Here is a 72,089-nt window from a genome sequence, read left to right as displayed (position 1 = left end):
ACTTACCAAACGAATAGCTTCATCAGTGACATTTCTGTAGCCTTTTTTGAACAATGGTGCTTTTCCCCTAAAAGAGATTGTAGATTATAAACACATTCAATTACAAAGAACAAAGAATGTGGCAGTTCTGTTTTCACGTACCAAGTTTCTTTTCAATGAATGTAGTCAGGCCATCTGAGGTCACACTGTCTGTAACAATAGTTGTTCCTGGATGCTAAAGGGAGGAAAACGGCAAAGCAAATTGAGAAAAAAAAAAGTCAAGGGAAAAAGACCCACAACAATACAAAAGAAACAGTTCTTTTTTCTTTCTTTTTTTTTTTTTTTTGAAATATCAAAAGAAGCAGCTCTTAAGACAGCTAAAATACGGAATTCATACTTCGTCCAGAACTACTGCAGACATCAAAGCAATAAGACGATTCCGGTTGAATTCTCGACCAGTAGAGTCCACAGCAGCAGATCCAAAACAAATAATTACATATTTAAAATAAAAAAATAAATATCCAAATGTGATAAACAACTGCATAGATTGTGATGATGACTACCTGCCAACATCAGTATCAAATATGATCCCCAGATCAGCCTTGTTTTGAAGGACTGCTTGGGTGAAAGCTTTCATTGCTGCCTTGTCCTCCGGGTTGGGAATATGATTAGGAAACAATCCTATTTTCAAATATGCTTTTAATACAAAGTTCATATATCAACACGATAAAACAATTTTTGAGATTTCAAATTACCATCTGGTTCCAAGAACTGACTGCCAGAAGTGATAGCCCCTAAGGCTCAAGAACTTTTGCCTAATGAACAATTGAAATAAAATACCAATAATCAAATGGCAGAGTTCAAAAAAGCAATCGTAACAATTTTGTTAATGACTCTTCATGATATCCTAATATAACTGGCTTTTCTTTGTGCATGACTGAGAGATAAATAATGGTCCAACACAGAAATCATGGAAACACATCTATAAATAGAGTACCTTTAACCCAAGAGCATTGTTGTTTTTTTTTTTTTTTTTTTTTTTCCTAACACACGAGGCAGAGTTTTGCTCTTTACCAATTTTATTAGGAGAATGTAGGAGAAGAAATCGAAAATACCAATGAGATGGGAGATTAGTTCATGCAAGTGATAATACACATCCTTGTGTTAATGGAAGATTAAAACTTCATGCACATGAAGGCAGTTTACAATTTACAATGCTTCATATAACAAAGCGTTGGGCCAATCTTCTCTTCTCAAAAGATATTGGATGGAACCTGGAATAATCAGCATGTGTGTAAAATGCATACCACATTTTTCTTAATAGCTTGAATAACTAGGACTAGTAAGGGTTTAAGATTAAGGAGCCATTAGATGTGCATTTAAGTATCATAAATAAGTAAAAAACGTCCATCGAAAAAAAAAAAAAAGTAAAAAACAATTCAATATACTGATAAAAGAGGGCCAAATCAATCTCAATACAAGAATGTGAATTAAACTTACAGCAAAAAATCCTCCTGCTCCATTCCTGCATCAACAATCATATGGAACCCCTCCAATGGCTTCTCTAAGAAATTAACAATGCCAATCAACAATTAGAAAATGGGATCTCACTACCTTAAAAGAAAAATAAAAAAATAAAGAAAATAAAATGACATGCTAGTAATGACATTATAACAAATTTTTATAATGAAAACAAAAAATTAGAACTACATAACACATATAATAATTGTCACAGAGGACATCCATATTGCGCATCATACCATGGGTAACAGAGATGTTAATCTGTGAGTACACTTTTTTTTTTGATAACCTGTTTCAAAGAGTTATTACCTATACTTCCTGCAGCTTTACAGACTACTGTAACAAGATCAGATGTGTACACTTTCATGTAATCAACTTTCTTTGCTGATTCAGAAGCCTGTCTTTTTGACTTCGTTAAACTTTCATCTGTAAAGTTATTATATTTATATCCACAGCACGCTCTAAAATCTCTTTAATGTCAGCCTTCCCAAGCCCTCCAGCATTGGCGAAGAATTTGAAACCATTCCGATTATAAGGAAGATGACTAGCTATTTGCACAAAAAAAAAAAAAAAAAAATCATTAGCTATATAAGTTGAAAACAATTCTAAATCAAGAAACTCTACTAACGTATGAAAAGGAAACAAGAGTTTAATCAAAAGCTCATGCAAGGAAAAAGTGGTAACCATTAGAATCATCATTCCAAAGACCACTGGTAACTACGAGAAGAATGATTTCAACAAATTACCTGTTGTCATTATAGCCCCATCAACTGGACACAAAAAAGCTTAATCTTCAGTGAGTGTGCTATTAAACATCGCTGGGGTGGATGCCAATGTACAAGTTGCAGGTTAGTTACAAAGCTAAGAAAAGAAAATTGGAAAGAAAACATCAACGAATCACAGCTACCATGTGACTGAAACACCAATCCATTTGCAGGATAAGCTCAGCATTTCAGAGCTTAGAAAGCCAAATGTAGACATTATAAAAAGTGAAAGCCAACACTTAACACAGAATAAAGTTCCATGATCTATGCAAAAGGTCAACCAAGTACAATTCCCACCATCATATAACATTCTGTTTTGAATGGATCATCATAACTCAAGTGTTTGCAATCCAATGACTCAATTCTTCTCTACCATAGCAAACAGGCACTGAGTAAAGTCATTTGGGTTGAAACTACAGAACTCTTAAGACCTCATTAGACAAAATGTTTCACCAAGATAAGATCAGAAGAAAAGGAAAAATCATCCAACCACCCATACTGAACAACATCCAGGTCTGCACCAGCAATACCTCGAGAAACAGCATCCTGCAAGTTAAAACATCAAGTTCTGAGTGAATTAAGATGTTAATTTATGATGGAATTCTAGAACAGAATAGCTCTAACAGTGTCAGTATCTATGCATGTAAGTACCAGGACAGTGAGAGTGAAAGCAAGAGAGATTTGTCGAAATAACATTTTCCTAGGGGTCGAATTATTTGATTACAGAAAAATTTTTGAAATGATACAGTTAAAGTTAGTGTGTTTTCCACACAGAAGGAAGAAGGGTTAGTAGCAAAAAACTTTAAGCATAAAATTCCAAGACAACATCAAGAAAATAAGCTCATGTGGAAGAATTAGTATGCTTATAAGAACCTGTATTGCATTAGCAATAGGCATGCATCTATATAAAGGGATGGCAACGGGTTAGGTAATTTTAAGCATCCAATTGAACTCTATTTTGACGGATTTAAATAGTATACAATCGGATTTGGAATAGGTTCGGATTTATGAAATAATATCTACGCCGGATTCAGATTTTATGTGTTGGGCGGCACTTGTTGCCTGAATCTATTTATATAAATAATTAATTAAATGTAAAATATATTTTTTATAATAGTATTTATAAATTATATATATATATATTGAAAAATAGAATTTAAATATTTTATAGAATTAAAAATTTTTTAAAATACAAATTATTAATAAAAAATATATTTTTATATAAATTATTTATTAAAATATATAAATCTAAACAGGTTCAGGGTATTATTCAAGTAATAATAATTGAGTTTGGGACAGGTGATTTAGGACAAAATTTAATTGGATTTGGGATGAGTTTGAGGAGGGTGATTTTCGTGGCACCTTGCCATTCCTATTGATGATTAGGGCTCAAAACTATCAAAGTATATCATGATGCCAACATAACAAGCAACATGTGTACTCAAGAAGGATCAATGAGACACATGCCAATTCAGAAAAGACAGGGAAAAAAAATCATATTATCAGTTAATTGGGACAACGAATATGCACCTTTAGCATTTGTGCAGATATTCGTGAATCATGACCAATAGAAACTCTCAAAGGCCTAGATGCATCAGCCTTTTTCTTTTCCAATAACCATTCTGCAAAGCCAGCAGCGATTGCCTCTGTAACTGGTTCGGTAAGGGTAACAGGTTCGCCCTCAACACCAGCAACAGCCACACCTTGAATATCACTGTGCGTTCATTAGAAAAATAAAAAAGGTAAAAAAAAAAAATTACAATTCAGAAAGTTTACCTGAAATGTCAAAGTCTGCTCAATTATGCTTTTGACTTCTGTTATTAAAGATCAACCTTGGACATCCCGAAAAATAAAAGAAGAAATTACTCTTTGTGGTACTTGGTGAGAATAAATAAAGCACCTCTTTTCAGTATGTGTTAGTTTAGTACCTAGGCTATATATCTAATAAATTAGCCCTCACCGAAGGTTCATTCACAGTAAGGTAGCATAGATAAACAATAAAAATGATCTGTTGATATTTCATATGAATAAGAGAAAAGAACTAAAAGCTTAACACTACAAACATAGGTTGTCCAACACATGAATTACATATCTAACCTTCTTCATACCTTATCAGAATAAACCCATGCAGATAATATAGACAACTTGTAGAAACTCTAACAAGTTATATATCAGCAACTACCTGCAGAAAATTTCCGCATTCCTAACCATTCCCCTCATATAGGAAACTTCAGAGGATTGTCATGTGGACAATGTGAGAACCACATGGAAAACATTTATGGATTACCCACATATTAATCTTAGGATGAAAATGGGACAAGGAAAAAAATATATAAAACAAAAACATAAGCATAGAATGATGAGCAAAGAGCAAATTATAATATTTCTAAGTTTATGTACATGCTATGGGCACAGAGTTTCCTCACCTGCCATTCTGAAGCTTCAGGAAATCAACTTTGTCAAGATATGGCACTGCAGTTGTGGATGAAGCAGCTGCAAGAAGAGTCCCAAAAGAGGGGTATTAAAGGCCAAAAATATAGAAAATGTAAAAACCTTTTTCGGACTTCAAAATTTAAAACTAGAGCGAGTGCCACTCCACAACTAGGTCTATCATGACAACTAGAAAAATATACGCATAAGGATAGACTGAATATATAAGTTGATGCATCATGATAATAGAAGAAAATAGAATGTACTGTTAGGGGTTTAAAAATGCAATTCTTGTTCTTGATATCAACCTGGATAATAAGATTCTAGAACAGACCATTGCAGTAAACAGTTCCTCGGTTAACAAAACCCCTCTGGTATTTTGGTAAGGTGCTCATTTGCATGGAAGATATGCTAGTCCATGCCAACTTCCCTCCACAGAAGGGAAGCCAGTTGCAGGTATAAGCGGCTTAACAGTCCGTTCGGCATTGGGTCCCGAACTGCCTATTCTGTGCTACAAAAATATTTTGGACAATCTTCCCTGATATTGCTACACAAAGATTTGAAATTTTATTAGATCCCGTATCTGTAAATTCCTTATTCAATACATTGGAACTATTATATACGTTGTTAATGTTGGATATTTTCCTACTAATGCTTACTTTTCCATTCTTCATCATGTTACACATTATTCAAAAGGTAATATTACACATTATTCAAAAGGTTAATTATTCTTCCTTTAAATTGAATATTTATTCCAAATCATGCAATCCTTATTCCTTGCGCCCATTAATTGAAAAAGAAAGAATTAGACAGGAAGAAGCTAAAAAGAAAATCACTTCAAGAAAGCTTATATTCACATAATAAATCCCTGTTAGAACCTAATTCAAACAGGATTGATTTAGTCTTTGTAATATCCTTCAAGATTTTAGGGATAATAGCTTTTAAAATTGTTGCATTTCAATTTTTTAAAATAATGATCTAATCTTGACTGAATGTTGAGATTTACATGGGATTTTATTTTATTTAGTTAGATTTTTGCTATATAAATAGCATAATTAATAGTCTTTAGATCAATGGAGTTGTACTGATTGTTTCTTCCTATTTAATAAAAATGTTCTTTATTTTTATCAGAGCCTCAATGATCTTATGGGTAAGAGAAATCTTTAAACACAAATTTATCATGGGTTATTGGAGATAAGTGCTCCAAGAAAATTTGAAGTGCATCAATAATGAAGAGATTTGAGAGAAGTGCTTCAAGAAGATCAAAAACAAAGGTCGATGAGAAGTGCATCAACAAATGGTGAGAAGTGCACCAAAATTGTCAGCCGGAGAGAAGTGCTCCAACACTCAAAATTGTCGGCTGGAGAGAAATGCTCCAATCACAATAAAAAAAAAAAAAATTTGTTTTGAGTCCATGTTTGAATTAAGGGAGAGAATGTTAGAACCTAATTCAAACAGGATTGATTTTATCTTCATAATATCGTTCAAGATTTTAGGGATAATAGCTTTTAAGATCGTTGTATTTCAATTTTTAAAATAATGATTTAATATTGACTAAGTGTTAAGATTTAAATGAGATTTTATTTTATTTAGTTAGACTTTTACTATATAAATAGCACAATTAATAGTATTTGGATCAATGGAGTTGTACCGATTGTTTCTTCCTATTTAATAAAAATATTCTTTATTTTTCTGTATTTATTTTTGTTCTAACAATCCCAACAAGCAGTTCAAATCAAAACTATAATCTAGTTGTCTGTCATGTGCTGATTTATAGCAAAGAGAAGCTAAACCTTTCAACTAAGTAGCATATAAGGCATATAGTGAAGCCAATGAAAAGGATAATTTGAAATCAGCTAAAGAATCATAGTTGGGAATTGAATTAGAAACAGTGAGTGGAAATAGAAAAGAAAAACCAAAATAATGAAAAGAAAATGTAGAGTAATAAAGATTACAAGCAACTGCCATTTGTTGACTGCAAATTTATTACGCCAAAAGCGTCGATGAGAGTTAGTTGACAGACCTCTCTGTGGGTTCTTATAAAATGAGGATGCTCATAATCTTGTTCTTCCACGTGTTGCTAGTTAGTTGCATTGGTTGTATGTATATTATACCAATTTATTAATTTTTGCTCTGAATTTTTAATCGCTTTAAGTAAGCTAATTCTTAATTTTTTGTTATTAATTAAACATTCTTCTTATTAGATTTTATTTTTAACGAAAGGCATAACCAGAAAAAAAAAATCTTGAATTTAGGCCAATTTCTATTTATCACTGATTCCTAATTTTAATGATTTGATTTTTCATTTTCACTATAAATTGTTTTTTTTTTTTAAAAAAAAAAATTACAGAGTGACTCGTGAAGTTTGCCAAATATCATAAATGAAAAAGGTAAAGATTTGATTCCTTTAATTTAATTCTGATAATATCTTAATCCTTCAAAACTTTCTTTTCTCTCTTTTAGGTTCTCTCTACGCCTTCCTTTTAGGGTTCCAACCCTTCTTCTTTCCGCATTTTCTGGCAGCTTCCCTCTACCCCTCTGGGCAGGGGGAGGCTGTTTGCTGTTTGCTGTTTGCTTTTTCCTACCCAATGTGTGGTTTCCCTCCTCCCCTGGGTGGGTTGTAGATAATTTTGCTTTTGGTTGTGGCAGCCGTGTGTCAATGTAGGGGGAATTTTGAGTGGCTGCCTTGTTTAAGCCCTTGATAGGCTCAGTGTTTTCTTTGTGGTTTGTGTTTAAGTTGTGTTTTATGTAGATTCACTATCATGACTGAGGTTTCCTCTGCTCCTCCCTGTTCTTGCTTTAGTAGTGTGTTGTAGGATACTTGTTGATGAGGCATCGGCATTATTTTTGGGTTTGATGGCAAGAAGTTGTGCTACTAGGAGAGGAAGGTATCTCATTTGGTTTAGAGTTAGCCCGTAAGGCGTGAGTGGGTCGCTGAAAGCTCGGCCTCCTTCATCCTTTGTTGTTTTCGTGATGTTCTATTTGTTCCTACTTTTCCTTGGCCTGAGGTTTGAATTCGACCTTCTTAAAGATCTAGAAGATGAAGGTGACTAGAGAGTTTGTTCTTCGGTTTGAGAGCAAGCCTTCTATGGCAACAAAAGTAGGAATTCTCTGTTTTCTTTTCCTTGTTAGTGGCTCTGGTTGTCATCTTTGAGATTGATGATAGGCTAGCTGGGGCGACATTCTGTGCTACTGTTTTCCTTTTCAGGTCTTGCATGGATCAGATCCCTATAGTAGTTTTAGGGTTTTTGTATCTTGAGCATGTCTTTGGATGGGCTAGAAAGTTGAAGTTAACGTAACCCTTATCCTGTAATTAGGCTCAACTTTTTTAAGCAATGAAATATTCATTTATCTATTGACAAAAAAAAAATCTTAATCCTTCTATTCAAATTAAATACAAATTACCATTAGTGATAGGAAAAATATCTTATTGCTACTTAATTAATATATTCTCTCTCTCATAAAATTGTAGTAAATAGTAGAATCCCAAAAATATTTGAAAAAAGCCTCTCAACTGTCTATAAACACTATAACTGTGCCGTGGCTTTGCACCCTTACATTGCAGGTGAGCTTAGCTCGCCTCTTCTTCATAGTATCCTTGAATTTTAGGGTTTTGAGTTGTCGTGGGAATAACTAAACTCTTTAGTACTGCTCATTGAGCTTATATAGGCAAACGAGGTCTATGTTGACTTGTCACGATCATTGTAAGGCCATGCAGGTTTTTTTAGGCTAATGAAAACCTTTATATATGGTCGCTTATAGCCTGTATCCCCTATGACCCTACCAGCTAATTTTAATTGGTCAATATGAGATTGAACAAATGTCATGATCTTAAGAGGTCTGTATTCTTTCCTGATATCACATGATGGCATACAGAGGCATAATGGACAACATAAACTTGGCAAAAGTAATCTGCCTAGCTAAAGACAAATGATATGCAGACCTTCCCAATAATCATTTCTAAGCTTTACCCAAGATATAATTATAAGTGTTATGTCCCACACGAAAGTGAACTAACGACACCTTAGATACTTCTCAAGTTCCATGGTAACTGTAAACCCCTATGTCCACTCAACACTCGATAAGATTGCAAGATAATATTCTTAAAGAAAAACACCCCAATTTTAGCCTGACTAACACATTGACCTGAGCAAGCATAGAAATCATTTAGTACCCCTTAATTACAGCCAACCAAGAAGATGGAGCTTTTGCAAAGTGCACCTTATCATTTGCAAAAAAAAAAAGAAAGTGTGTCAAAAGTGGACCACCATGACTCAATTAACAGTCTTTCACAAAGCCTTAAATCACAGCGGTACAAATATCATGAGACAACCTTTCCATACCAAAAACAAATAAATATAGAGAAAGAGGATACCCTGATATATGCCTAGAGACACATAAAACAATCTGTTAACTTCCCATTCCACAAAATTTGCATCAAATAAGTAGAGACAGTCCATATAAATCACCCTAACCAAATGAAGGGGTAACCCAATCTCCAAAATGGTATCTTATATCATCATAGTCTTTTTCTAGATTCACCTTAATAGACATGTAGCTCACCTTGCCGATTTTATGCGATGTAGTTTGAATTACCTTCTAAGCAATAACAATATTATTTGTAATTGTTCTATCGAGTACAAATTAGTCTTAAGTCAAACAAATGATAGAAGGAAGTACCTTCTTCAATCAATCGACTATGTCTTCCGTTATAATCTTGTAAATCACAATGCATAGATTGATGGATCTAAATTGCCAAATAGACTCAAGGAATTATTAACTTTAGGAATAAGCATTAACAATGTCTTATTCGTCTCCAAATCCATACTACCTCCAAAACTTATCTACAGGAATAGACAAAGAATTTCATAGAAAACACACCACGTAGAGGGTAAGGAATAGCATGACATGCAAGTAGGAGTATACATGGGTCTGTTTGATTGGGTTCAACATATTTACCCATCCAACAAGACAAATTAAAAAAAATCAATATCTTCAGTTTTACAATAAAATGAGTTGGGTTCAGGTTGGATTCGATTTGATAATTTGAGTTGTGCCTTTTTTTTTTTTTAATTTTTTGGATTCATACAACACTCTCGAAGGTTTTTTAACTCAACTCTTACTCATGCGTACATTAAATTGAATAATTAAAATTATTGCCATTTATTAATTAAAAAAGTATAAACTTCTTGATAGTAAATTTTTACAAATTCATTCATACACTATATAAAATATTTGCTTACGATAGGGATGTTCATGGTCCCCTTTCTTCACTGTCTTTAAATAAGAATCAATTCGAATTACATTGGTTTAATAATTTTTAAAACCAAAATCAAATTGAAATATATCTGTATATATAATTTTTAATCTATAATCAATATAACTCAAATAAAAACCATAAAAATTGAATCGGATTAATTCAAGTTTCATGTACACCCCTGTTTGCAAGGTAAGACATTAAATTTTTTTTTGAGTAATTTTTTTAAGACATTAAAAAAAACCGAGGATAGGTCTACTTTGCTAGAAATTTCCTTCAATATTGTTATTTAAACAATATTATCAATTTATAGTTAGCTCAAAAGTCGTGTGCGTGCGCTTTTTTTTTTTATTATACTTGCTCATTATAATAATTTTTTATTTTTAAAATATATATATACTTTAATTTTTCTATTAAATTTGAGTAATCTCTTGAGCATTATTTAATTTATTTTCTGTAAGCTCAAAATATTAACATAAATTTTGTAATTTTTTTAAATTACCCATAATAAAAATTAAAATCTCAATGAACAAGCCCTTAGTGATTGGCTGTCCTAATTATACAGAACTAGCCTTATTGTAAATTTATAATAACTGGGCCCATTGGTGAAAGGATTCTTTACTCTTTGTAAGAGCCCATGTTATAGATGTTGCCTATGAACTTTTGCTGGAAGTTGGATATGAATAATGGGCTAATCTAACACACCAAAAAACCAAATTTACAAAACACAATTTTTAGTCTAAAACTCATTTTTATTTTAATTAATTTATAATTTATTGTTTAAGTTTAAGTCGGTTTAATTTTTTGAAAAAAAAAATTAAAATAATAATTTTTAGTTTTTCAATAATAAAATATTAATATATTTTATTAATATAAAGATATAAAATTAATAAGAAAGATTATTATTTTATTAAAATTAAACATATTTGAACTTAAATAAAAAGTAATGAATTAATTTAAAAATAAATTTATTTGAACATAAATAAGAAATTTAAAGACAAAATTGAGCTTGACAAGTATCTTTGTGGTTTGAACCTCACCTCCTATATTATGAGATAATTAATCACTAAATTATTAATTAAATGGAATAAATATCTTTATTGATTAAAAAAATTCCATTTTAATATTATATAGAGTAGTGCTATAGGGATAACTTATTCCCTATCCAAGGAGTTATAAGTATTTTTTCACTTATAAAATAACTAATATTATTTTTTATTATCAAATTTGTCATTTTAATACATTTTTTTCATTTACTATCTATTAATTTATCTCTTCATTCACATACATTGACTTCTAAGTTACCTTTTTTTTCATTTAATATTCACTTATTAATTTTTAAAAATACAACTTGCATGAAAGTTTAACCCTTAACTAAGAATAAAATACCCATTAAACTAAATATTCAATTTTGATTATTTTTAAAAAAATTTGATATTTTACTTATAGAATATTATTCTATTAATAATCATTACAACAAATATAGGTTTTAACAGCATATAAGCTATGCTGTTAAAATTTTAAAATATATTATTAATAAAAACTATACCAATTGAAGTGTGGAAGTGTTTGAGAGATATGAGAGTGGCATGGTTAACTAAATTATTTAATAAGATTCTAAACTCAAAGAAAATGCCTGATGAATGGAGGAGTATTTTAGTACCTATTTTTAAAAATAAGAGAGACATACAGAGTTGCTCAAACTACAGGAGAATTAAACTCATGAGCCATACTATGAAGTTGTGAGAGAGAGTTGTGGAGTATTGACTACGTCATGATACTTCTATCTCTCTCAATCAATTTGGCTTCATCCCCTGTCGTTCAACTATGGAAGCGATATTTCTCATTAGAAGCTTGATGGAGAAATATAGAGATGTGAAGAAAGATCTACACATGGTTTTTATTAATTTAGAGAAGGCTTATGATAATGTTTCAAGAAATGTCTTATGGAGTGTGTTATAATAAAAGAGGGTATCTATTAGGTATATACAAGTGTTGAAAGATATGTATGAAGGAGCAACTACTATTGTGCGCACAGTGGGAGGGGACACAAGAGATTTTCCTATCTCAATTGGATTACACTAAGGATCAGCTATAAGCCCTTACCTTTTTACATTAGTTTTAGATGAATTGACGAAACATATACAAGAGAGTATTCTTTGGTTCATGATGTTTGCGGATGATACTGTTCTGATAGATGAGACACGAGAAGGAGTCAATAGAAAGCTAGAGCTTTGGAGAAGTATTCCAAAGTCAAAGGGCTTTAAGTTAAGTAGAACGAAGACATAATACATGCATTGCAAGTTCAGTGAAGGCTAAATTGATAATAGGGAAGGAGTTAGTTTGGATGGAGTGGTATTGTCCCAAAGTAATCACTTTAAATATCTCGGCTCAGTCCTTCAAGTAAATGGGGGATGTGAGGAGGATGTTAGTCATAGGATTAAAGCCGGATGGTTGAAGTGGAGACGTGCCACTGGAGTTTTATGTGATTGCAAGATTCCCAATAAGTTGAAAGGAAAATTTTACTGTACAGCTATACGACCAGTTATGTTATATGGTAGTGAGTGTTGAGCACTGAAGGAGTTGTATGCGTCTAAGATAAGAGTTGCAGAAATGAGAATGTTAAGGTGGATGAGTGGCCATACTAGACTAGATAAAGTCCGTAATGAGAGTATTAGAGAAAAGATAGGAGTGGTGCCAATTGAGGATAAGTTGAGAGAAGGGAGATTGAGGTGGTTTGGTCATGTGAAGCGTAGACATACGGAGGCTCCAGTTAGACAAGTAGAGCACATTAGGTTAGAGGATAGAAAGAAAAAAAGGGGTAAACCTAAATTGACTTGGAGGAGAGTAGTATAACATGACCTAGAAGCATTACACATTTCTGAGGATTTAACCCAAAATCGTTTGGAGTGGAGTAAGCGAATCCATATAACTGACCCCAAATTTTTGGGATAAAGACTTAATTGAGTTGAGTTGAGTTGAGTATTATTAATAAAAACTATCAGTAAGTATTTAGTGATGTGTATAAATTATGTAATTTAAAATTTTTAATATCACTTTTATACTAATTTACAGTAATATTATGCATAATATTATATATATTATTTATTATTTTATATATTATCTTGATATTTAAATATTTTTTTAATATTATTTATTATTTAAACATTATATATAAATGATTTAGGAAAAAGTATTGTTAAAGTCTAGATTTATTGGAGTGAATTAAAATAATTTTGATTATTCTAATTACATTTTATATAAGAAAAAGTATAAAAATGATCAAATTAGCTTAATTTTCATTGACTCGAATAATTTTATTATGATAAAAATTTTAATGAAACTTTCTTTTTTTTATCAAATTAACTTTTAAGTTGAAATTATTGAATTTATTTTAATAATTTACTTAAAATTTAATGAAAATCACTCATTTCATTTCCTTTTTTTATAATTGTTAATAAAAAAAATTAATCTATATACCTTTGTCTCTCTCTAATTTTATGTATCTTTGTATCTTTTTCTAGAAAATATTTTTTATATTGTTAGTATTTAGAGCACTCAAGAAAATAAGGCAACGGAAAATATTTTCCTCATTAAAGTAAAAATTAAGTTATTTTTAAAGAAAATGATTTCCTCTTTTTAAAAAAAGAAATCATTTTTCATTTTCCAGACTTTATGATCTTATTGAAATATGAAAACACTTATACATACATAATATAAGTACATAATATTAATTTAATATTACAACTAAATAATAAAAAATATATTCAATTTTTAAAAAATATTTTATATGAAGAATATTTTTTATATATAAATTATTTTTTACAAAATAAACGAAGCTAAATCTCTTCTTTTTCAATTTTATATATATATATATATATATATATATATATATAGGTAAAACAATTTATTTTATTCATTTTCTTTAAGAATGCTTGGTCTCTTTTACAAATACCTTTATTTTTATTAATTTTTTTATTCATTATTTTTCTTTGCATCTTTTATATTTTATTTTTATTATTGCAATATTTATTTTTATTTTATATTTATTGATTAATTAATACCAGAAATTAAATATATAATGGATTAAAATTAAAGTTCTTTAAGAATATTTTTCTTAAAAAATTACATAGCTTTGATTTAATAAAATATTTAAACTACATTCTTATTTTTTAATCTCTAAACATATTACAAGAACACCATAAATTAGTAAGGCAGACCATCTAAAAAATTTTCATTTTTAAAACTTGAAAAAACAAGAACATAGTAATCTAGAGTCTAAAACAATTTAGAATAATATCAAAATTTCAGATGACTAAGAACAAATAAAAAAATCCATAACATCAACACAATTAAAAACACTGAAAAATCAAAACTTAGAACACCAAGAAAACATCAAATCTCATAACCCACCATAAAATCCTTAATTTCCTAAAACAAAACACTCAACAAATCAGTAATTGTACAATAAAACCCATATAATCAACAAATCCCAAAAATGAATGAAAAAAAAATGTTGTAAAAGAAGCTGCTGATATGGCATGGTTCTTTGAAGGAAGATTTGGAGAAGGCACAGAGAGATAGGAAATGGAGAGGGAGAGGGAGAGGGAGAGGGAGAGGGAGAGGTTGGTCCATAGTGGGTCACAATTGAAGGAGAGAGAAAGGGAGAGACAAGTGAGGGGCAATCCAGTCTATTCAATTTTTCAAAAAGAAAAGTGGCATTGTATTAATATCATAATTGAAAAGGTTTTTTTTTTTTAAATATAATTAAAGTTGAATGTTTTTATTATAATAAATTTAAATAGAGATAGAAATGAAATAATCATAAATATTGAGAGATTCTAAATATAAAAATATTTGTCTTAATTTATAAATTAGTCAAACTAATTTATAAATTCTAAATATAAATTTAACTATTTGTTTATAATATTTTTGAGCTTATAAAGTCAGCTTATAAGCTAGAAAAAAAAATGGACTATTTTTTATTTTGGTACCTACAAATTAATTTAATTAAATATTTTACCACATTAACTTCATTTAATTTTTAAAATTTCACTATAAATCTTATTTAATATCCTTTTAATCATTTTGCACACGCATTGCATGAACTATTTATTATTTTATTTTAATAATACAATTTAATATATTTTTTTTATTATATTTTCTATTTTTATAATTATATTATAAAATTTTAATAATAAAATTTTAATTATTATAATTTTATTTAAATTTAATAAATAAATAATATGATTAATAGATTATTTTTTTATTTTTTTTTAAATTATTTGACATATATCAATAAAAATATAAATAAAATAGAAGAAATATATATATTACTTGGCGATTTTTAAAAGACCATTGTCAAAATTCTTATATTTTAAAATATAAAAAAAAATTAAAATATATATTTAAATTTTCTAAATAATTTTTGAGTTTATATATATATATATATATATATATATATATATATATATATATATATATATATATATATATATATTATGAAAAGTAATTGATTTTTATGGATATATAATGTTAAATTTGTAAACTTAAGAAAATTTTAAAATTCTTCAAAAATCTAAAATAATTTTGATTTTAATATTTGAGATAAGATTTTAATAATTAAAATTTAAAAATATTTAGATATTATAAATTAATTTATATACATAATTAAATTTAAAAATAATGATACAAAGAAGTGTCACACAATTTCTGTTGCGCGACACTTCTTTGTATCATTATTTTCAAATATTCTTATTAATCTATGTGGCACACTCTTAGGAAGCCTTTTTTAGGTATCTAAGGCTTAGCTTATTAGTTATTTTTTATCAAACATATTAATTATTTATCAGTTATTTATAAGTATTTTAATTTAATATGTAACTGTATTAAATACATATAAGCTCAAATTAGGTTATAAACACTAATTAAGTGCTTATAAACTAATTTTTATAAGCAAAGTTAAATGCCTTTAAAAACCTGTAAGTCTCTATTAAGGATGGCAATTGGTAGGATATCTGCAAAAATCACCCTATCCGAATCCGAATCCGAACCAAAATAATATTATCAAAACCCGAATCTATCCTAAATCCGAATAAAATTTATTCTCAACTATCCAAACTCATCCCAAACTCAATTATTATTACTCAAAAAAATCCGAACCCATTTAATTTTATATATTTTAATTAATATTTTGCATAAAAAGTTATTTTGATTAATAATTTATATTTTAAAAATTTAATAATTTTATAAAATATTTAAATTCCATTTTATATAAAATAAAATACATAAAAATTTATAAATATTATTATAAAAAATATATATTTTATATTTAATTAAGTATTTATATAAACGGATTCGAGTAACGGATACCCAACATATAAAACTCGAATCTAATTTAAACCTGTCATGGGTATTATTTTTCAAACCCAAATCCAATTACATAATACTTAAACCCGTCTTATTAGGATTCGGTCGAATCGGATATTTATAAAAATCTGACCAATTGTCATCCCTAGTCTATATTGTAATTAAGGGGGGAGATAAAGGAGAAAAAGAGATGTGAGGAGAGAGAGAATTTTAACATTTATTTTATATTATTTAACTTTTTATTTTATATAAAATAATTAATTAGTATAAATTATATATTTTTTAATATTCCATTTGATCCGATCAATTGCTACCCAAAGCATATTCCTATTGTGTAAAAGAAAACTTCCATTAATTGTTGTAGTAAGTTAGTGTTCCATGAAAGAGATAAGTTGAAAGTGTTTCAAATCCCATGAAGAAACTTTGATTTCTGATATGTAGGAGTTGACTCATGAGCACATTAACGCAATTCTTGGATCTCGTTCACTAAAATAACAAACAAATACTTGTTAAATTTAATGCTTTATCTTCTGTAACACGTTTCCTTGCATACATTTTCACTAAATTAAAGGGGGAAAAAGTTCTTCACTATATTAATTGCATTTGGTTGAACTATGCACAAGTAAGGAATCAAAGGCACCATTTCATAAGTCCAATGGTTGGATAAATTAGGAGAGGAAAAAAAAATAATGGATGGATTTGGGTTGATTACTTGATTTAATTTGAACCTTAATTTTATCCCTATAAAAGAATAAATTATATAGTTAATTTCTATGAAGCTTTGAAACTAATATTGAGCAATGTATAAAAAAAAATTATATGTGATGCTCTAGTCACCAAAACAATACAATACTCAAAGGTGAGTAATGAATAATTGAATAATGGGTTGTAAAACTCAAATCAGGTCCTAATAACTACTAAGTATTTGAACATAATGTTCAAACACTAGGACAAGCGTTGCTCGCCCAAGTATATGATACTCGAATTACATTAAAAGATAAGGATATCTATAGTCAAAGTCCTGACATTCTAAGGAATCTCAAATAAAGTGGACTCCCAACCCCACTTAATAATAAACTTCTAATCATAACAAGAATCTACATCAAAGTCTATTTATCCACAAGTCCAGTCCTCATTACTTATTAAAGCTAGAGCTGTGGTTAATTAATCCACCCAATATTTTTCAGTATTATCCATTATTATCTTGTGAATTCAATATCTACATCCATCATCTTATATCCGCAAAAAAAAAAAGAGAACAACATCAATACAATTATTAATTTCATATTGATTTCTATGAAGCTCAGTTATTAATTATGTATACAATTATCAGGATCGATTAAAAATTTCTTTAATAACCTTGTGAGTAATTGGTTGAATTTAACTAAATAATTCATTGTTTCATGCACAATGAAGACAAGCTTGGAGCATCTTTCTCAAGCTAAAAATTTTGATTTTTGTTTAGGAGTTTACACATGTGCAAATCAATGTAACTCTTGGATATTATTGGTAGGAATATGTAAATGTGGAGAGATTATTAGGTGCACCTAATTTATGAGCATCATCTTTTATAATTATGTGGGACTCACTTTTTATATTTTTGTGAAAGAGAGAACACTACTTTTATATGCACAAGAATATTCTATAATTTTCTATAAATGTGAGTAATCAGTTATGTAAAGTTAAATTTTTTATATTAAAAAGAAATGAGATGAGTGAAAAATATAAATAAGAATGATTCATAGATTCATAACTCTAAAGTTTTTTGTTGAATGTAATTTATAGGTTTATATGCTTGTCTTTTCACAAGCCTCGACAATAAAAATAATTAAGCCTTAACTCCACCTCAAAAACTAATTCACGGGGAAGAAGTTTGCTCAAGTATAAACATGTAAAATTTAGAAGCAAACACATCTCAATGGGTAGGCTTGATATCATTTAGAGAAAATAAATCAAACCTAACTTTATCCTAAAAACTAACTCAATGAGAAAAAGTTTACTCAAATCTTATATAAAACACAAACACTCACTGTGAAATAACATCTTTCACAAGTTTCATAACAAAGAATTCTCCTCAAGCGTTTTGCGCTGTCAAATATCTAATGTCTAACACTTGCCCCTCTAAAATAACTCACAAAACAGCATCAAAAGACTTGTCCAAATATTTTTCTGTAAATAAATAGGGAAACAAAATAGAAAAGAAAATCTGGCACATCACGTGCGGCCAGATATGAAGAATGTGCTTCTCCTTATCTAGAAGTTTTAATCGCCACTGTTTCTCATCTTCATTCAAAGCCTCATTGCACCTCTATATATTTGTTGACTTCAGTTTTTTTTTTTTTAAGATAAAAATATATTTTTATATTTTAATTGAATAATCAATATGCAAAGTAACGCTCCTTTCTTGGGATCCCAAGAAAATACAGCAAAGTATTAATTAATAAGATAGAAAATATTAGAAGTCAAAGACTTCTAGAAATGAAAGATACAGAGATTATATAATATAGCATGCCATTCCATGACTTACGAATCTTTGTCTGCTTGGTGTAATTATATTTGACTTGCAAGCTCTTAACCAACATCTCTGTGTTTAAACAAATCTACACATTGTATGTGTTGATATGGAGTTTCATCTCAAAGTCTTCTGTTCTATGGTTGTATTCTTTGTTCAAGTTGGATCCAAAAATACTCTTCTGCCTAGTCTGAATTGGTCCAGGCGTCATTCACCTGGCTTGCCAGGTTCGAGTCACCACTCCACGAATCCCCTATTCAAGAAACAAACATGTATTTCACTTCAAATGTTTGTAGGCAGACATCTGCTGCCAATCCAATCTTGTGAAAGAAGGGATTTACAATACAAGTTTGGCAATATATTTCTAATGTGTGTAATTTTATAAGAAGAAAATATGACTCAAAGCTTTGCACAGTGAAATCAGGCTTCACCAATTGATACAAAACTCATTTCATAAGAAAGCAAGTTAAACTGTTCTACAAAGGTTGTGAACTGCAATATTCCAAAATTGGATGAAGTGGGCTTCACCCACAGCTCCCAATTAACAAAATAAGATGAAAGTTACAATTAAAAGAAAGGGTTCATAAACTGTACATTTTAACTTAAGTTCCTCATTCTCTATCTTGCTATGTTGTCGCTGCCTGAATCTGTAAGAATGGTTAACCTCCTTGCTGTCTTCAAAAACTCACTGCCATAACAATCAGAAATAAAATGTCTTAGCCAAGTTTATAACAAAGAAACAAACCAAAAAGTTAAGTTAAATTTAATAGAAAAAGGACTAAAAAGAATATTTACAAGAAATCACCTAAAGGGCTCATCTCCTGTGTGTTTTATGGCACCTGCTGCGTCCCGGTAAAGCACACTGCTTGGCATATCTGAATTCTCAATGCCCAACATGTTAGCCAGCTTTCCATACAGCTCTTCATATGAACCGAGCACTGAGAGATCAAGAGTTCGACCCACATCTTCTGATTCCATGAACACCTTGCAATGACCAGTCTCCAAGCCAAGATCAGTTTCCTGATGATCTTTGTACCGGGGAGACACTTCATCTGAAGAATTTTCCAGCAGACCAGTCTGATGAAATACAGAAACAGAACCATCAGAAAGATTTGTGGTCTTCTCAGGATTTCCATCAGATGAACTATTTCCATTTGTATCACCAGAGCAGCTTTGAGAACTCTGCTGGTCGGGGAGAATGAGTTGACCAAACAATACAATGTGGGGTGCCTTAGTTTCACTGTTTTCCTTCAAGCTCATCGTGGGATTTCCCATTGTTAACAAGCAAGAAATTTTCTCATTGTTTTCAGCAACGCCCATGAAGTTGCGACTGGGGATTCTAGAAGTTGGTGCAGAATGATCAAGCTGCTGAAAACCAACTGGAAACAGACCCGACTGCAGTTTGTTGAAGTGGAGATCTGCTGAAGATAGTTCAAATTGAGCATGCCTGGCTCCCTGTATGCCTACAGGAATGTTATCTGAGACACAGCATAAGGGACTGTTTGAACTGAGAGGATTGCTGGTAAATGATGGCACTGGAAGTTGGCCAATTAAGGAAAAGTCTGGGGGTTGTGGAATTCTCAACTTTTTCATTGGAGGTGAGAAGGGTGAGAGGTGACTGGCGGGCATGTTTGAAACCAATTCAACCAGCCATGGGCTAACACGCTTCACATTCTGGAGTAAATCTGGCTCATCCCATGCAACCTGAAAGAGGAAATTTATTAGAAAAGGATATTTAGAAAGAAAGTTAGATTCAGAATCAAGTAACTTAAAACTACAAGAAGAGAATACTGGATTGGAGCTCAGAAAAGAAGATAATAAATTCATTAATCATGAAAATGATCAGCTCAACTTGACAGGGCAAATTATGTATCTTAATTTCAATGCAGAGAGTCAAATGACTTTGCAGCAAAAATCTGAATCATGCCTTTGATGGCAGTACCCTTAGAAGCACATATCAATAATGATGAGTTGATTTTTGAACCATATACTCAGAATATACACTGGATAACAGCTGCATACTCGTGATCACTTATTAAGATGATTCAATGCAAACAGCTATGCAATGATAATAATGATCAAGAAGGGGTACTTTTGAGAAGTCATATGAATCATATAGATATTCACGTCAACATTCCAACCTAAAAACAAAATTTGTACTGAAAATGAGTAACAGTGTTTAGGTTTTTGAGAGCACAATGATTTCATCAGGAGAACAACTTAGCATGAATTACCAAAGAATCACACTATTCAAAAATTTCTGGAAACTTAATATCTTGAAGCATTGAGCAGTATTTCATATATGCTGATGAAAAATGCAGATCAAAAACAGCATCAAGGAGTACTAAAGTTGTCCATTAAAGAGAAATTACATGTCTGCTACAGACACTAAATTAAGTAAGCAAGAAGTTAAAAAGCAAGGAGATTCAAGGAATAAAAGATCTACAAATATTAGAATCTCTAAATGCTAAATCAGGGTATAAAGTACCTGTAAAAGTCTCCATGGAGAATTAGGCCAGCGGATGCGATCAGCAATCTGAACAAAAGATATAGTTCCCATGAACCAGCTAATCCTAGATGAATCCTCTGTTTCAAAAGCCATTTTGAATCTCATCCCTAGACACCACTGAATCCGCATTGCAGCCTTCACAGCTGAGGCCCTAACACAAAATTCTGGAGCACTTGCTCTTGGATAGTAAACAACGTCAAAAGGCTGCCCATTGGCAGCAAGAGTTGCGGCCTGAATAACAGAGTCAGCCCTCACTTTGCCCTTCATATCACCATTACCGTTCCTTCTCATCAATTTACTCTCATCTTCTCTCAAAAATCCAGAATAACCCCCAAATGAATTCCACCCAGATAGACACTCATTTCCACCACCAATCCCTCTCTTGGCACGCCTAATCCCCACACAAAGATCCCCATTTTCTGCCCTCAAAAACACAATAGAATCCCCAGCTACAAGTTTCTTCTGATTCACAAAATTACTCCACCCAGTAGTCAACAAATGGCGACGGGGAGTCCCTCTATAGATATGCCTAAATTTCCAAGTCTCACCATGCACATCCTTGGCAAGAATAGTCTGCACAGGAGGCTCAGCACTGTAATCCAACCTTGGAAATATAGTCTCAGCACAATAACGAGGCACAGAGAACCCACCACCATTATTAGCATCAGACTGTGTCAATGTCTTGGCAAAAGAAGCAGGCTTCTCTTGAGAAGCAGTTCCATCAAACAAACCATCATCACTACCATCCTCCATGAACACCACATCCCTATCACTCAAAGGGATTAACCTAATTTTGGCAAAAACCTCATCAGTTTCAGGATCTGCCAAGTACTTTATGGCAGATACCTTGCAAGGGATCATTGCAGGAATCTTGCAATGACCAAAATCTACATTTCCTTGGGCATGTTCGGCATGCCCCTGAGGAAAGTAGTACACTTTAGAGCTCACAGAAGGCATTTGGACCATGCCACCAGCACAAGCATGCCATAATTGTGAATCTAAGCATTTCTCTGCAACTCTTTGGGATTTCATAACTCCAAAGTCTCTAATCATTTGCTTAATATGCAATTATGGGAATAGAAAATTACCTGCAAAAATAAAATGCCAAAAAGACATCATTTTTCAACGAATAAATTAAAACCCGAAAAACAAAATTTGATATTGTGAAATAATTTTTCCAAAAAAAATTCTAGGAGAAAAACCCAAAAACATAGCATTCATAATAAGAAAGAACAAAAGAGGCACCTTTGATTAAGCTTTAAAATCTCCAAGAAAACCCAACAAAATTTCCAATTTCAATTTCCTTTTCTGGCAAGCAAATAAGCTAAGAGAGAGAGAGAAAGAGGAGAAGGAAAGGAAAAGGGGGCAAATGGAAAGACAGAGAGAGTGAGAATTGAAGTAAAAGGTTGAAGCTTGAAAGAGAAAGAGAAGGAGGGGTGTAGGTTTATGAAGAGGTAGGAGTATGGATATGTTGAAAAAACAACTAATATGATATTCTTCCTTGGTTTTGAGTCACAAGTCCACCACCACAGACAAAACTCAGGTGAAATTGGTCCAATCAATGATTTCATTTATGCTCTTTTTTAATTTTTTTCCCACTTTTACTTTCTTTTTGCCCCGCCATCTCAAACTTGTGAAGAAAAGCACCCACCAGTCAAAACAGGCTGCATTGGGTTGGTTTCATTACATTAGGTGCATTTAATATAAAAGAAAAATTAATAATTACTAAATTAAACATATATAATAAATATAATAATTATTAAATTTATTATATATTCTTATTTAATATTATTTTAAAATTTAATAGGCTTTTAAGTCTAATTTAAAAGCTGATTTATGAGTTAAAAATCTTTAGAACATATACAAGTCTAGTGAACATTAAATATTTAAGTGATATAATACTATAATGGACATTTAAGTTTAATTTAAAAGTGAACTCATAAGTTGAAAATCTTTAAAAAATATATAAATTTAATAAGTATTAGATATTCAAGCGATGTGAGACTTTTTATAAAATATTTAATTTAATAAATTACGTAATTTCTTATGCTTAAATTTTCAATTAAAATATTTTCACTTCAAATCAAATTAAAATTGAAATGTTAAACTTATAAATATAATAGCATATTTAGTCTTGATCTCATAAAATTTTAGGGCTTTAAGTAACTAATAGATTTTACATTTGAATTTTATTAAAAAGATAGTAGTTATATAGAAAATAATAAAAATTAATGATTATTTTGGTTTAATAGTCTCTCTCTTTAATGGCTAAAATGGTTTTTTTTTTACCTTAAACTTTAAAAAAAAATTTATTTGACATCTTTATATCTCATTTAATGCCTAAATTTTATAAAATTATAATTATTAAATCCCTTATTGAAATTATAAAATTATAATTATTAATCCTTAAACTTTATAAAAACGTAATAAAAAGCTAAAGTGTGTGTAGATAAAATATACATGTTCACCAATAATAAAAGTTAAATAGTTATTTTTTTATATAGTTTAAGTGACTTCTCAATTAAAATTTAGAGATCATCAGATACTTTTAACTCTCTCTCTCTCTCTCTCTCTCTCTCTCTCTCTCTCTCTCTCTCTCTCTCTATATATATATATATATATATGGCTTAAAAGTTAATTATATCTCTATATTTATTGGGGAAGTTTAATTTAATCTGATTTTAACTTGTTATCTAATTTAGTTTATAAATTTCAATTTAAACTTAGTTTAACCCAAAAATTAAAAAAAAAAAAACAAGAAATTGAGTTCTTGATTTTTAGATTTAAATCCAAAATTTTAGTCTTAAAATTAAGAAATTAAATATTTTAATTTTTAATTTAAATTAAAAAATTAAGAAATTGAGTTTATAAATTTTAATTTTTAAAGTAAATTGAATTTAAATTGAAAATTTTAGGTTAAATTAAATAAAAAATCAAAAATAAATTAAATTAAATTTTTTTAATAAATATAAGAATTAAATTGAATATTTTACCTTGTATATATTAAAAAAAAAGCATCCAAATTATTAAAAATAGGGGAGTAATGATGGCATAGTTTAGTCATAAATGTGATAAAAAAAAAAAAGAATTTAATTAATTTAAATAAGAATTACTCACTCTAATTAAAAATTGCATAATTATTGTCAAAATATCACGGGTATTTGAGCTCTGAAATCAAGGCAAACGCTAATCTTAACCACAGACATTTGACTAGGGTTAAGTTCGTGCAAGACCAAGGCCTTAACTAACTAGCCATGGTTAACCTTTAACCGATTAAAAGTTAAATTAACCATGGAATTTGGTCAACACCAAGAGGTAAGTGAGTTGCTGATTTTCTTGGTCGGATGAACAAGATTTGGTCATAGTGATTTTAGGTATAAGAGAAGGACATGTGTGGAAATTAGCAAGTCGGATAATTCAATTGAAATGACTCATTTACCCTTTGAAGATTAGGGTTAATTAATTAAAAATTTGAGTCTAAATCTTAAGTGGGGACATGAACATTGTTGTTAATTTTGTCTTGAGTTGGACATTAAAACAATGTTATAACATTATATTAGGGGAATTTAGTTGGTGATTGATTGAGATGGTGACATTTTGATTAAGGACAGATTAATGATGATGATTAAATGAGTTTGCATGAAAAGCCAAATTATTCGGCACTTGATCACGACCTCGGTCGGTCTAATTATGTGACAATATTATTTTTAGAAGAATGCTAATTTTCAAAGAAAAATTACTTATCATACTTTAAAAGAAAAATTCAATTTCTTTTGAGAAATTTTAATTCCAATCCATAATAAATATTGAAAAAAAAATACTCTTATATAGTATTTTTCATTATTATATTAAAATATTAATTTAATTTTTTTATAAATTAATTCGATTCGAATTTTTAATTTTATGAAATTCAGTTTATTTGATTTGAATAAATTTTCTAAAAAAGATAAAAATAATAAAAAATAATTATTATTAGGTCTCATATTAGAATTAAAAATAGAAAATATAATTAAAATTAAGTTTGAAATGAGTCCAAAATAATAGGAGTATAAAGAATCGGGTCGAGATTAGATTTGAAGAGCTTAGCATCGACTCATTAAAATTTTTTCAAGTGATCTCAACTCGTTTTCTAAACCAATTGAACATTGATAAGTTCAAGCTTAGCTTGCTTTATAGCCGAGCTGAGTTTTTATCGAATTAGGAAAGCTCTAACTCATTTATAGTTTTAATAGTTTAGGATTATGAAGTTTAAAACTACGTAATTTTTATTACTTAAGATAATAAGTTTAAAACTAAATAATTGGTTAAACGAGCTAGTTTGCGAATCTTTATAAGCTAAATATCAGTAAAATCAAGTTTGAGTTATTTATTAAATTAGCTTAAAAAATAAATTCAAATTCTACTTGTTTATCATTATAAAAAAAAATAAGATTAGCAATTGATCGAATCAGTTGCAAATCCATTAAAATTAGTTATTAATTGATTCAATCGATTGCATTAAGTCTTATTGCAAATAGCAACCAACAATCAAATTAGTTGTAAATAACAACTGATAACTAAATCATTGCTAAATTAATTAAACTTAAAAAAATAAAACCTTTGATAAAAAACTATCAGTTGCTAGAAGTAACTACTTTAGCAACTAAAATCAATTGCTAATAGTAAACGAAACATAATCAGTTGCAAAAAATTTATTATATTTAATTTTATAATTTTGTAACCATTTTGTAAATCGGTTGTTATTTGCAACTAATTTAAATAGTAACCGTAAGTCAGTTGCTAATTTTAAAAAAATTATAAAAAAAATTAAATTTTTATATAAGAAATAAAAATTAAAATACATAAAATTTTTAAAAATTACTAAAATAATAAATGATTAATGAAAATTAGTAAAAAATTAATATAAAAAATTACTAATAATAACTATTTAAAAAAATATTAATACAAAATTAAATATAAAAACAAATTTATACTACAAATTACTAAAAAAAATTACCCCATATATATATATATACATTGTAACAAAAAAATCACTAAAAATTAATACTATAAATAATTTACCAACAAAAAATATAATTGTAGAAATATTTTTATTTTATGCCAAAAAAACTTAAATAAAAAAGATGAGAAAGATAGAGAAAATAAAGAAGAAAAAAGATGGGAAAGAAAAAGGTGATGAACAAAATAGATAATAAACAAAAAATTAATGAAGAAAATAGATGATAAAGAAAAAGATGATGAAAAAGAAAATAGATGAAAAAGAAAATATGATGATGAACAAAATATATGAGAAAGAAAAAGATAAAGAAGAAAAATAGATGAGAAAAAAAATTGATGAAAAAAATATATTAGAAAGAAAAAATGATAAAAAAAATTATGTTATAAAAGAAAATACGATGAATAAGATAGATGAGAATGAAAAAGATGATGAAGAAAATGAGAGAAAATTGAGGAAAAAGAGAAAAAAAAATGAGTAGTAGAAAGAAAAAAATGAGTAGTGGAGAAATAAAATGAATAATAGTTTACATAAGCAAATTAGCAATCGATTGTCGGTTGCTAATTTTGTTTAAAAATTGGGCAGGAATTTTTGGCAGAAAAAATTTTGTAACGAATTGGTTGTAAAATCGATCACTAATAGTAATCAATTTCAATTGGTTGCACAAATTGGTTGCAAATCAAAATAAAGAAAAATAAAAAATAGATAGAAATTTTTAGAGGGAAAAAATCGATTGTAATAACAACCGATTATAATCGATTTCAAAAATTAGTTGCTGTTAGCAATCGATTCGCAAATTAGTTGTCAATAAGGAAAACAAAACAAAAATTGGACTAAAATTTTTGAAAAAAAAAATCAATTACAAAAATTGATTGTTGTTAGCAACCAATTTGCTATTCAGTGGCTAACTCTTGAACCAATTAAAATAATTTATCAGTTTAGCAATTAATTTCTTAAATCGGTTGCTGTTAGTAACCGATTTCTTAATCGGTTGCTAGTTATATATTTAATATTTTTCTAATATCAATTAGTAACCAATTTAACAATCAATTATGAATAAACCGAAATCACAAAACAGTTTCAAAATTGATTGCCAATAGCAATTGATTTCAGTCAATTGCAATAATCGATTACAAAACTTATTGTTTTTTGAAGTGTATGAAATGAATTAAGCCAAACTGAAAATTTATCGGGTTGAGTTTCGAATAATTTTATAAATAGTTTCATTCATTTACCGCTCTATAAAAATAATAAGCTCAATATGAACTTCAAATTGATAAATCAAACTAAATTAAATAAAAACAAATCAATTCAGCTTAATTTTTTTTTTTATAATTCAATTTTATCCGGTATGATTTGCTAAATTTTTTTTATTTATTCAATTCGATTTAGTTTTTATTTAATTAAATTAAATTTATTAAAAAAATTTAATTTATTAATTTTTTAAAATTAAATTAAACCAAATCCATCTATATTCACCCCTAGATCCTATTGGAATAGGAAAAGTACTTTGAGTTAAATCTTTGTCTAAGAATTAATTGTTATGATATAGACATTGCACCAATATGCAAAGGGAAGCAACAAGTGGAGACCACTAGTTTTTAACAGAAATGATGCCATTTTATTGCTCAAGTAATGTGTTAAAATGATGACTTCTATCTTCCACAAGTGGTATCCAAGTTAGCAAATTAAGATTTTCTTTAATTTAGGCTCTGTTTATTTTGTTGAAATGTCTTTTTAGAAAATAATTTTTATTTTTTTAATATTTGAATTATTTAAGAAAATTAATTAATAAAAAATATTTTTATGATCAGAATGAAAATTAAACTATTTATAAGAAGAATAATTTTCTCTTTTCAAAAGATAGTCATTTTTTTAGCTTTAGCAGTCTTATTCAAATATGAAATATTTAGATATATATAATATAAACATATACTAATGATTTAATAGTGTAATTAAATAACATAAATATTTTCATAAAAAATATATATTTTTTAAATTATGAAAAATATTCTTATATATAAATTATTTTTTATGAAATAAATACAACGCTATAAATTATTTCTTAAAAAAATGAAATGATTTAATTTTTGTCTCTCAACAACCAAAGAAAAAGAAAATAAATTTCATAAAATTAATAAAAACATTGCAAGAGAAAATGAGAATCTCATAAAACACCCAGAAATAAAAGCTTGAAAGATACCTTTCAACCTACAAACGGTTGGAAGTGAAAACCAACATTGATAAAGACATCAACATTTGTCTTCACCTCTTCAATTAATTCATTTTTATTTATTTATTTTAATTATTATGTGACCTTTCAACAAGGTTGGTGGGCTGTTGTCCAACCTTTCTTAGTTTTCTTAGTCCGATGGCAATAGATAGTTTTCTGTAAAAATTATTATATTTAAATTTTAAAATTTAAATTTATTTAAAATTTATCATTAATTACTCAAATTCAATTATTACTATTTAAAAAGCATCTAAATCTATTTAATTTTATATATTTTAATTAATTAATAATATACATAAAAAATATACTTTATTCATAATTTATATTTTAAAAATCTAACAATTTTGTAAATATTTAAATTTTATTTTATTTAAAATATAAAATTTATAAATATTATTATAAAAAATATATTTTTTTTATTTAATTATTTATTTATATAAACAATTTAAAAAATAAATACCTTACATATAAAGCTCAAATTCAACCCAAATTTGTCATATTTATTATTTTTTAAATCAAATGCTTTCAAACCTTATTATATATTATCCAAATCTATTTTATTAGAGTTCAGTCGAATCGAATATCCACAAAAATTTCATTCGTTGTCATCCCTATTTCTTAGCTATTGCTTAGTCATTACGCCACCACACCTATACCCCCAACCCATTAAACATCACAAATATTATTATTATTATTATTATTATTATTATTATTATTATTATTATTATTATTATTATTATTATTATTATTTAAATTGATTATAAGTTAATTAAATGTAAATTTCAAAATGAAATTTAATGAAATTTTAATAAAATTATGGCAAATAAGAAAGATTATATTGATTAGATTTTGAATGGAATGTACTGGATCATAAAAACATGGAGCCTCTCATGAAGAAAATGTCCAAATTTGCAAGTGATTGTCTTGTGGTTGTCTTCCTTAATGTGGGCCTTTGAAGGGGACAAGGAGACAAATTTTGATAAATGTGTATTTGCTATTGCAATTAATTTTGATGGTCCCTTTTCTACTATGTTTATTTATTTATTGGAGAAGTGATTTTAATTTTTAAGCATATTTGGTAGAGTTAATCATTTATTTTCTTTTTATTATTATGATTGAAACAAAATACATTTATCAAACTAAAAAAAATGTGGTAAAGCTTGCATTTATAATATGGTAAGTTCCACTACATTCTTTAAAAAAAATATATAATTTAATTTTTTAAAACATATTATTAGAAAAAGCAAACATAAGCTCTAAAATGATTAGTTTTCTGTAAATTATATAAAACTAAGTATGACAATGAATAGGATATCTGTAAAAATTATCCTACCCGAATTTAATTAATATCTCTAAAATCTAAATTCGTTATAGGTATTAAATTTTAAACTCAAACCCGTATTAAATTTGATTATATATTACTCAAATCTATATATATTACTCAAATATATATTATTAAAATTTAATCGGATTGGATATCAATAAAAATTTAAATCATTGCTATTTCTATACAAAATGAAGATATAAATATACTCTGATGAATATAAAAAGTCACATGAATTAATTATATGAATTATTTTTATTGAATATTTTAAAAGAATTTTATAATGAATATCCTTCTAAGTATTAGATCAAAATTCTTTTTTTTTTGTTTTAATTTATACATAAAATAATTTTTTAAATAAATCATATTGTATAATTAATTTCAATTTATATATATTAAATTAATTTTTACATATATTAAAATTAAATTTGATTTTTATGATATTTTTTTTATAATCTCATTCTCATCCTTACACTGAATTCACCTTGTTGTGTCAAATACTGAACCAAGGCAAAAAGCCCTTAGATTGTCCTCTTCTGACTTTTGAAATAATCGGAGCCTTTATCACTGACAATCCTGTCACTGTCAGAATAACAACACCAGGGAGGAAACAAAACTAAAGCAATACGCCAGACGTAAAAAAGTCAAAAAATATATATATATATATTAATAAAAAATTAACCGGCCTCAGCTTTTGCTAGCGTGACAGCTAGAGGACAAATACAGTGCAGTACCAGTAAAGAAATTTCCATCACGAAACCTCGCTAAAATTCGACGCGTGTCATAAGAATGATCTAAAAGTCTATATCACTCTGGAGGGCCCCACTGAATGCTGGATGATGTCGTCGGTGATTGGACACGACGCGTGGGGTCGAAGAGGGCGAACCCCACAGCAGAATCTCTGTCGTTACTTACGGGAGTAGTGAAACTGTTTTTCTTACAGCTTTGTCTGACGTAAGAATTTTTATTGTTATTTTATGACTTTTTCTGAATTTCAACGCGCGTTAACGTTTTTTGTGTTTTTGTGAGTTCCGCCGGTTCACCGCTTTGATTTGTCTGTTTCACTGAAATGCACTGTTTGAATTTAGCTGGGAAGCAACCCCGAAATGCAGAAGTTGATAACAGTCCATTTTTATTATTAATTCATATGTTTTATTTATTCATTTAAAAAAAAAGTATTTAAGTGAAAATAAAAAAAAATCAAGTGTCTCAAAATAAATCTAGTTGAGATTCATAAGTGAATTAGGTATGTTGATAAACTGGTCATTCAATATCCTATATCAAATGTGACTGTACGTATGTGTGGATATATAGAAATAAAAGCTCTGTTAAAATTATTATGATTTTAATAACAGTCTAATTTTATTACTAATTCATATATGTATATATTTTATCTATTAACAAAAAAAATATATAAAGAGAGAAGCTTATATCATATACTAGTCTTACTTCATGATCTAAAATTTTGAATTCTGTTTGCAATATCTTAGGTGTAGATATTGTTTTAGATTTTTTTTACTTAATGTTTTGGGTCTTAGCTTCTATTCTGCAATATTAGGGCTAAATTTCACCCACTGTCCTTGAACTTTGAGAGTTATTTTAGTAATGTCCATCAACTTTAATTTGTATCACAAAAATCCTCTAATTTTAACTTAATACAACCAAAGTCCCTCATGCTATTTTTTGATGGAATCTCCGTCCAAAAGCAAAGGTGGACATGTCACGTTGGCATTTTACAATAAAAAATTCTTTATTTGCCACTAACAGTCTCTCTCTTACTCTTTGTCATCTCCTCTCTTACTCTTCCTCTCCCTCTCTCTCCATCTGATCATCTCCTTCCTCCCTCTCTTTCTCCATCTCCTCCCTCTCTCTATCTGATGAACAGAAATAAAAAATGAAACAAAACCACAATCAACAAACAAATTAATTTATCAAAACACTTAAAAACCTCAACTTGAAATTCATTAACAGTTTAAAACATCTATGTGTTTTCCATTGCTGTCCGTTTGTCTGTCCATTTGAAGAAACCATTTTCTACCTACATAAATATTTCTTTTTTTTCAAATAATTTTTTCTTTTCTAACTCTTTTTTCAATTCTTTCATTCGTATTCGACAAAAGACAACTCATTTCAAGGACAAATCCAATACAAATCAAATCTCCATTTATGATCTGAAACAAATAAAAATCAATGGATTCATGAATTTTTATTGGTAAGCTTTAAAAATCTCCTTTTTCTCTCACAGTCAATATAATTAATCTGAATTCTTCCTCAACCCATTTCTTATTTTCCTCCTCCTGCTACTATTGTGGTTGCTCCATTCTCGCTTAATAACCCAAATCCTAGCGATGTATCGATGAACATCCTTACCAATCAAAACTAGTAGCAATAATAACCTCTTACCTCCACCAATATGACAGTTCCTTTCTCTTCCCCATCTTCTTCATCAGCTGTATCTGTGACACCCCTTACTCGTCTACAGTATAGTCGAGCAAAGCATATCACACTCGGTGCCGGAGCGCCTTAACTTATCTTATTTCATTTCTAATAATCACATTTAATTCATTTAATTTAGGGTCAATTTATTAACCAGAGCAACTGATGGAGTTTCCCTTAAATTTATTAATATTTGATGTTTTTTCACCTATTAAAAGTCTCAATAACATAATTACAAAAATGTAAATTTTTCTTCACATTTAATTCCAGTACTTCATTTCAATGTTGCAAACTCACAATTTTCATTCATACATAAATAAATAAACTGATATTCATTCATAAACAAAATACTCAATTTCAATTAATTTACAATAATTACATGGGATTATGATTTACAATACAAAATGAATATTACAATACACCAAAAAAAAAAAATCTAACATGGCCTAAGGAGCCCTGCCAAAATACACTGCACGGATGAGGTAACACCGGACATGAATGCAGATCAAAACTCTGATTCCTAGTTTATGGTCTACTGAGCTCACGCTCCTGGTCTTCAGTACCTACGTGTGGCAAAAAGTGACGCGCTAAGCATATAGTTTAGTGGTGCGAATATAAAATATAAATAAATAAATAAATAAATAAATGCAAGAAATTATGTTAATATTTCAGGCAGATTGAATTTTTAGTAATTATTCGTAATATTCTTAATTTAGTGATTTTTATGTTCATTATTTAATTGTAAATTTTTAAGACTTATTTTAATTGCCCCAAGTAATCTATACAAATTGACTGGATTGGATAAACGGGTAAACTGACACTGCGTATCAAGTATCTAAGGCCGTCACACCATTGATCACATAGTGTCTGCCAGGTGTGCAATAGAATGGCTAACAAGCTATAATAGCAATCAGGCATAAAGCCAAGTATATCAAAGAATACCAAAATGGCCAAAGGCTATAATATCACAAAATGGCACTAAAGCCATGAATCACAAAATGGCATAAAGCTATAGGTAGCACTACAATCAGAACCATATTAGCATACCAACCTATCCAAACCAATCATACTAGGCATACTAGAGCATATTAACAAAGTTAAGTTTTGGCTCTTTGGATTTGATATTATAGTGGTTACTATTCACATTACTATTCATGCAAAAATATTGACTTTTTCATAATTAATAGGTATATAATTTCCAAACACATGGTCGTACCACATTTTGGGTCACAAATTTATTGGCCTTAGTTGCCAATTGTAATTCAAAGCTTATTGGAAGTAAATCTAAAATTTCAGATTTGATTACTTATGTTTACTGTTTTATTGGACAATTCTACAGTGGGAATTTGGCTAAACTTTCTTCATCAAAGTTGTTCCTTAATGTGTCTACTTTAATTTTCTTTTTGAATAACTCCATTTGGAATTTTGTAGCTCAAGTTATAGTATTTTTACCATAACTGACTGGATTAATCCATTCCTAGATTTTCTAGACAGATTTTGGTGAGCTAATTTTGGTTAGCAATTTGAATAGGTTATGGTCAGAATTAGGTTTCTGTTCTTCATGAAAGTTGTTCTACCATGTCTAAGGTTTCAATGAGTTCAAGAATCAGGTCATTTGGACCTCTCTACACAAAGTTATGGCCATTTGAATAATCATTGTTCATACGGTCATTTTTCCAGGTCCAGATTTTGGTTATCCGGATTTAGGCAAATTTTAGGTCACTTTAAGTTAGTTTTCTGGGCAGGGTTTCTTCATGGAAAATGTCGCATTATGACCCTAGTTTCACTTCCAATTGTCCTTACACTAATTGAAGCTACACAAGTCAACTTATAGCTACCCAAACCCACTAGACTCAAGTCCAAAACTTCTGGCACATAGGGTCCAATTGATTATCTTATGCCACAATCAATTCCATTTTAAAGTCAAACCTTATCAAATGATCACTAATTGACCATTAGAACATCAATTCATCAACAAATTGGCAAAACCCTAATTTTTGCCTCAAACCATAATTTCTAAAGTTTTAAATCTTACACTACACATACAATTTAAAGTTCAAATCTCTAAATTCACATTAAGGCCATCACTAACAATCTTTAATTCAACTAAAAGTCATCAAAACCCTAGCATATTCATGACTGTTGAAAATTTAGAGGTGCCCTAACATGCATATTTTTGTTCAATTTCCACAATTTCTAACTCAATTTAAGGTCCTAAACATGCATAGATAGAGAGATGTGGAAGAATTGGCACTAACCTCTTGAAGCAAGATTTTAGGATTTCCAAATCTTCACTTTCTCTTTGTTTCTTGGCAGCCAAACACTTTTACAAGGTGTGGGTTCAATTTTTAGTAAAGATAACTATGGATTTTGGTATGTGATAAGGAAGAAATTCAAGCTAGAAAGCTTGAAAATATGGTAAAGGTATTTTAATGGAGGTTCGGCCAAGCTTTAGAAAAATGAAGAAGATGGGATTTTTGAATTTTGATTATTCTCTTTTTGCTTTTATACTTAAGCTTGGCTAATGGTGATTGGTTGAAAATTTTTTTTATTGCATCATCATGACTCATGCTTAGGTAATAAATCTAATTTAAATTTCCTTTTGTTTATCTTTCTTTCTTCTCTCTTTTACTTATTTTTAATTAATTTTTCAGTAATATTTATTTACATTTTATGTCATAAATCTCACTTACTTGAATGGACAAGTTGATCAAAAATTATCTCTAAAGTTAAAATGACCAAAATACCCTTCGTTTTGCCTACCGAGTTAAAATTGTCTATACCGATTTACAAAATTTTCTTAGCATTTTCTTGGCATTCTAATTGTTCACTAAAGTCCCAAAAATTATTTTACAGAGTTTCCCCACATGTTTAGGGTTGCTAACTATCTTCACAGCCGCTTCCCGTTAAGGTTATCCATCGCCATAGCTTTGGCTAACCTTATTTCATTTTATCTCTTAAATTTTTCTTTTATTTTTCTTGTCATTGTTTAGGTGATTCATGACTCCTCACTCTAGATTAAATATAGTTTCAGACATTCTGGCTGTCCGGACAGACATTGGTTACCGAAACAGTAGAATGTACGAATTATCGAAAGTGAGGGCGTTACAGTATCCAACTTCAGTGCTTCCATACCTTTTACTCTGCCTGTCAGTTTGGCATCTCCTACTCATTAATTGTAACAACCAAACTCAATGCTTGTGATGATGCTCAGCAACAAGCTCTCGATTGGTAACCATGCATGTGGTTAGAAGGGATTCTCGTGGGTATGGCTTTGTGCTGACCTTGGGGAGATGGAGATGTTAAGTCGTCTTAACACTAGAGAGAGAAACATGAAGTGAGTATGGTAGAAGGAAGGGAGATTGGTATTTTTGTACATGATTTTATGGTTTTTCTTGTTTCTAGGTTTGCTTATGAGTTTGATGATGAATGGAGGGTGAAGGTGGGGGTGGGTCTTCTTGTCAAGTGTTTGATGTGTGGACATGAATAGGGAGGGAGAGAGGCATGAGAGACAGACAACAGCTTCCCTGGCCAGAGAGAGAAGAGAGGAGAAAGAGAGAAAAAGAAATTTTTTTATTGTTAAAAGGTCACATGGTAGAGAGAAAATTTTATATTATTTTTATTCCAACTAGACATGTCCAACTAAGTTTTTGGCCAGAGATTCCATCGGAAAGTGGTTTAAGGGACTTTTAGTTGTGTTAAATTAAAGTTAGAGGATTTTTGTGTTATAAATTAAAATTGAGGGATATTATTTAAATAACCCTCAAAGTTGAGGAATGGTGCATAAAATTTAGCTGCAATGTTAGCTATTAGTTATTTTAATAATTGCCAACTATTTTACTAGTTGTTAGCTATTAATGATTAATTGTTTAAAGCAGAAGTGTTTTGGTAAAAATAGCTTTTGGATTAGCTATTAAATGTAAAAATAGTAATATAATCTTGTTGACCTTAGTCAAAACGCTTTCTCAACCTCTAAAAATTAAGATGAGTAACTTTTTATGAACCACTTCTTTAACCTTTAAATATTAGTATAAATATTATACTATTGAATAGTATAAATAGTCAAAATACTAAACATTATCTTAAAAGTTATTGCCTAACAGGGCGTTAAATTGAGTGTATTAGGGTGGCCTACTGTCCTTGGTTGTTGAACATATTGATATGTTAAGTTTTTTCGAAATTATTAATAAAATTTTAATTTTAAAACAAAAAAGAAGCAACCGGAAAAAAAAAATACATATAATATAAGCTCGACCTCATATAAGAATGAGTCTAATGACCGTTGATTAAATATTAATATTGAAATTTATACAAAATTAATGAAAATATATAATAAATATATAAACTTAAATATAAATATTTAATTTGATGGTTGTTAAATTCATTTTCATATGAGTTCGAGTTTTTTATAAAAAAAAAAATTAGTTTAATATTTTTTAATTAGAGCATAAATTAATTTTATGCTAACTATGAGTCTTCTTTTTTTTTTTTTTAGCATGTGCTCTTAGCAATAAGAGAATTTCTCACTCTTGACATTTAATATAATATTAAATATTTAATTAACAATAAATTTTAATTATAATAATATGTTTCATTAAAAATAAAATTTGTGGGAGATAGGGGGGTCGTAGTAAGGCGAAATATCATCTACTAGAATTATATAAAATGTACCTGGTAATGCCTAGGAAAGATGGCGGAGTCACAATGGTCTCACTTAAGTACCACCTCCTTAGACAGCATTTCCTAGACATGCACTTCATATAATCCTAATAGAATCGAACCACTGGTAAGTACCGTCTTCACATAACACTACCACAATACTAAGGATTTATGCCACGAAAGCATAAATAGACAGGAGTCGCCACTCGGGTAATAACCAGAATATATTCATGATTTCTTCCGAGGGTCATGGATGGTAACTTACTACTTGCAAAGTTTTCACAACCGTCATTATCATAGCCCAATGTCTAGGTTCGGGATAGTGGGTACATAAGGGAAAGGTGTTAGGCACTCCTTACGCCTGGTCTAACCTCGTTAATTCGAGTGTCAGTCTTCTACTAATGTTTCTAAAAGTCTTATTTATTATTCCTCTATTAAACTTTATCCTAAAAATGTAATTCTAATCCTACATACGCAAGTAATTTACAAAAGAGTTGTTGTTTACAAATAATTTTCATGCACGAGTAATTCCTATCTATGGGATTACTAATTATTTAAATGATATTTACCAGATGAGTAAAATTAATTTATTATTGAGAATTTAATTTACAAATAAATTTAATTTTAAATACCCCTAAGTTTCTATTTAACCGAATTAATTAATTTTTCACTAAGTTACCCTTAGGATAATTAAACTAAATTAATTATGTATATATTTAATTTATTCTAATATCACATAAGGCCTAAACAATCACAACCTAATAAATATTTCTAACATGCAAATTTATTTTACAATTATCAAGTATTAAATTAAATTTATTTAACATGTCAAGGTTAGTTTAATTTACAAACAAGATTAATTTTAATTTACCAAGTATTTATTTAAATTAATTACATGCAAAAGTCAGTTAAATTAAAAATAAAGTTAATTTTAATATACCAAATAAAAATCTTATTATTACTACAATTTCATGCTAATAGTTATTCTAGGAATTTAGAATTACTTACTTATTAGTAATTGTAGTTGCCATTGGGGCAAGCTACCCTTAAAAAATTGTCTTCTCTTCTAGTATGACAATGATATCCCTGGCTTACTCCCATTTAACTCCATATAAGCTTCACTCAAATATCCTCTTTGATACTTATCTTAGTGCTACTTACCAATTTTGTTTGTAATAAGAAAATAAAGAAAATAAGAAAATAGAAATAATAATTCACATTGAATTATAACTCTAGTCTCCTAAAGGGATTAAAATTCCTAATTAGTTATAACTATCTAATGGCCTAAGTCTTCTAACATGATCTAAATACTTCATAACGCCTCTTGAATTAAAAGAATACAGAAAAATAGATCAAATATCAATTAGAATCCAAGAACATGCATAAACATACAATTTTCATATTTTGACAGATTGATAATGGTAAGAAATTTAATTTTTAAAAAATAGTTAAACATGCCTAAAAATCATGAAACGCTACAGAAGACAGCCAACACATTATACAAGGTCATAAAATTTATAAATCAAATAAAACTCTAGCCGAATGGTCTACATAAATCGTAACTTTTCTAAGTGACAGAATTGTACTACTTTGATATGAATGCAAAACCAATTCCAAAATATTCATAAGATTCTGAAATTAATTTTAGACACCAGATTCACAAAAAATTATAAGCAAACAAGGGAGATATTGGCTTTACAAATTGGGTATTCTACAAATCAGGTTTTGCAGAAACCCTAAATTCAAACAGCCACAACTTACAAAATACAAAAGCCTTTTCAGTGATTCTTGATCCTAAAATTAATAGAATTTTGTGTAGAATATGAATATAATTTTTCTAAAATTTTTACAGATTCAGAAGCTAACAAAAAATAAAAATAAAAACACGAGAGATAGAAAATTAAGTATGTGCAGAGTTGTGTATTCCCTCAAATTAAACATGATTACACGATTTATATAAACATGCAAAATAAATTAGACGATAAAGAGCACAGAATCAAATATTACATGGTATAGATCTTGAAAAGAAAATGATAAAAACTAACCTTCAAGAAAAATCTTGCAAGAAAATCTTATGGGAGGAAAGAAAAGAACCAAAAGAGTTTTGAATATCTCTCTAAATCTCCTATAACTCTAAAATATCTCTAAATAGCTCTGAATTTTCTCCATCTTTTTTTTTTCTTCTTTCTCAGTAGGGTATTTATAGGGTTTTGGGAGAAAGGTGTGATAGGGTTTGAAGTCCTAAGGTGATAAGGTTCAGATAACTTAAACAACTGGGGCTAAGGAATTTGAGTGAGACTGGGATATGGGTAAGGTGTTCCAACCAATAGGAAGAGAGAGAAAGGGGGCAGCACCAATAGGGAGTGAGTAAGAGAGTGGGGCCAAGGGAGAGAGAGAGTTTGTATGGGAGAGAGAGAGAGAAAAAAAAAAGATATTTTCTTATTTTAATTTTTAGAAAATAAATTAAATGAGTCATATTTAAAATTTCTAACTAGGTCCATTGAAGAACTATCCATAATAAATTTAAACAAAATAAAATTTTATTTAAATTTAATTAAATTAATTTCTCAAAAAAAAACATTTCTTTTTTTTTTTTCAAGATCATACCATGAAACTAATAATTCAACTCCATATTTCCAATTACATCTTACAATCATATAATTTTTTATCATCGAGTTTCCCACAGCTTCAATGCACATACTCATCACAAAATAAGGGTTTACAGTTTGCCCCCCACTTTGACGAAAGTTGAAATCAATGCGAAAGTATTGCTCAAGTTTCGTTAAAGTGAAACTCAATCTTCTAATAACTATGAAACATTGGCTATAAGGATCGAGTACATCTTGCTCGGTCGACAAACTCTGTGTTGTGAGACTAGCTACGGTCTCATAACCGTGATAACTGTGTCATGTGAAAATCAAGTACATTTTGCTCTATCGATACACTCTACGTTATGAGACTAGCTACAATCTCATAACAATGGCAACTGTGTGATTTAAAATATTGTGGATTCATATTTAGGACCGTGGCCCTAAACGACCTACACATCCCCCTCGCTATCCTAAGGAAAAACTAGACCCACTCGTAGTTCGACACTTGAAACTGTGGTGATGCATGTTTTTCTACGCCTTACACACCTACAGGTGACATATTGATGCATGTTCTTCTACGCTTTACACAACTATGCCATATGCCCTAAATAATGTCTAAAGACTTACTAAAAAACATCTGTCATAAAATGTTTTGGGTTCGTATTTAGGACTACGGTCCTAAACTACCTATGTATCCCCCTCACTATCTTGAGGAAGAATCAAACCCACTCGTAATTTGACACTTGAAACTGTGGTGATGCATATTCTTTTATGCCTTACACACCTACAGGTGACATGTTGATGCGTGTTCTTCTACGCCTTACACAACTATGTCATATGCCCTAAACAATTTCTAAGGACTTACTAAAATACATCTATTTCATGATTTGAAAAAATTGGGATGACTGGGTTTCAAAACTCTCTCTGTGATTTTTGTGTTTCCTGTATGGTGCTTCCTATCATGGGCATGCAAATTTTACTGGACATTCTATAAAAAACATAGTCCTCTGATGGACCTCTTTTGCAAAAACTTTCTTTTAGCCTCAAAATTTTCAAGGAAAATCGTTCACTAAAAAGACTTCCTTAAGGTTATAATACAATTTCCCTCTGATTTTTCTTTTTTTATATAATTTTCCTCTGATTTTTCTTTTTCTTCTCTCCCTCATGCTTCATTATTCTACAGCTATTTTAAAATCTTGTTCTGTCTTGACTCCTTTCTCTTCCATGAACTCAATTCTTTGTGCCCTAACTTTTGCCTGAAATGCTCTTTTGAGTTTTCATTTCAGCAGGCTTGCTCTAACTTTTGCCTTAACGGCCCTTTCGGGTTTTCCACTTAGCGAGCTCTCTTTTTTTCTTTTCTTGTTCTTGTTCTTTTTCTCAATTTTTTTTGAAATTAGACAATCACCAGGGCATTTATATCAAGCATTTATTCTGTCATGCTCACAAGACAATAGGTTAAATCAAAACAATGCAGTTCAATTACTTAATTGTTTGATGTATCGCTCAAGACACATTCACGATCATAATTAAATAAAACATATTCCTGGTTAATGCAATAAAAGCTTATTCATTTATTCAAGTGCACCATTACTCCCTCTTACATTTAGTTTTACCAAATTTTCAACCTTCCAAAGTTAGAAATAAGCTTTATAACCTACTGAATGACCTTTTCAGGTTTTCCATCCATATCTTCTCTCATCTCTCCTTTTGCCTAGACCACCTTTTGCAGATTTTCAATCTAGCATTTTGTTTCTTTTTTTTCTTTTTTTCTTTTTTTCCTTTTGACCCTTACTTTTGCCTAGACTGCCTTTTGCAGGTTTTCATCCTAGCAGACCTATCTCACACAAAGTACCATTTGAGCCTGTCTAAATTAATTGATTCTTGAAATTCATTCCCATCGAGATCTAATATTCTTACAGCACTTCCTGGCAAGATCTTTCTTGACTATGTATGAACCATCCTAATTTGGCTTAAACTTTCCTCTTGGATCAAAAGGGATGGGCCAAGCTTATTTTAAAACCATGTTTCCCTCTTTGATCTTTCTTGGCTTCACCTTCTTGTTAAAGGCCCTAGCTATCTTCCTCTAATAAGCCTACATATGATATAAGGCTTGCATTCTATTCTCATCATTCAAAGCTAGTTCCTCATATCTCTTCTGGGCCTACTCATTTTTTGGGATCTTAGCTTCTAGCATCACTCTCAAGGATTTGACCTCTAGCTCAATGGGTAGCACTGCTTCAGTCCCATGCACTAAAGAGAATGGGGTTGCCCCCATGGATGTTCTTGTAACAGTGCGATAACTTTTTAGAGCATAAGGGAGTTTTTTAGGCCTATCCTTATATGTTTTGAACATTTTTGTCAAAGCACCCACTACTTTGTAGGATTCAATCTCAACCCATTTAGTGAAGTAGTCCCTACCATTATAAATCTATGGCCATTAGAAGCTGTGAGAGAAATCTTTCTAATAATGTCTATGCCCCAAATCGAAAATGGCCACAGTAAGGCATATTGTAGAGATCACTTAGTGGTAGATGGTTTAAGTTTACATGAATATAACATTCATGGCATTTCTTGATAAACTTGGCATAATCAGTCTCCAAAGTAGACCAGCAATAACCTAACTTTAGAATTTTCCCAACTAGAACCTTTCCATTCATATGGGGACCACACATTTCTGCATGTACTTCTATCATTATTTGGTCAGCCTATTTTTCTATTACACATAATAGTTTGTAGAGTTGCCCCCTAGCTATAGTAAATTAAGTGGCTAATCTATGAATTATTGCTCCATCTCTTTTATTGGCTGATTGCGGGTATTTTTTCACTTCCAGATACCTCCTTATGCCTACATACCATTTTCCTTCACCCTCTAGGTCCATATGTGCTACTACTAATTCTTCATAACACGAAATTTTACTCCTTGTTAGGATAACTAGCTAAGTCAACTTTTGATCACTCTTTTTCTATGGGGACACCAGTGTGGCTTAGGAATCAGCCATCTGATTCTAAGCACGAAGCATGTGCTTCATGGTCACCTTATCAAAAATTCGCCAATAGTTTCTTTATATATCCCAAGTATGGCCTTAATTTTCCTTCCTTCAATTCCCATTCAAATTTAATATAAGAGACCACTAGCATCGAATCTCCAATCACCTCTTCTTTTTTTGCCCTAACATTTATCAATGCTTCTAGGCCATAGATGCAGGCCTCATATTCAGATCTATAGGGATCTTGTGTTGTACTATGTCTCAGTCAATTCCCAACATATCTTTATAAGACTAGGCAAATATTTCTTAGTACTTTATTAATAAGGTTATAAATTTATCTCTTTCTTTTTTGGGTTAAATCTTTTGCTAACTTAATATCTTTAGGATTATTTGGTGTACCCAAATTAATGGAGATCGATTTTGATGCATTAACAGAAACAGATTATAAATGATTATAAATGCTATGCATATGCCCATTAGAATAAACATCAAACAAGTAAGCAAAAAAACTAGTCATATTAGTAATTTTTGCCTCAAAATCTTCATCAAGTATGTCAGAAATAGAAACATCAGTATTGCTACTGTGAGCATTACAAAAGACAAACTCAAACTTAGGAGTCCAACTTTAGGTTCTTGGCTTCCATGTAGTCTTTAGATCAATGGTGCTGATTTTCTGCTCTAACTCTTTCACATGTGGTAACCCCTAATCATATGTCTAGGTAATTGCCCCATCTTTCAAGAACTTAGGAGGTTTTGGCTCTTCTTCCTCTTCAATTGGCTCATAGCCTAAATCATAACTCGTGATCTGCCCCTTCATCTCAAGAGCAGTCACTAGGCCATTTATACTTTTTCTTAAGCCCATGCCAAGAAAAAACTTCATCCCCTTCATTATAGTAGCCACTTTCAGATCTATCTAGTTTTCATAGATCTAAGCAACTTGAAAACCAAACATTGGTGGAGCTGAACCATTTACTTTTAATACAACTACCTCCTTATTAGAATCAGTCTAAACTTCGAAAGGACCCTCATCAAAGCTAGAATTGTCACAAATGTCAACAATCATTATAGACCGAGGTTCATTGGGCTTTTGGATGGGTTGGATAAAGTTAACAATTCCATCAGGGTTATTTAGGGTGGTGGAGATCATGTAGAGGTTTATAGAGGTAGAAAATTTGGCTAAGCATAGGACTGGTGTGAGTATTCGATCAATTTTCTGGGTTGGTTATCTTATTGGCATCAATTAGGACTTAGATATCATGCTTAAGTTGGAAGCGTTAGTCGGTGTCATGACCATGGGTTTGGTGGAACTAGCAATATTGGTTGATATCATAGCTAAGTGGGAGTAGATTTGGTGGTGGTCTGGGTGCTAAGAGTTATAAGAGGTCTTAAGCTTTGAGACACTAGAAAATTGTGGATAAGGGTTGGTTGAATTGGAAAAATCTCCTTAGGGTGTAAGACACAATTTGAATCTCAATAACTTTAATGTTACTTAATTAGCCTACCTTAGGTCCTCTTTCCAAAGTTGAACACAATTTTCTCTTCCTGCTCAAACATCTTAGCATTCAAGGTTTTATTAAGCATTGCCATAGTTTCTTCCATCTTAAGTGGTACAGGTGAAATCCCTACTAGTTTCTTCTCTTCTCTAACCCAAGTGACCAGATCGAAAGTCTCTTTGGTGTGTTTTGAGACTATGTTTGCTCAAAAAATAAGATTTAAGGGTTAACCTAAGCATGCTATGTAAATGAATGCAATGCATGAATGGACCATTTTTCTTTTACCTTTACATTTACAAAACCATAACTGAATTGTACCAATAGAACCAAAACTAGACCAAAACCAAATCATATAAACAGAACTAAAATCGAACCAAATACTGAATCAAAATCGAAAAGAACATCTTCAAAACTGAATCTTCACCCCCTTATACCTTCAACTCTCACGTGCAGGGTAGAAAAAAAATTATATCCTAGGCTACGGTACACTGGACATACCAACAGGGAGTGGTCCAGGATGATTCTTCCCTCACAAACAAAGAATTTATATCGTTAAAGTTTAACCATAAGTAAGCATCCTCTTGCTTAACACGAGTTTTAAAATGGACTTGAGCCTATACACACATTGGGTTTATGCATAGGCCTAAGTTCATCTCAATTACCATTAGAACTTACGGTTTGAACAATAAGGTTATAAATCTAGCACGACAAAAATCTATGGGGTACCTAGGCCTAAAATCTATGGCTCATGGGCTTTATCGGGTAGGAAAAAGGTCAACCATGCGAGAGCTTGTCCATTAAGCACAAAGGTCAGAGCTGTGGCTCTTTTATATACTCGAAGGTACGAGCATGGGGTGCTAATATTGACCAATTCATCATAGCTCTAGTGAAACTATGGTCTCCTTGGCTAGTACTAGCGGAGCTAAAAAGGGTAAGGGTAATCCATGTGATAGTGTAGGTAATCTAGTATCCTTAATGCAAAAAGTTTAACAGAAGAATAATATTAGACTAATAGAAACATGTTAGAGTAACTATCCATTTAGTCTCCAATGGAGTCGCCAAACTGTAGAGCGATGGGGGGAGTCATAGTAAGGCGAAATATCATCCACTAGAATTATATAAAATACACCTAGTAATGCCCAGGAAAATTAGTGGAGTTACAATGGTCTCACTTAAGTACCACCTCCTTAGACAGCATTTCCTAGACATGCACTTCATACAATCCTAATAGAATCAAACCACTGGTAAATACCGTATTCTCATAACACTACCACGGTACTAAGGATTTATGCCACGAAGGCATAGATAGACAAAAGTCACTACCCGGATAATAACCGGGACATATTCAGTATTTCTTCCAAGGGTCATGGATGGCATTTTACTCATTATAGAGTTTCTATAACCGTCATTACCATAGCCCAATGTCTAGGTTAGGGATAGTGGGTACGTAAGGGGAAGGTGTTAAGCACCCCTTATGCCTGGTTTAACCTTGTTAATTTGAGTGCCAATCCTCTACTAATATTTCTAGAAGTCTTATTTATTATTCTTTTATTAAACTTTATCCTAAAAATGCAATTCTAATCTCACACACGCAAGTAATTCACAAAAGAGTTGTTATTTACAAATAATTTTCAGGCACAAGTAATTTCTATCTATAGGGTTGCTAATTATTTAAATGATATTTATCAGATGAGTAAAAATAATTTATTATTGAGAATTTAATTTACAAACAAATTCAATTTCAAATAACCCTAAGTTTCTATTTAACCTAATTAATTAATTTTTCACTAAGTTACCCTAAGAATAATTAAACTAAATTAATTATGTACATATGTAATTTATTCTAATTCACATAAGGCCCAAACAATCACAACCTAATAAAGATTTCTAACATGAAAATTTATTTTACAGTTATCAAGTATTAAATTAAATTTGTTTAACATGCCAAGGTTAGTTTAATTTACAAATAAGATTAATTTTAATTTACCAAGTATTTATTTAAATTAATTACATGCAAAAGTCAGTTAAATTAAAAACAAAGTTAATTTTAATTTACTAAATAAAAATCCTATTATTACTATAATTTCATGTTAATAGTTATTCTAGAAATTTAGAATTACTTACTTATTAGTAATTATAGTTGCCGGGGTAAGCTATCATTAAAAAAGGGTTTTTTTTTTTCTTCTAGTATAACAATGATATCCCTGGCTTACTCTCGTTTAGCTCCATGTAAGTTTCACGCAAATGCCCTCTTTGGTATTTACCTTAGGGCTACTTACAAATTTTGTTTGTAATAAAAAAAAAACAAAGAAACTAAAGAAAATAAGAAAATACAAATAACAATTCACATTGAATTTTAACTCTAGTCTCCTAAAGGGGTTAAAATTTCTAATCAGTTACAACTACCTAATGGCCTAAGTCTTCTAACATGATCCAAACACTTCATAACACCTCTTGAATTAAAAGAACACGAAAAAATAGATTAAATATCAATTAAAACCTAAGAACACACCAGAATATGTATAAACATACAATTTTTAGATTTTGGCAGATTGACAGTAGTAAGAAATTTGATTTTTGAAAAATAGTTAGACATGCCTAAAAATCATAAAAAAAATTATAGAAGACAGCCAACACATCATACAAGGTCATAAAATTTATAAACCAAACAAAACCCTAGCCAAATGGTCTACATAAATCATAACTTTTCTAAGTGATAGAATCGTATTACTTTTTTGTAAAATTCATAACTCATTAACCACAATAGATATGAATGCAAAACCAATTGAAAGAGATTCATAAGATTCTGAAATTAAATTTAGATACTAGATTTACATAAAATTATTAGCAAACAAGGGAGATATTAGCTTCACAAATCGGGTATTCTGCAAATCAAGTTTTGCAGGAACTTTAAATTCAAACAGCCATAACTTATAAAATACAAAAGCCTTTTCAGCAATTCTTGATCCTAAAATTAATAAAATTTTGTGTAGAATATGAATATAATTTTTTGAAAATTTTTACAGATTCAGAAGATAACAAAAAATAATAAAAACATGGGAGATAGAAAACTGAGTATGTACAGAGTTGTGTATCCCCTTAAATTAAACATGATTACATGATCCACATGAACATGGAAGATAAATTAGAAGACAAAGAGCACAGAATTAAATATTACATGGTATAGATCTTAAAAAGAAAATGATAAAAACCAACCTTCAAGAAAAATCTTACAAGAAAATCTTCTTGAAGAAAAGAAAAGAACCAAATGAGTTTTGAATATCTCTCTAAATCTCCTATAGCTCTAAAATATCTCTAAATAGCTCTGAATTTTCTCCATCTTTTTTTTTTCTTCCTCAGTAGAGTATTTATAGGGTTTTGGGAGAGATTTGTAATAGGGTTTAAAGTCCTAAGGTGATAAGGTTCAGATAACTTAAACAACTGGGATTAAGGAATATGGGTGAGACTGAGATATGGGTGAAGTATTCCAACCAATAGGAAAAGAGGGAAAGGGGGCAGCACCAATAGGGAGCGAGGAAAAGAGTGGGGCCAAGGGAGAGAGAGATTGTATGGGAGAGGGATAGAGAAAAAGATATTTTCTTATTTTAATTTTTAGAAAATAAATTAAATGGGTCATATTTAAAATTCTTAACTAGGCTTCCTTAGACCTATGAGGCCCAATTAAACTTAATTAGGTTAATTTAAGAACTATCCATATTAAATTTAAACAAAACAAAATTTTTTTTAAATTTAATTAAATTAATTTCCAAAAAAAAACATTTATTATTTTTTTTCAAGATCATGCCACGAAATTAATAATTCAACTCTATATCTCTAATTATATCTTACAATCATATAATTTTTTATCATCAGGTTTCTCACAGTCTAAATGCACATACTCATCACAAAATAAGGGTCTACAAAATTAAAAAATAAAAAATCTAATTTCACTATACTGGTAATCATAAGTCTTTGTATTTTTTTTTATAAAAATAAAATTATTCAATTTTTTTTGAATTAATGTAAAAAACCTTAAAAAGCATTTAAAATAGAACAGAAAGAAGTATATTCTTTAATGGCTCAACCATCCATGCATCAATCAATTATCAATGAGCTACGGTTGATCACTTTACAGTATCATACTACAACAAGGGTCACATTATTGTTTCAAACCAAGTCATCCAAAATGAAACAAAATTAAATCAAACTCATATGGGGAAAACACCCAAGAGGTTGAAATCTATTTATTCCAAAATTAATTCACTTGCAAGTATTCATTTTACCAATTTTTTAGTTACTGCTCTTGATGTTATTTGATGGCCCAAGAATACAACAAATCAGTCTATCGCTCATAGAGTTGCTTTGTGGCCATCTGCACATTGACAATTGAGGATCATGCAATAGTGGAATTTTCAAATTTGAGGCATTGGATGAAGGATTTAAGATTTGAGGTTGAAAGAAAAATTAGGGTGATATTAATGTGAAGAATTGGGCGGAAGGGCAACATTGATGGTTGGTGAGAGCTAAGAGGGATGGTTGATGTAGGGAAGCAAGGGCTAGTAAAAAAACAAGAGACAGAGCTGGAAGGGAGAGTGAAAGATACAGAAATAGAGAGTGGAAGGTTTTAAGAAAATGGTTGGCCTCACTCATCCTCAAAAGCCAACTCATGTGGGAGGCACATTACTTCTATTCCCTCACATCTAGTACCGAACACTTTAAATGTGAAATACTTGTGGAGGTCCAACATTAGTTAGGGAGATTTTGATACTATTTTAAGAAAATAAACTGAGATTAACTTCATCTCAAAAGTTAGCTCAAGTAGGGAGGAGTGTTCGAGGCCTTATAAGAAGCGCATTACTCGTATCCCAAACTAATATAGGATCTAAATACACCCCCTCATGCCTAAGAACAAATATCTAGAGCGTAAAACATTTATGTGAAGTCTAAATATTAGTTGAGTAAGTTCTGATATCATTTTAAAAAAATAGATAGAACGTAACTCATCCCGAAAACTAGCTTAAGGGAGAAGAAGTGTTCAAGATCTTATAACAGGCACATTACCCTTATTCCAAATCATTATCTAAACAGAAGGGAGATATACAAAATAGAGTGAGAGAAATATTGAAAGAGAAAAGACAGGACAGAAAAAAAGAAAAAAAATTAGTAATTAATTAATAGACAAGTTAATATGAGTAATTAATTAGAGAAGCTAATCAATTAGAGTATAGTAATCTTGTACGTTTATTAATTTTAAGATTATTCACAATATTGATCCACTTTTGATCCAAATTCTTCATCCCAAAGCATTTCCCACGGAGCTTCTGCCCAACCAAACCTTAAAGTCAAGAACACATGCAAAGAGGCCATATTCATATAAGAAAGATTATAAAAAGAAACATTGAAATTAATGCAACATTAAAACTGCATCTCTCCACATTGACTGGTATTGCTAGTTTGCTATACTTGACGGCACGTCAGCTTATGCGGCTCGCGTGCCGCTCCGTCGGTGTCTTTGCTTCCATCTTAAATGGTTGCCTCTTTTTCCGAGTCCTTTCTCTTCGGCACACCCACAGATGGTATATATCAACAAGTACAGCTTCAGTCAATCCTTATTAATGGAATTCTGCCATATAATTAATTAATTAATTATTCCATTGCCAATATTTATGACCTTAAACTTTTTTGTGGGTTAACCCATTTTCACAACAGGCCCAAAATCCAACTTTCATTAATAGTTGGGTAACTTATAAATACTTGAGATTTAACAAAACTCAAAAAATTAGTCCTTCATGTGAGTTCAATAACAATTTAGTCCTTAAAATTTATTTTTATTAATAACGTGGTTCTTATTTTTATTTGTATTAAACAATTAGTCCTCAAAATTCATCAGTTATAGAGATTAATTTATTAATAAAAATAAAATGTGAGGATAAAATTATCAATAAAAAATAAAAATTAATGATCAAATCGTTACCAAACTTATACCAAGAGCTAATATATGAATTTAACTAAACCTCAGAGATTTATTTGTAATTTACTCTCAATATTTTTTAGTGCACTTTTTCAAATCTCCTATTAAAAAAATTTATACTTTAATTTTTTTAAAAGGAAAAATTTATCTTTAATTTAGTTGAAAGCAAATCACTTAAATTAAATGGTTCATGGAAAAAAAAAAAAGCTAGATAATAGTTTGCCCTAGGAAAAAAATCCTAATCAGAACACACATTTTTACCATATTATCATTTCAAAAAGGGTCATTGAATTTATTTCTATGAGGATTAATGATTGATTGGCTTGAATTTTGGAAGTGTGAATAATACAATACCAATACCATTATAGCATGGGCCCAAAAATTGCTTAGTCATAAAGTCAGAGGATAACAATGGGTTATTTGTGGGCTTTAATTGGCTGCAGATTTAGAAATGATCCTTGATTATGCCTATAAATTATTACATCATTTAACTAACCCAGAAGTTTTGCTAGATTCAATTCAATTTTCTGGTGGAAAATTGCCAACTTTATATATAACTTTAGAAATTATATAAATAGCCCTTTTATAAAAGGTGCTGGCTTAACTCACCCTAAAAGCTAGCTCAAGGGAGAAGAGTACCTAAAACCATTTAAAGAGCACATTACTCATATCCAAAACCAATGTAAAATCTTAACATATCTTCTTCACGCTCAAGACCGAATACTTGGAACGTTAAATATTTATGAGTGGCTCTGCTATCATCTTAAGAAAATGGACCAAGACTAACTCACCTCAAAAGTTAGCTTGAGAGGGCAGAAGTATTCAAAGCCATATAAGGGACACATTACCCTTATTCCAAATTAATATAGGATCTTAACAATCCCAATAGGAATTCCTTAGCTTATATGCTTTCTCAGAGTTTGGTTTGGATTGAAAGTTGAATGAAATTGATTTAAATTGATTTAATTTGAATCATTCTTAAATTGAATTGAAACCAACATCTAGAAACCCTAATTCTACGACATTATTAATTTGATTTGATGAAACTAAATGTAACTTATGAAGCCTTCAAAGTTGGTGATAGAATAGACATAATTCTAGCTTAAGGTATATTGTCTTTTTAATGTCTCTATCATCAAATCAAACCGTTTTATTATCAAACCAAAACGCAGAACATGTGTTTGAAAGAATGTCACACCTTATGATTAAATCTCAATCCAACTTTTTTTAACTTTGAAAGTAAAATTAATTACCATGATTTTTTCTGTTCCCTACACTACTAATTATTATCAATGATGACCTTTCATTTGGTAGTGTTGGGTCAGATTGAGACGTTTTGCCAAATGCCCTCATAACAACCTATTGCATAGCCAAAGATTAAGCAAGTTTGCTCTATTGGGCTAAATTGGAAAGGGGTCAAGCTCATTCTACCCAATTTGTAAGTTTCCTTCTTCTTGTAGTAGTACATGACTCCATGGTTCTGTGAAATTTTTTTCTTCAATGATATAAATCAAACCAATCAATGGCTTCTTGATTGGAAGGTAATGGCTTAGTCATCTACATGGCATCCAAAGATCTATCTATATGGTGACAGGCACATTACAGCTGCTTTTATTCTCTTGGGACTCTCTTTGATCTCCTGGACTTAAGCAGATAGTTTGCACAAAAAATTATTATTGTTATTATTATTATCATTATTATTATTGTTGTTGTTCCCCATCATATCAAAGTTGAAATCTTGCTATTGACCTTAGAATGAGCTCTGTTTCATCAACCTGTTGTGTCTCACAGTGATGATGCTTTGTTCCAACTAAACATATAGCCCATCTGGAATCAGCAGGATTACAGGTTAATTACCAACCAATCAAGATAAGTGCAATTCACCAAAGAATGAGATGGAATGTCCAATCCATCAAAGTAGACTAAAAGATGTGATCTTTTTGCGACTTTTTTTATATTTTTTATCTATGCCAATGAATTTGTGCAGTTAAAATCTCACATAGTGCAAGGAAAGCTTCCAATTCATTGGAGATGAACTTAAAATGGCTGCAAATGGGGAATCTTATAATTGGAAAGAAAATTGCAGATGAGGCATTACAAGTTTTCACAATCCATTACTCATCTCAGAAATTTCTACTAACAAATAGAACTGCAAAAAGAATACCCATCAAAGAAAAAAGAAGAAAAGAATGCGAAAAAAGAGACAGACACAGACCCTTATACCTAATAACCTTAACTCCTTAAGGACCTACCGTTGACTAAAACCCTAAAACTCTACTATTCTTGAACCTTCCATTTGGCTCTAACCCTTTTTTTCTTTCAGTAGGCTCTTACAATCCTTCTCTACTAGCTAAAATATGGTCATCTAAGCTCCTATTTCCACCCATTCCATCCCTGTACAAAGAAACCAATTAACAAAGAAGTCAAACAACAGTATGTAAATAACATAATGAGTGAAATTAAAGAGGCGGATGATAGAGAGGCTCCAAATGGAAACACTGTTCTCCATCTCCTTCCTCACATGTAATCCATTGCAAGGTTGCTATTGTTCGGAATAAACTCCAGCGAGTTGCTCATCATTGTAGCATTTCTAGCCATAGCAAGATTGTCACCGGCCTTGCTTCTCATTTCCAGGACTTTCTTATGGGAATTGGAGTGCAAGGATGGAACAAAGGTTGGACTTGCAGCAGGTCGGTACTCGGGGAAAAGCCTGCCTGACTTGTAGCGAACACCGCAAGCATTGCAAAGAGTTTTAGGCCCCATTGGTCCTGCCCTCCATTGCGGTGTCTTAGTTATCTCACAATGCATGCATTTCCTAACTGCTTGTTGTGGTGCTGAATTTTGGCTTATTTCTGCAGAACCTAATGGAACTGTAATCTTGATTTTCTTCTTCTTCTTATGTTCCGGGGCAACTTGCTTTGGTAACTTGATCAAAAGTCGTGACTCGGCATAATTTTCAGAATCCGAGGGAACCTTAGGCACAGCAAAAGGCTGAGGGGTCCCATTGACTGAGGAGCTGGGAGAGATAAGTTGCATAGCTGCACGGGGAGTGAAGGTAGCAGGGCGAGGACGTTTGCTACGAGCACGTCCACGCCTGCAAGAGGCAACGATATCAGGGCTGCGTGGCGCAGTTTTCTCTCCCGAGGAGGAGCTGCTGCTATCAAGGACAGAAACTGGACTGGAGATCTGGAATTGGTGGTGGGATGAATCCTTATTCTTGGAAGAGGACTCTTCCTTATTCATTGTTAGGCTTCCTCCAGAGAAAGAATCCTCAACAAAATTTGATAACCATTCCAGCTGAACAATATCTTCATACTGCAACCACACAACAAAATTGAATTAGACAGCTGCTAAGCTTAATCATTTCTCAATACAAAATTAAACCAATTTTGCCACCTAATTAAGCTTTAGAAATGAACTCGAGACCTCAACGGTCTCGAGTCGCCGGCTACCGATGAACCGATGATATTGAATTATTATTATTATTATTTATAGCAACAACTTGCACATGGGAAAGGTTCACTTTTAAGTGATCACATGACAAGGAAGGAGACATCCATAACTGAACCAATTATTTAAACAAGTGCCCATCCACCTCATCGCCGACAAAACCTTTTGAAATTACCAAAAAGACCCCAAATAACCCCACGAAATGACTAAAATACCCTGTGTTCAAATTTTTAATTTTTGACCTTAATTACGCGGATAGCAAGCCTGGCAACTAGCAGTGCAATCAATTAGTAAACAAAAATACAAAAGCAAAGATCACATCAAAAGTAAGCACTCATGACGTCATCAAAATGAAATCCAACGACTGACGTTAAACCAAACCCACCAAAAATTGAAAATTTTAAACTCACCGGAACGGATAACTCCGCCGAGAGATCGGAGGCGCTGTTGTTAGAGAACACCGAGTCCGAACCCGGCAGTGAGTCTGACTGAGTCGACCAAATGCTTGGAAACGAGTTGGCGTTCCCGTTGTCATTGTTTGTGGTGGTGGTGGTGGTGCAGTCGGGACCAGGGAGACAAGCCTCGATATCGTCTGTGGGAAAGTCGAGGAGGTCTTCGATGTGGTCGAAGAAGCTACCGCAGTCTATTTCGTCTATGAAATTTGCTGGTCCAATCATGATTCTTTCTGGAGAATGCGACTAATGTTTTTCTTTATTTTCCTGGAAAAATTTTGGAGATAAGGAAAAGTATGAGTGCAATTAAATTATTAGGAGGGGTATTGAAAAGGGGTTTTCTCAATTCTATGGGTGGACCATTTCAGTGTTTCTTTCTAAATTTTGTTTGGTTACTGGGAAACTGTGTCAATCCAGAGTATGAGCCGTGTGGCTAAGGCTAAGGCTAAGGCTAATTTTTTGAAAAAATAAAGAAAATCCCATTTCAAAAACAGCGGGTAGAATCAGAATTCTGAATATGAAAGAAATTCGATTCTGTGATTCTCAGAAATTTCAGAATTTGGTTCTGGTTCTGTAGCTCAAGCCAGCTGCCATTAAAGCAATTGTTAAAAGTCAAAAAGGGCAAGAACCAAGTAATGAACCATTATCTACTTTACCTTTTATAAAGATTAAATTCAAGATTTTCCTTTTTCTTTTTCTTTTCTTTTCTTTTTTCCTCTCAATGAAATGTAAAATTGAAGTAATTGAACAAGGAATTTGATGGAAATCAGGATGAAAATGGAAGGGAAATAGTAAAGAAAGGCTGGTTCAGGATGGAGTTGAAGGGAATTTCGAAGGATACCTTTGTTACTTTCCCAAGAAATGAATAGGAAAATCCTCTGCTTTCCAAGGATAAATTACTTCCAATTTCCTGCAAAGCACATAGCAAAAGCAATTAAGAAAAATTCTTATCCATAAAATCTTCCAAATGCATTAATTTCCTTATGCAATGTAATGAACCTGTTTAGAAGCAGAAAAATTTTATTTTTCCTCTTTAAAACTCTGTTTGCTTGCTCGCTAGCCAGCCCTCAAATATATATATTTTCCTACTTTGGTTTTGAAAATAAATATGGGTGTAATTGTCCTTTTCCATTCCCAAGGCTTCTCAGGAAACAAAAAGCTGCAAAACCTCTAAAACCTTGTTCGTACTAAGGACACAATGCATGCCCATACTAGACCAAATTGAAGCTGTAAAAACAGCAAAATTTAGAAGAAAACCCACAAAAAATGCAGAGCAAAACCTGAGCTAAAAATCTCCAAAATACAAAAATGCTGAAACCCCAGGTTCCTCCATAATGAGACTAAACAAACTAACAAATTCTAATAGAGTGAAGTACAAGAGTAGCACAAAATTAGTAATAACAAAGCTAGTACCTTACAAAGAAGAAGCAGCAGCGAAAGGAAGAAAGAAAGAGTAGAAGTGAAGAAAGAGGGAGAGAGAGAGAGGTCTAAAAAGAGAAGGGCAAAGGGGATAGAAGAAGAAATAGAAGTAGAAGAACAAGAAGAAGTAGGAAGCAGAAGTAATAGTGGTAAAGAGGGGGGGGGGGGATTGATAGAAGAGTAATATTATGGTAGGTGAGAGTACTCCTTCATTGCTAGCTGTCTTTTACACTGCACTGTCTTGATGTTGAAGTTTTTATTTCCTCTCAACATGGGTCCCAATCCCAATCCCATTTCCATACCCATCCTCTCTTCTTCTTCACCGCTCTGTTATTATTTTTTCAAGTTCTGTTATTTTTTTGCTCAAGAACCGACACATAAAACAGAACTGAAACTCTGTCGATGTTCCTATACATTCACACAGCTGCCTTTGTCAGCTTTATCCCCTCTTCTTTTTTTAAATAAAAATTATTTTTGCCACTAAGTCATCTCCAATTTTATCTTTTTTTTTTTTATCTTTCTAATATACACGATAAATTTTATTGTGTCAATACTTACTCTCAGATAATTACTAATTAAAAAGAGTTTTAACAAAATTTATGAATCTATATATACACGTCCACAATTGACATAGGAGCTCGAAGACTCAACCTCAATGGATACTCTCACTAACTCGCGAACCTCATTAACTCATTGGACAACACTGTGAATCAAGTCTCACCCCTCAGAATTTATTTTTACGCACACACGAAAATATAAGACTTATAGTACTAACATTCACTCTTAAGTAATTGCTAACTGAAAGGAGTTTTGACAACGCTTATAAATTCATGCGTACACACATTCACAATTAATGTGAGAGTTGGAAGGCACACTATTTTAAAATTTTTTACTGAATTTACTTAAAATTTTTTAATTAAGCTTAAAAGTATGGAGATTATTAGGTGAATTCATTGTGTATACACTATCTTTAAAATTATAGATTTTAACTATTTATGATTAAGGAAAACTGTTTTAATGTATATAGGGGAATAGCCATAAGAATATTGTATAAATTTTTTTTTTAATATTTTTCAATATTAATTAATAAAAAAAACATTGATTAAATAGGGAGAGATTAATTTGAATTTAAATAAAAGGAAATTTTGTAATTTAGTCTTAGAATTTTACCTTATATTATATTTTAGTTTTATATTTTTAAAAATTAATTATTTAGCCTTTAAATTTTACATTATATTACACTATAATTCTTAAATTTTAAAAAATAAATTATTTAATCCTTTTAATTTTAATATATAAAATAATTTAGTCTCTGTAATTTTAATATTTATAATAATTTCATCCATTGACAGAAGAATTAAATTATTTTATATATTAAAATTACAAAAATTAAAGTGTTATATAATATAAAATCCAAGGACTAAATAATTAATTTCCTAAAATTTAGGGACTAAAATATAATATAGGTAAATCTAAATATCAAATTATAAATTTGCCGATCCAAAAATTTGAATTAATTTGAAAAAACTTGAAAATGACAGAATTAGACATAAACAAAAAATTCTGAGTCAAAAATAAACTTTTCTTCCTTTTATTTTATCCTTATACAAATTTTCAGAAAATCAGATATTCTTTTCTTTTTCTTTTATATGTAAAATAAAATCACTAAGGATGATATAATCAAAATAATCAATCTTATGTTGTTATTGAAACTTGCAAATGTTGCCTGCCTTTATTAGACCCTATTTAGTTTAATTTTATGGTAAAATTTATTTATAAATAAATTTTTATATATTTTTTATATTAAATATGAAATTTATTTTAAATAAAATAAATTTTGTGTTTGAAATAAATAAAATAAAATAAAATTATATGATATATAATAAGAGGACAATTTTATCACTTGAAATATATATAATTTTAAGTTTAAAATTTATTTCTATTAATTTTAGATAATGTTTGGTATAAATGAATTCACTAAAATTTTGTAAAATTTATTTATAAATTTAAAATTTTAGTTTTTGATTTAAATGAAAATTCATTTAAAATTCTTAAGAATAAATTCTATAGAATTTATTATAACTAAACTAAATTTCATCAAAATTAATAGAATTTGCAAATGAATTCCATACTTATTAATATAAAATATACCAAACAAAGAAATTTATTTGTAAATGAATTTTATCATAAAATTCATTTACAAATGAAATGAATTTTACCATAGAATTGAACCAAACAGGATCTTAATATAATTTGGTTTAATTATAATAAATTCAATGAAATTGATTATTAAGAATTCTAAATAAATTTTTATTTATATCAAATACTAAAATTTTAGATTTATAAATAAATTTCATAAAATTTCGTAAAATTCATTTATACCAAATATTACATTAAATTCTATCATGGAATTCATTTGCAAATGAAATGAATTTTATCATAAAATTGAACCAAACAGGATCTTAATGTAATTTGGTTTAATTATAATAAATTCAATGAAATTAATTGTTAATAATTCTAAATGAATTTTCATTTATACTAAACACTAAAATTTTATATTTATAAATGAATTTCACAAAACTTCATGAAATTCATTTATACTAAATATTACATTAAATTGTATCATAGAATTCATTTGCAAATAAAATGAATTTTACCATAGATTTGAACCAAATAGGATCTTAATGTAATTTGGTTTAATTATAATAAATTCAATGAAATTTATTATTAAGAATTCTAAATGAATTTTCATTTATACAAAACACTAAAATTTTATATTCATAAATAAATTTCATAAAATTCCATGAAATTCATTTATAGCAAATATTACCTTAATGTACTATTAGCTTTCCAGAGAGTTATAACATTTTTACTGCTAATGAGATTGAATCTATGTTACAAATATAACAAATTAATTTAAGAAATTGATTCAAAATAGTAAGAGATTCATTCAGTCTGTAAAATTTTAATTTGAATTTTGCCAATAATTTTTTGATATTATTATATATTTATGTCTAATTAATTTGAGGAAAATTTTCGCTTAAATTACAATATATATGGTAGAACTCACACCTTTACATCTTGATCCATGCTAAATTAGGTTTTGGAAAATTTTTCTATCCTTTAAATACCACAATTTTAATATTTAACAACTAACTTTTATTTTAAATCACTATGTAAAAATTAATTAATAACAACTACTAAAACAACTAATAGTCATTAGAACAGTTAATATTATCGAATAGGATTGTAATATTCTCTGTCAATATGTTGTTTATAACGTATTGTTTATCTATTTATATATTTATTTGAATTGAAAAAATAATTATTTATTAGTTAATGAAAATAAAATATGTTTTTGTTTTAAAAAAAATGTAAATTGAGTTTCAAAATTGAGGAGGTAGGCAGATGAGATGTGAAATTTGAGGAGAAATAGCATGGATTTTACTTGATGAAGTTGGAACGAGCGTTAAGTGCTCCGCTGATCAGCTGCCTTGGCCGCCAATCAAGCATTTGATAGACGCATTTCTTGTGCAATCCAAACACTTGTATTTTGTATTTTTTTCAGTTAACTTTGGACAAAATCGAAACTCGGTGGAAAATTGTGTCAATCCTTCAAAGTTCAAACATTCTAAATTCTTTTCTTTATTATTAGTTTTCAGCATTGGGAGGAAATTAAATCACTTTTAAACTCGTTTGTTTGAAATAAAAGGAAAATATTTTCCTTATTTTTTTAATGTTTGAGATGTTTAAGAATTTTGATTAAATGAAAATAGGTTATTAGTAAAAAAAAAAATTAATCTCAAAATAAAGGAAAATAATTTTTCATATTTTAAAATTGAAAAATATTTTTTTAATCTCATTTTTTTCAATTTTCACAATACTTAATTTAGTAAATTTTCTGAATAATGATATAAAAATACTAGGCGTACATTAAATAATAGAAATATTTTTATACAAAATATTTTTTATTTTTCATATATAAATTATTTTTCATAAAAATAATTGAGTCTTAATTTAATAATAATAGGCTTAATAACTTAAAAGATTCTAAATTTTGCTGCGTAACACACACACACACATATATCCCATAAAGATAGACTTATTTCTTTTTTTTAAAATGGATTAAGAAAATTTATATAATTAAAGCAATAAAATTTTTTATTCTTTTCTTAATATACTCTCACTCATATTGCTTTATGAAAATTTATTAAATCCGTCTATTTTTATCTGTTACATTTAAATTTTATACAATAATTAAGAAAATAATTGGGTAATCTTATTTTTATAAAAATATATTAATAATTGACTAAATTACCTTTTATCTCTCATTAAAAATTGTATAAATATTTATTATAGCATTCATTAGAGATAAATGGTAAAATTTTTAAAAAAATAATTAATATTCATTGATTTTTTAAATACGACAGATAATTTTAAATAAAAAAAATTAAATACAACAAATAAAAGTAAACAGAAATAGTAAATAATTTAAGTTGCTTAATTATTTTTGAAACTAATAAATTTTATGTTTTTTATGCACATTAAATAAGAATATATTTATAAATTAATAAATAAATTATTATTTCAGAAAGAAAAATAACTTATAATTTAAGACAGATAAAAAAAAAAAGTAATCTTATTCTTGTGAGACGAAGAGAGTAATCTTAGTCAAACATTCTTTGTGACACAGAGGGAATAATTTCAATCTACGTAAAGAAAAGGATTCGTTAGTCCAATATCAAAGTTTAGCACTAACTTTATTGAAAAATTATAATAAAATTTATAAATTATTTATTAAAAATACAATCGATAAAATTTAAATTCTTAACATAATAAAAGTATTGATCGAGTCTTATTAATTAAAATATATTCAAAAAAACTCCTTGTAATTATATATCAATTGGGACATATATTTTACTTATTTATGGTTTTATCCTTATGGTTGGCCCACTTTGGTTAAATATATTTCCACTCTGATTAAGGGTGAACCACATAAGGGTGAACAATTTCAGTCAACTTCAACAAAAATTAATGAAAATTAAAATAAAATAAAATAAAATTCAATTAAATCAAATTGAATTGATTTTATAAAGTTATTTGAACTATTTGTTTTATTTTAATATAAACAAACTCAAATTGATTGTTATTATTTTCTTAATTGAATAATTTAAAAAAAAATAAAAAAATAAAAGGTTGTCTATTTGAGTGAATTATATGTGTTTGAATGGTATGGGCATTGTGAGATGTAAAGTTTGTGGAGGGAAATTTGCTACCTGGCAATGAACTGGAAAATGCTTCCTACTTACCATTTTATCCTCAATCTTCCAAGGCCAACTAGGGTTTTTTTTTTAAAAAAAATAAAAAATAAAAATAAAATTCTTTTGGGATAGGACTAAAGGAAACAGTATCTCTAGTGGGACACAGATGTCCTCAAAATGGTTAAGGCTTTACAGCCAAAACAAAAGAATTTTGAGGATCTAAAATTATTTAAAAATCATTTTTTTATACATAAACTTTTCTCATAATTTTGTGATTGTTGCTCACTATTAAATTTTTTAATAGTTTTAATAATTATTAATTATTAGTTATTAATAGATAGAGGTTTATATAATTATTTAAACTATAAGTGTTTAATAAAAATAATTATTAAATTAACTATTTAATGTAAAAATAATAACATCATTTTTTTTTAATTTTAAGTTAAAATATTTTCTTAACATCTAAAAGTTAAAAAGATAGTATTTTATGAATCACTATTTAAACTTTTAAATATTATTATAAACACTATATTATCGAATAGTATAAATAAGAGAAATAATATTAAAAGCTAACTTAAAAATTATTGTCAAATAAGGCATTAAACTCTTATATTCTGTTGGATAATAACTTTTAAAATAGTACTTAGTATTTTGATTATGATTAAAATATTATCTCTCTTATTTATAATATTTAATGCCATAAGTGTTTATTCTATTATTTATAGATTAAAAGAGTATATCATAAAGCGTTACCTCCCTTAATTTTAAAGTAGTGTTAAATGTTTTTACTAAAATAAAAAAAAAATGGTATCACTATTTTTTATGTTTAACAGTTAATTCAATAATTATTTTTATTAATCAAATTTACTTTAAACTATTATATAAATAATTAACCACTAATAATTAATATCTAATAATTAACAACTGCTAAAACAATTATTATTGTTATTATCCAGCAGACTCTTAGTATCTCTTAATACCAAACATATAAGTACATGCTTGATTGAGCAATTGAAAATAAATTTTTAATTTTAAGGTTTTTAATTATTAATTTAAAGAATTTGATAAACAATTTTTAAATTAATTTTTAATCAATTGTTAACAATTCAAATCTATAATATATAAAAGAGATCGATGTAAGTGGATTTTCTCTCTCTTAGTTAGCGTTTTATTTTTATTTTTTTTCTCTATTTTTTTTTAATTACGGTGAATTCTCTTATTAAAAGAGGTAGAGCAAAAAAAAAAAAAGTTAAAACTTACAAATTAAAACCTTTATAATCTTTAAAACAAAATCATAATCATTTAAGGTTTTATTGAATAATAACTTTTAAAGTAATATTTAATATTTCTATCATAGTCAAAATACTATTTTTATTTGTATTGTCCGGTAACAAAGTATTATACTAGCTTTTAAAGGTTGAGGTAATAGTTTATGAAAAGTTACCATTTAAAGCTTTTAAAGATTAAATGAGTATTTTGATTAAGGTTAATAATATATTATTATTATTATTATTATTATTATTATTATTATTTAATAGCTAATACAATTGCTATTTTATCGAATACTTTTATTTTAAATCACTATATAAATAACTAATGTTTAACAGTTAAATGTTAGTAAAATAGCTAACAGCTAATAACTATTAAAATAGTTAATATTGTCAAATAGGGTCTAAATCAAAACTACTATAATTTAAAAAATAAAATTATTATCATTTATAATTAAAAGTATTTTAAAATAAAATTAAAATGATATAAATTAAAATCTCTAAAATTTATCACATTTTTTTACCAAAGAATTGAATGCTCTATTATGGAAATGTGAAAAATTAGTGGCAGAATGAATAAGAAGAGATCTAAAATGACGTGAAGGATTTATATATTTAAATGAACAATCGTGCATGCAACGGTTGCATTATAATAATTTATCATGGTGGATCTTATGTGGGTCTCATCAAAATTAATGATTAGAGTACATTACGGCTACATTGAATAAATTTTCATAAATTAATCTTTTACAGTTGAATGGAAAAAAAAATATTTATATATCAAATTTCAACTGGTTAGTTTTTTTTTCTATTTTTATTATGAGTAATAAATTATTTTGATATTTTAGTATTACAAAATAGAAAAATTATTATTATATATTTTTTACTAAAGTTTGACCTATTTAAACTTAAATAAAAAATTACGGATTAGTTTAGCAAACATATATGCTTCAAATTTAAAGTTTTTCATTTGATTTTAATTTCATAATAATAAATTCATGATTTGTAAACATATTAAAATTAAAGTCGGATGTAATTAATTTTAAAAGCTTTGCTTAATGGACATATAAAATAGAATTGTATTAGAAAAATCGACAAATCATTTATTTTTTTTAATTATCCATTTATTTAATTGTTAATTTTTTTATTTCAATTTAATTATTTTTAATTGTAATATAAAAATTACCCTTTTTTTTCTATGCCTAATTTTCTAATATATATTTTCTGCATTTCATCATATGAATGTAATCTTTAATTTTGAATAGTATTAATAATCATCAAAGTAATTCTTTCAAAAAAAGATTTCATCAAAGTAATTACAATGTCATACAAATATAACTTATAAAATAATACAGTAGCACTCTAAAATATAAATATTTTTTATTAGGAATCAGTATTTCTATTTATTTAGATTCTTAATCTCATTCTAATTATACTTATTCTAAATAAGAATCTACATAATTGCACTCGCCATCCAAGTAGGAGTTTACTTAATTCCTGTATCATGAAAATATTGAGATAAAATAGAAAAAAAAAAACTCTAAGATAGATTGATAGCCTTTGAATGATTTTAATGATTAATTATTATATATAATCAATAATTTAATTTTTTTATCAATTATTAAATTATTATTTAAATAATTTTAACAATGTTTACTTAATTATCATGTATAAAATTGATAATTTAATTAAAAATCTTCGATTATTGATTATTGACCATTAATAATTATTTGTGTAAATATAATAATTAAAATATAAAGAATTAATTAAAAAAATTAATTAGGTTGTGACACATATATTTCACTCTCTTTAAAGAGATTAAAACCTTCTACAATAAATAATACCCATAAACTAATGAAATTTACATTTTATATTAACTTGTCCCCTTCATGATACAATCTGACAATTTCATTATATGATTTAAACTAACTCTGTATTAATTGTTAAATCTAATACTCCACTAACAAACATATTTCTTTAACTTTTAAACTCTCTTTAAACTTCTTCTCTTTTATTTTATTGCTTAGTATTATATAAGAATGAAAAAGTCACCTATTTATACATAGTCTTAACATGACTTAAACTTAAAATTAATAAGGTTAAGTTACTTTAATAATTAACTTAAATTAATACATAACTTAAAGTTACAAGTTGCTAATTAATAAATTTAATTTATATTAATTAACTACTTAAATAATTATAATATGTGATTGCACAATAGAAGCATATATATATATATATATATATATATATATATATATATATATGAAAGGATGATTCATAGGCCTCACTCTCACTCCCTTCAATCTACTCTCACTCTCTTTTAACTAACTTGAGGTGTACTCCTTGTTGTCTGCCTCATAACCCTTCCAAAATACTCTCTAGTGTAAAAGTATTTAATATGGAAAGGAAATTGTGCTTCATTCACTTTTCTTTTTTATTTAACTTGGGTTGCACTCTTTGAATCACTTCCTTCTAAAACACTTCTCTATCTTTGGAAAAATTATAATTTTGTTATTAAGATTCTATTTATTTTATGAAAAATATTTTTTATATTTTTTAGCATTTGATACACTCAAAAAAATGAATTAACAGAAAATATTTTACTAATCGAAAGAAAATTTAAGTCATTTTCTATTTTTTATACTTTAATAATCATATTAAAATGTAAAAAGATATATGCATACATGGCATAAATACATATCATTGATTTAACATTGCAACAAAATAACGAAAAATATTTTCATGAAAAATATTTTTTATAGACAAATTATTTTTCTACGAAACAAACGGAGTTTTAAAGGAATTATATTTCAAGATAGTGAAGGGTGAGACTCCATGCACTATTAAAATCAACTTAAAAAAAAATTAACAATGGGTTACAAGTTCATGTATTTTCTTAATTCAATTTAATAAGCAAAATGTTAATTGTAAATAGGAGGCCTACTAGATATTCTATATACCCTCTATTTAATTTCATTGTGTAAATCTATTATATTTATGATGTATACATTTTAATTATAAATTGAATTTAGTATATTGTGTTGTCATTGAATTAATAGTTCTCTTAATATAAAAAATATGAATTCCTATTATGATATTTTTAATTTTTTTTAAAATTTATTTAATTCCAACTTAAACTAAAATTTGAGACATTAAAATCATGTAGATAACTTCAGTATAATTGAATTAAATTCTATTAATTTTTTTTATAAAATTTAATATAAAATTAATTTATAAAATCACTCAAATAAATAAATAAATAAAGTGAATTTTGTAGGTGAGTTTTAACTTGTAAGTGGTAAACGTACATTGTCATGCTAATTCTTTTTACATATATATGGTTGATATATAAAATTATATGATTGGCAATTTATTTCTTCCCTTCAAAGAGATGTGGGGGAAGAGGTGTTATGTCCATCACCCCCCAAAATAACCATTGGGAAAACGTTTGCAAGGATAAAGTATCCTCAATAATTTGTTAAGTTGTCACTATATATTTAACTTTGTATGCATAGCATAATCAATTCTTCTAAGCAACTTTAATGCAAATTTCTAAAAAAATGCTCAAGTCTGACTTAACTCTAAAAGTTAGTTTAAGAGAAAAAGATTGTTCAAGTCTTTATATTTAGCACTATTGCCTTATATCCAAGTGATGTAGAACAACAAATCTCTTCGAACCCAAACATAAAAATTCAGAATGTGAAATTTATAGGATTAAACATCTGCGAATGACCCAATATTAAAATAAGAGTTGACTCTGATATTATATAAAGAAAATTGACGGGCTCTAACTCAACCTCAAAAACTAAGTCAAGAAAAGAGAATTACCTAAATATTTATATTTATTTGGCACTCTTATTTTATACTTATCAATGTGAAATATAATTTCTCATCAAAAAAATATTAATAAATGAATTTATTTATATATATATACAATTTTTATCTTATCAACCAAGAGATCACAATAAATATAAAACAAAAATTAAGAGGGCACCGACTAATTAAGGACAAAATTAAAAAAGCTAGAAATATATAGAAGCTCTAATTAATTAATTAAGTTAGTTGACACTCTCAATTGTTTATTTTTTGCTTTAGTGTACAGGAGGTTGCAATCTTGCCAAACCGTACATTTTCATCAATTGTAACATCATCTTTGAATTAAACATCATTTGTGTCCCAAAATTGCACCATCAAATCCTGTCCTATATCTCTTATATGTCCCAATATATATATATATATTAGTTCAAATAATACAAGAACAAATTCCCACACATAATCACCCATAAGTCGGTAAGGCCATTTATATATATTATGGCCATTGTACTACTTGTAACCTTATGGAAAGGGTACATGGGCTTGTTCCCATATATATATATATATATATATAAATAATACAAGAACAAATTCCCACACATAATCACCCATGAGTCGGTAAGGCCATTTATATATATTATGGCCATTGTACTACTTGTAACCTTATGGAAAGGGTACATGGGCTTGTTCCCTCATGGGGCAAGCATGCATTAATTGAATATGCAAAAGAATAATATGTATATAGGAATATAAATCTTTTAATCTTAACATGGTTCACATTTAATTTAATTAAAGAGATAAATTTAATATATTTAATACACCGTGAGTCTTGAATATAAATTCTTGAAACCTCTAAAGATGAGAGATTGATTCGTTGTTAGCAATCACTCCGACACTATATTATTTAGATCAAATTTAAAAATTTTATAGTAATATAGAATTGAGTAGATTGAGAAGCAAAGTATAATAAACCCATGTTACTTTTTTATGGGCTATTAACGCGTTATTGGTAGATAATTACCCAATATTCTTATGATCTCGAAAGATTTGAACTTAATTAGACAATGGATTCTAAAATTCCAAACAAGCATATCTCCATTATATTGGTGGAAGATCTTTAAGTAACATCTAAATCATAAGTGGTCAAAATTAAACTATTCGAGCAATTTTAACATTTTAGATGAAAGTGCTCGAACCATAACTAGTGGAGTCATATTAAGTCAAATATGACTCAAGTCACTAAGTATGTGATATATCCGCATATTAAAATCGTTATTCAGATTTTGAGAGCATACTATAATATTATATAAAATTGATTCACAATAACATTTTATTTCAATATTTTAACAAAATCAACATTAATCACTAGTTTTGGTTAATAATATAGACATAATAAAAATAATTGAAACGATCGTAGTTTATGTAGCCTTTCATAAACGGCAAATCCCCATAGTCATGGACTTAACATTTTGACTATGAAGCATGTATATATATATATATATATAAGCTTAATTAGTCTTTGATTTGTTTACAAATTTTGTTCTATAGTTGGTCACTCATTGTCATTAATTATTTATTAATTCTTTAATTTGTTTCCCTCTCAAGAGTTGGTTGTCACGTACACATGGGTTTGATGGAGGAAAGGACATTTCAACCTTCCTATAATTTTTTGACAATTTTACCCTCTCATATAAAAGAAGGGGCATTAGGGTAAAAAAGTGAGAAGAGTAGGTGATGTGGTAGTACCCGGCGAAATAAGCGGAGAAAGTATGACACTCGCACATGCAACGTGCGTGCATGCAAGTGATAGCCCATGTTCATGTGGGACCCCAATTTCGCTTGCACGTCGGAATGTCCACACTCTATCTCTTCCTCGGCGAAAGACCCTGATTAGTGATAGTAACTGATATCTACGTTTTAGATTCTAAATTCTACCGTGTTACCGTGGAGCCCACACACGGCGAATAATCATCTCCAGCTCAATCAAGCAAGCCAGCTACCATGTGACAAGAGATGCCGAGCGTCACGTGACAGTGTCTTGGGATTTGTGCCATTATAAAAATAGTAAAATGTTTTTACTTTTGTTGGATTTGGACTCATGATTGGCTGCCACGTTGTCAATCTGACTTTTATGAGACGAAAGTGTCCCTGGAGGAATTTTTTATTATTATTATTATTATTGTCTTTTTGGTTCTAGATGATCATGCGATTAAGGAATTTGGAGCGGGTTAGATCATGTGGAGAGAGTGGGGCCTAGTGATTCACAGCCGTACAAGACAGGGTTATGGACAAATGAGATCTGAGAGGGTGGAAATGGGGCCCAAAGGGAGTGGAGTACAGTAGAAAGATTAGTAAGCGTAATGCTCTGTTTGGGAAAATAAAAAGTTGAGAGAGGAAAGAAAACGAGAGGAATGAAAGGATTATGGTAAAAATCTGTTAAAAAAATATTTTTTAGAAAATAAATAGAGTCTAAATTAGTAAAAATCTTATTTAAGCCTCATATAATTTTTCCATTCAATTTATTTTGATTTTTTCTTATCTCTTAAGTTAAATAAGAATTAATTCTTTCCTCTCTTTTCCCTCTTTTTTTCACCTTTTCCAAACACACAAAGCGTAAGCAAGTAAGCAAAGGAATGATATAATGCTCTTGTGGGGGGATAATTCACAGAATCATAGCTGTTGTCTAACCTTCTCCGTGCTGTGTATTATAAAAAACAGCTGTTGTGTAAAGCTTTTCAACGAGAAAATAAGGAACAATATCCAAAAACAAAGGCTGTGGCCTCTGTTTTTTTTTTTTTTTTTTTAATTTTTTTTAATAATTCCGGCGGTGGTATCAACCGTGTGGTCGTCACTCACGGCCTTTTTCAGACTATACGCGTTATGTGTATTCTACACAAATATAGATGTACGGTTGAAACGTATATGTGCAGTTCAACAATTAAACGTGTATATAACTCGTGTCATTTGTAAGTGATTGAAACAGCTATGTTTAAATATGCAGGTGGGCATTTAAATTGAAGAAATTTACTTTTTAATCCTTCAATTATGTAATAATTAATATTTGAGTCTTTTTTAAAATTATTTATTTAGAGTCTGTTTGATTTAATTATTATTAAATATAATTGATACTCCTTATTGATGTTGATAACTGATTGTAATTGATATATTCAAAGTGTTTAATAAAATTATATCAACAAATGAAATTGATTTTCAATAAAGTGGAAAATGAACGTGCCTTTGCACCATTAGGGAGGAACAACCTTATTCGGTACAGGCATAGTCCTTTGAGAGGGAAATTTTTTTTTTTCAAAAAAAAGATGAGGTTCATTAAGGATAAGAACATTACAACCATGTATAAAGGAAGAATGAATCTTCATTCCTTAATCAAAGGAATTCGATATTAGCACCTATAAAACAGCATAATATCAGGCACAATATTAATTTCTGTAAATTAGCATATTTTTCTTGATTTGTTACCTTGTTACTTACCATTCTTTGTATGTATATATATACACTACAACACCAATAAAATCAAGTTAGAATTCCACAAATTATTCAATCGCTTTATGGCATCAGAGCCTCTCATGCTCTAGCGAGTTTTGTTTTTCTATTTGTTTATCTTCTCTTTATCACCATAACTAAGTCTCCACCCCCAGCAGTTAACTCACAAAGGGTTGTCCAACCCATGATCCAGACCTCCTCAGACACAACAACTACTCTTATTACCCTTAATCCAACCTCACAACTACCAATAAAACTCACTGGCAGTGGTAATTTTTTGGTAATTTTTTGACCTGGCGAGCCTAAATTACCACTCTTCTCCTTGGCTATGACTTAATGTCATACATTGATGGCACTTTTCCATGTCCTTCACCATTTATCACTGACAATAATAAGCAGATTGCAAATCCATATAAATCGTAGCAGCGACAAGATAATCTCCTTCGAAATGCTATTATGGCCTCTGTACATCCTACTATTGTATCTCTGGTTGCATCTTCAACCACCTCAAAACAAGCATGACAAAGGCTAGTCACTACATATGCCAATAAATCCCAAGCTCAAATTTACGGTCTCCGAGAGAATCTCACACATGTGATGAAAGGGACCAAGTCTGTTGCTCAATATCTCAGTGAAATTCATACCATCGTCGATGAACTCTGTCTTGTAGGCTCTCCTCTTGGACAAGCCGAGCTCATTATCAAAATACTAAGTGGTCTTGCCCAGAGTTCAAAGAAATCAGTGCAGCTATTTTTGCTCATGATCATCCAATCACCTATGAAGAACTTTATGACAAGCTTAGTGCACATGAAATTTTCCTCACTCATGAAGCCTTGAAGAAAGAGGCTCAGACAATTTCAGTTCATCACACCCAGCATGGACAACAAAATTCCAATTCAAATAGGCCCTTCAATGGCAATAAGACTACTTTCAACAATAATCGCAGGAATGGTGGAACAAATGGAGGTTTTTCCCAAAACTACAATCCTCGCTAGTACTCATAACACAACAACAAAAATTTCAATGTCAATTCAAGATGGCGCAACACAAACAATGGGTCTTCTCAACGTGTTCAATGCCAGCTTTGTGACAAATATGGTCATGTGGCAAAAGTCTGTCGCTCTCATTCTCACAATGCCTTGGAAGCTCAGGCCAATTTTACATCTTGGCAGACATCTCCTACACTTGGTTGGATCATGGATACTGGAGCCTCTCATCATGTTACACAAAAGCACTCAAAATCTTCAAGTTTACTCTGAATATGCAGGCTCATATGATATTATCATAGGGGATAGGAATGGTATCAGTATCACACACACTGGCATCACCACTCTATCTGCTCCCAAACATAATTTTAAATTAAGTGCTATCTTATGTGCACCCCAAATACACAAAAATCTCATTTCACTATCCAAATTTTGTACTGATAAGGACACCTTTATTGAATTTTTTCCATCTTACTTTGTTGTGAAGAATTGGAGCACGGGGGTTCCTTTCGTTCGTGGCTGGAGCAACTCGGGGTTATATGAATGGACTAGTGCACCCATTACATCACAACTAGTGGTTTTATTTTCTCAATCTTCAAAGCATTCCTTATCTATTTGGCATTGTCGTTTAGGTCATCCTCATTTACGCATTTTGAATAAGATTGTTGTACACTCAAACTTATCTATGTCATCCTCACAACTAGATTCATGTAATTCCTGTTTGTGCAATAAAAGTCACAAGTTACCATTTTCTACTAGCACTCTTACTAGCTTTTGTCCTCTTGAGCTACTTTATACTGATGTTTGGGGATTATCCCCTATCGTATCTGATCAAGGGTATCATTACTATGTCATTTTTGTTGATCACTTCTCTAAGTATACTTGGCTATTTCCTCTAAAACAAAAATCTGGTGTTTCACAAGTTTTTACTAATTTTAAAGCCTTGGTTGAATGTTATTTTGCCACTATTATTCTCTCTATTTACTCAGATGGTGGAGGTGAGCATGATGGGCTACATCACATACTGGTTCAACATGGTATCCAACATCTATATTCTCCTCCTTACACTCCCTAATGTGTAAGCATTGCTGAAAGGAGACATCGTCACATTATGGAGACCTATCTCACCTTACTACACCAAGCTAAAGTTCCCTTAAAATTCTAGAGTCATGCTTGTCAAATAATAGTCTATCTCATAAATCGCATGCCAACTGAAACTCTGAACGATAGCTCCCCCTTTGAAAAATTATTTAAGTAGGCACCAAATTACAAAACACTTCGCATTTTTGGTACTATCTGTAATACCCCTCACCCGTCTACAGTGTAGCCGAGCAAGGTGTACTACATTCGATGCTGGAGTACCCTATACTGTCTTATCGTGTACAATAAAAATTTAATTATATTATCTTACGTATAGAATTTTTTTTTTATGCTTATCATTCAAACTTTGGAAGCAATTAAATTAATCGGGATCTTTTATTCATGTAATTTATATTCGGTCTTATATAATTTATATTAATGGTTCTCTCATGTACTTGTTTGAATTTAAAATTTTATTTCTCATAACTGTGCCCAAGTAACCTATGACAGACTATAAAGATTGGATACTCGGGAGTATACTAGTTAGACATCTGTATGTCTACCCAGTATACAACGGTCATGTCAAGCATAAGGCCAGCGGGCAGGCATAAGCCAGAAATAATGAAAATTGGCACTATGGCCATCGGGCAGGCATAAAGCCAGTAGAACAATCATCTTAGACATATGTTGTTTGTCAATTATTATCCCTGTGGGCAGTACTGCAATATGTAGTCCCTAATTGGTATACCAATTTATCCAAGCTATATAAATGAGTCTAGGTATGCTTTGGGCAGAATAATATTATTAAGTATTTATAATTTCATT

The 72,089-nt window shown here is 29.5% G+C and overlaps 2 protein-coding genes and 1 pseudogene across 3 annotated transcripts; all 3 read right to left on the bottom strand.

Annotated features, from left to right (window-relative positions):
* Window positions 1–5,089, bottom strand: part of LOC110643418 (uncharacterized) — a 7,197-nt pseudogene extending 2,108 nt beyond the window's left edge.
* A 13,631-nt stretch (window positions 5,090–18,720) lies between these two features.
* On the bottom strand, window positions 18,721–22,822 carry LOC110643417 (auxin response factor 18). Of its 2 annotated transcripts, XM_058133425.1 has the most exons (5): window positions 22,587–22,822; window positions 21,321–22,429; window positions 19,638–20,536; window positions 19,427–19,520; window positions 18,721–19,085 (listed from the first exon to the last, which is right to left on the bottom strand). In XM_058133425.1, the coding sequence occupies exons 2-4, from the start codon at window positions 22,392–22,394 to the stop codon at window positions 19,451–19,453; spliced, it is 2,043 nt and encodes a 680-aa protein (XP_057989408.1). In that variant the 5' UTR covers window positions 22,395–22,429; window positions 22,587–22,822; the 3' UTR covers window positions 18,721–19,085; window positions 19,427–19,450. The 2 variants fall into 2 exon arrangements, with proteins under 2 accessions (XP_057989408.1, XP_057989407.1); XM_058133424.1 differs by lacking the exon at window positions 18,721–19,085 and having other exon boundaries at window positions 19,267–19,520; window positions 22,587–22,821.
* A 29,252-nt stretch (window positions 22,823–52,074) lies between these two features.
* On the bottom strand, window positions 52,075–55,584 carry LOC110652220 (GATA transcription factor 8). The gene is made up of 4 exons (XM_021807778.2): window positions 55,347–55,584; window positions 54,775–54,843; window positions 53,892–54,200; window positions 52,075–53,346 (listed from the first exon to the last, which is right to left on the bottom strand). Exons 3-4 carry the CDS (start codon window positions 54,156–54,158, stop codon window positions 52,549–52,551), a joined length of 1,065 nt encoding a protein of 354 aa, XP_021663470.2. The 5' UTR covers window positions 54,159–54,200; window positions 54,775–54,843; window positions 55,347–55,584; the 3' UTR covers window positions 52,075–52,548.
* Between the last annotated feature and the right edge of the window lie 16,505 nt (window positions 55,585–72,089).

This window comes from Hevea brasiliensis, chromosome 14, assembly GCF_030052815.1.
Source record: "Hevea brasiliensis isolate MT/VB/25A 57/8 chromosome 14, ASM3005281v1, whole genome shotgun sequence".
In the NCBI taxonomy this organism is placed as follows: Eukaryota; Viridiplantae; Streptophyta; class Magnoliopsida; order Malpighiales; family Euphorbiaceae; genus Hevea; species Hevea brasiliensis.
Note: the sequence above shows the minus strand (reverse complement) of the source record. Positions and strands in the feature narration are given on the sequence as shown.

Bases quoted from the DNA above. Each gene is read 5' to 3' on its own strand.
- LOC110643417 (XM_058133425.1), bottom strand. From the start codon at position 22,394: ATGATTAGAGACTTTGGAGTTATGAAATCCCAAAGAGTTGCAGAGAAA. The intron at 20,537-21,320 runs GTACTTTATACC...TTCCTCTTTCAG, and splicing joins CTCCATGGAGACTTTTACAG to GTTGCATGGGATGAGCCAGA. The intron at 19,521-19,637 runs GTGATTTCTTGT...TTGTTATGGCAG, and splicing joins ACAGGAGATGAGCCCTTTAG to TGAGTTTTTGAAGACAGCAA.
- LOC110652220 (XM_021807778.2), bottom strand. From the start codon at position 54,158: ATGATTGGACCAGCAAATTTCATAGACGAAATAGACTGCGGTAGCTTC. The intron at 53,347-53,891 runs GTGAGTTTAAAA...GTGTGGTTGCAG, and splicing joins CGGCGGAGTTATCCGTTCCG to TATGAAGATATTGTTCAGCT.